General features: G+C 43.1%; 6 protein-coding genes and 1 pseudogene across 7 annotated transcripts; 3 read left to right on the top strand and 4 right to left on the bottom strand.

Moving 5' to 3' along the window:
- The first annotated feature begins 5,469 nt into the window (after positions 1-5,469).
- On the top strand, positions 5,470-6,447 carry LOC128297805 (N-terminal Xaa-Pro-Lys N-methyltransferase 1-A). The gene has a single exon (XM_053033504.1). The coding sequence runs from the start codon at positions 5,628-5,630 to the stop codon at positions 6,429-6,431; it is 804 nt and encodes a 267-aa protein (XP_052889464.1). The 5' UTR covers positions 5,470-5,627; the 3' UTR covers positions 6,432-6,447.
- Positions 6,448-7,326: 879 nt separating this feature from the next.
- On the bottom strand, positions 7,327-11,766 carry LOC128310288 (kinesin-like protein Klp68D). Its single transcript, XM_053046895.1, has 4 exons — positions 11,658-11,766; positions 10,866-11,056; positions 9,091-10,795; positions 7,327-9,027 (listed from the first exon to the last, which is right to left on the bottom strand). The coding sequence occupies exons 1-4, from the start codon at positions 11,691-11,693 to the stop codon at positions 8,500-8,502; spliced, it is 2,460 nt and encodes an 819-aa protein (XP_052902855.1). The 5' UTR covers positions 11,694-11,766; the 3' UTR covers positions 7,327-8,499.
- Positions 11,767-13,250: 1,484 nt separating this feature from the next.
- Positions 13,251-17,378, top strand: LOC128310370 (senecionine N-oxygenase). Its single transcript, XM_053046994.1, has 3 exons — positions 13,251-13,410; positions 15,525-16,083; positions 16,154-17,378. Exons 1-3 carry the CDS (start codon positions 13,396-13,398, stop codon positions 16,855-16,857), a joined length of 1,278 nt encoding a protein of 425 aa, XP_052902954.1. The 5' UTR covers positions 13,251-13,395; the 3' UTR covers positions 16,858-17,378.
- Positions 17,379-17,601: 223 nt separating this feature from the next.
- On the bottom strand, positions 17,602-19,057 carry LOC128298011 (senecionine N-oxygenase-like; annotated as a pseudogene).
- A 619-nt stretch (positions 19,058-19,676) lies between these two features.
- LOC128296869 (senecionine N-oxygenase-like) lies at positions 19,677-21,875 on the top strand. Its single transcript, XM_053032387.1, has 3 exons — positions 19,677-19,748; positions 20,519-20,911; positions 20,973-21,875. Exons 1-3 carry the CDS (start codon positions 19,677-19,679, stop codon positions 21,873-21,875), a joined length of 1,368 nt encoding a protein of 455 aa, XP_052888347.1.
- Positions 21,876-22,506: 631 nt separating this feature from the next.
- Positions 22,507-24,638, bottom strand: LOC128297704 (senecionine N-oxygenase-like). The gene is made up of 2 exons (XM_053033391.1): positions 24,553-24,638; positions 22,507-24,457 (listed from the first exon to the last, which is right to left on the bottom strand). The coding sequence occupies exons 1-2, from the start codon at positions 24,553-24,555 to the stop codon at positions 23,147-23,149; spliced, it is 1,314 nt and encodes a 437-aa protein (XP_052889351.1). The 5' UTR covers positions 24,556-24,638; the 3' UTR covers positions 22,507-23,146.
- A 1,117-nt stretch (positions 24,639-25,755) lies between these two features.
- LOC128297722 (alpha/beta hydrolase domain-containing protein 17B-like) lies at positions 25,756-31,107 on the bottom strand. Of its 2 annotated transcripts, XM_053033413.1 has the most exons (4): positions 30,415-31,107; positions 29,859-30,233; positions 29,430-29,776; positions 29,103-29,354 (listed from the first exon to the last, which is right to left on the bottom strand). In XM_053033413.1, the coding sequence occupies exons 1-3, from the start codon at positions 30,690-30,692 to the stop codon at positions 29,560-29,562; spliced, it is 870 nt and encodes a 289-aa protein (XP_052889373.1). In that variant the 5' UTR covers positions 30,693-31,107; the 3' UTR covers positions 29,103-29,354; positions 29,430-29,559. The 2 variants fall into 2 exon arrangements, with proteins under 2 accessions (XP_052889372.1, XP_052889373.1); XM_053033412.1 differs by lacking the exons at positions 29,859-30,233; positions 30,415-31,107 and having other exon boundaries at positions 25,756-29,354; positions 29,430-29,563.
- Positions 31,108-71,343: the final 40,236 nt, after the last annotated feature.

The raw sequence follows: 71,343 nt of genomic DNA on the forward strand, positions 1-71,343 counted from the left end.
TGTTTTCAATAGCACTTATGCTTCGTGTGTCACTATTTTGCTTATAACTAGTTGTTGATGAATGAGAATTTTATCTTGAACATGCGCATGCACTTGTATCATACACATACACACACACATGTACACATGTATACACGTTACACTTTTCCGCTACTGCCAGGGTAACCTTTCAGCTGCTCACAAGACGTTCGAAAGCCGGCAACCTAAATGCAGGACGGCACCCAAAATATGCTATGAAATATTAATGTGTGATTTCCAATTTGCTGCGAAGAGCGACCAGAAAGGTAACGACCCGCAAAGCGTGAAAGTATGCGCGATGCACGGTGAGCTGAATTTCACTTCACCGATGACTTTGCGAGGGAAGTAGTCGGAATATGACTTTATCGCTATATGCACACTGACGTTTGTACACACGCACGTGATATTCTACTATCATTTACAGGCACTCTCTGATCCACAGAACACCAGTGGTTGCAATGTAGATTTATCGTTGCTCTGCAACTTTATACACAGCTGGTTTCACACGATGTTTTACTATAATTTGTCGTTGTTACATGTTACTTGAACGAACACTCCAAACCGCAACACAATATTTTATGTAGCCTCTGACATGGCCAACGTCACAGAAACGCACATTTCTCAGGAGTATCTCGTACCGTAAGGGGGTTCGTGTCTTGCGTTCGTCGCAACTCTTTCAGTCGCGAACTGGTTCCAAGTGAAAAGATCTTGCATTGGTGAGGCACATGCGAGTTCATGGCGGTACCGAGAATTTGCGATCTTCACTCCATCTATGCGCAAGGGCACTTGCGGGACTTTTAATTACACTGACTAAAACGCACGAACCTTAACCGCTTAACACAAGCGCTTAACGTTACGCCTAACGATGTCTACGATTAATGTTGCCTCGATTCGTTACCTTACGCACAGTACCTACTTTGAATCTGATTGCCGTTGGTGTGTTGTTCGTAAAATTCTTGCACCATCAAATCGGACGACTTGTAAGGAGGGAAATAATTAAGAATACGGAAGCATTCCGCACTACCCCTACAGGGTGAGTGATTGTTGTGTGGAAGAAATGTATGCTGAACGCACCCGAACGACGTAAACGATCGCGACTACGCCCGACAAGGAATTTCGATGAACTGGTCGTACCCTCGCTCATACCACTACCATGGCGAAACAAGCATACGCAACCGAATATTCGCCCTCTCTCTGTTGCTTTGTTTTGCCGTTTCATCATACGTCTGTTGCATCGATGTGCAGAGAGAAACTCTGTAGGAACTGTACCGCTTGTTATTGTACGATATAGGGAAAAGGTATCAATATTTACACTGCCATCTGGGTTAATCAGGTTAATCGTGGGAGTTTAAGAGACCATGTGTTCTCGCAGTAGATGAGAAATGAATATTAAAGAAAACACATATTTTGCTTGTATTTTCGAATCTTACGAGTTACGTGAATAATGCGTGCTAGAGAAATTCGCATAACTTAAATTTTTGCGTAACTCGAATTCCCTTTACAATATCGTTTTTATTTAATATTCATTTATCGATTTCTTCACGTTGCGAAGCACATTAATGTTTGAAATTTGTACAATCAGAGTAAATTTTTACCAAAAATTAATATTTTTCTATTCTGAAGAAAAGCCTGGCCCTATTGATTAGTATTAATACTAGTGGTAGCTTATAATTAGAGCCTTAATCTAATGTACAAATCACATTCGTTTGAAGTCATTTCCTCCATCAAACAGTGAAAGCGTATCTCGAAATCTAATAACTCGAGAGTCGCGTAACTCTGGAAATTACTGCATCTTTAAAATTGTATCACTTTATTTTTTGTCAAGGTATTGTCACGGTACCACACAAGAATTCAGCTTCAAGGACCTTCTCGTATCACTCCGTAATTGTGGGCTTTCATGTACAATTTCTGCCTACTGATACTCGTATCTGGATATTTTTAAGGTTGATGTTTTCTGGCAAAACCAACTATTGTATCTCGTTCCACTTCTTGCATAAGTAGGATCTACTAGGTTACGCTTACCAACAGTCAATGATCAATGAATACTCAAATGAGTTTTTTGTGGAGGTTTTTACAGCAATGCTTTACTAAGGTTTATCACAGGGCTTTAGGGGGATAAGTTGCTTGTAGCAATTCTCTTTACTTTGCTGTGTTCCGTTGTAGTTTTAGTATGCTGTACATAAGGCAGCGAGAGAACTCTCCCTCAAGTTCTCTTTGTTATTCGTACTCTCTTGTGATAGCTTTTTCGTTGTCTCCCTGCAGTGTAGTGCTGCTTTTGGTTTCGACAAAGTTTGATATGTTTTCATGTTCCTGTCTTTTTGAACTGTACAGAAATTGTGGAACTGTACAGAATTTTTTTTAGCATTAACAATTAATAACTCATATACTTTTTTTTAATTTATTTCCATAATGACGGCCGAGGGCCGTATGAACAATTTTCAATCAATCAATCATATACTCAATCAATTCATATACTCGTTTAAGGAAAAACTAGTACTAAAATAAAGTAATTATAATGTAGTACTTTATAGACTATATGTGAGCTCAAATATTCTAAAAAACAGTTCATTTGTTTTATTAACATGGTGAGTTGTGCGGTTTCATATTTACACTCATGAACATGCCACATTGAAATGGCCTTAGGCAACTTTCATATCTCGTTGGGGAGCGCAATACAGTACTCTGCGTAGGGATGCGTTGTTCATGTGTGCGTTCATGCTGCGCTTCGTTTGTGGATGTGTGGATTTATAGCGGAATTTGTGTACGCTTCTTGGCGTTTATTTGCGCAGCCAACTTCGATTGAGGCTTGGCCGCAACGGGCAAAGCTCCAGGGACTGGAAGCTTCATGGCGAGATGCAATTTTTTTTTTATTTTGTTTTCTTTCTTTTGGTCAGTTATTTTGAATCTGACCAGTCCGTACGCATTCTTTTAAACTCTTTTTCAACACCTGCCTCTGGTATCTTCAGTACTTAATATTTTCTAGTCGATTTCGATTAAAAGTAGAAATACCGGTATGACGATGATAAAGTCGGAAAAACATACACGTGAAAGCATATCTTTAGCAGTGCCATTAACAGCATCAAGTATTATCGTCGTCCCAGTTTCGTTCTTCTGGTTGGATGGAAGAGCCTACATCAAGGCCAATGTTAAAATAGGTACGGATCGTCAACTAGTGATCATGCGATCAATATTAATTTACTCGTCATTCTAATGCTAATTATTGCCTCATAATCTGTGTCTCCTGCTACAGTGGTAACACTTATTCAATTTTCTCAAAATGTTATCATGGTTTTTCCGTACATTATCATTACATACATACATACATACATAAACATTCGTATGAAAGATATTCATGCATTATCGAAAACAGTCAAACGCCGCACGATAAAAATTTCTCCCGGGGTTCGATGTAAGTCGCATTGGCTAAAATCGTTCCCGAACGTGTCTAATGATAGAAGAGAAATTGTATAACGGGTTATGGTATTCATAATGTGACACTGTACGCACATGCAAGATTGTAATAGTTAGGTTGTTTCTTTTTGAATAATATAATATGCGGTTTTTAAGAATTTTAACATATATGAAAAACTTCATCTTCTTGGGAAAAATACATATACATAAATATAGATTTGTATTGGTTGGTTTATTTATCTTTATCATTTTTTCAACTCCTTGTGCTGGTTTTCGCACATTTTGTACCAGGCAATTCCTACTTGCATTTTGCCTCTTCCTGGCAAACAAATATACAAACATAAATACAAATATTTGATATCTCACAATCTATTTTCACTAGCATTTATTACATATTATTTACGCCATTTTATGACATATTATATATTACAATCCAGAGTGACTAACAATAGTGAAACTCTTAATTTTTTCTTGTTCTTTGGGGTCACTCACTTCTCAGTGAACGAAAAGGAACATGAGCAAATAATGCAAAAACTCATTATATATATGATACATTATGTATTCTATCTGTATGTATGTTTAAATATATGCGTAAAAAATTAGTCATTGGTTGTACCGGCAGCACACGAAACGAAATAAGAAATGTGTACCCATTTATGGAAGAAGATCGATGTGGCTAGCCCTTGAAAGACAGAAAGACGAAGCTAACCGACAGGTGTACATGGGAAGAAAACAATGGCCATTTTGGAAGAATGTGATTGATACGCTGTGTCCGTCGAAAGGGAAGCGTATCAGTGATTGTTAAATCCTGTTTTATTGATACGCTTTCAGGAATGTCGAAAATGAAAGTTTTTCTTTCACACATTTAAATGATGTCGACACTTTCTAAAAAACTTACAAAAGCTTTCGGTAAATGTGAGACCAAGAAAGAATATGTATTTGTTCGGATATTTTCTTTAAATTTTCTTAGCTTACTTAGGTATTTTTTTCACTTTCAGTTTCCAGGTCAATCTAATCAAAATGCTAGTTTTGTATAAATTGTTAGTACAAATACATAACGTTTCGCATGTATGTACGTTATTTTTGCTAATAGGTTAGATGTTCTATTTTGAGGAGCAATTTTCATATCAGTAAGTGACTTTAGACTTACAAATACTTAGAGAGATTTTCATTAGACTTTTCCAGAAGCAATGTTGAAGACAACTGGACAAACAGTTCGTATGAGACAGGGTAAAGAATTGCAAAAAAGCCTCCGCGGTTAATGCGAAGACTTCAATTACAAAACATCAATTAGCTTTACCATACTTGTTCACGGTGAGATTATTTAAACACACAAACTGCATACTACACGAAACACTACTTTCAGCACACCGAAGTATATTAGACACCTGAAGTGTTATAACAAGAATGGAAATAATTTGGAAACTTCTTCTTCTTTATCGGCACAATAACCTCAAGCGGGTTAGGCCTGCCATTTCTGGCTTTCTTTGACTTTAACCTTAGCCGGATAGTTAGTTCTGTGTACGGAGGAATGGTCCGGATGGGATTCTGGACCGGTTCTGTGATGTGAAGACCGGCGACGCTTCCAATACACCACCGTGTTGCTTCAAGCTTTAAGCTTGTTTTTGGTTCAGTTATTCTCGAGAGCACACACTCAAGTGAGTCAATAATGCTGAAGACATAAAATTTGAGGCAGTAGATTGCATAAGTTAAGCATGGGAACAAACATATCAATGACAATCATGTTTATTTGTTTATTGTTCGTCCCATTGTCGACACTGCTACCTATAATCTATTGATATTTGTCCTTACAGTCTTATTAATTACCACAAAGCAATTAATTAAGTAATCTCTGAAAAAATGGTCCAAAAACAAGAATATCGTAAAAACAAGAATACAGGGTTTTATCAACGTACGTTTTAATCATTAAAACTTCAATTCAAATTTTAGAACAAACGTCAATGCTGCATGCTGTCATCAAGTAGACTTGTTTACAGCAGAGTTGAGTTGAGTTTCGCCTCGTGAAGTATGCTTGAAGGTGGGAATAATGGCAAACAAACAAACCGTATTTTTACATTCAACAACAAAGCAACGCGCCATCTACCTCGTGTTCATATGATTTAGCAGAAAAAAGTATCCCGCCGATCGCAAATAGATTGTATTCTAAATTCAACAAGTGTTCCTTATATTAATATCCAATGTCGTCGAATATGGCTAGCCAAGAGGGTAGCACTACAAGTACTCCCATCGAAACGCATTCATCTGTAGAACCTGTGACCAACAACGATCAAAGCGAAAATAATACCGAATGCTACCCACCAAATGATTTACTCTCGGACAGTAAGAGTTATTATAACAATGCAAAAAACTATTGGTCGAACGTGTCTCCCACAGTGGATGGGATGCTTGGCGGGTTTGGTAGCATATCATTCATCGACATCCGCGGTTCAGAACAGTTCTTGAAGCATCTGTATAAGCAAAAACCGGCCCCGGGACGCAGTAGAGCCTTAGATTGCGGTGCCGGGATCGGGAGAATCAGTAAGAATCTGCTTTTGCCATTGTTCGACCATGTGGATCTGGTAGAGCAGGATGAACATTTCTGCCAAACAGCTCGCACCGATCTGGCAGATTACGGCACCAAGCTGGGTACAGTATTTAACGAAGGTTTGCAGGATTTTATCCCCGAACAAGGGCGGTACGATATTATTTGGGCCCAGTGGGTGCTAGGCCATTTGACCGATGAGGATACGATTCAATTTTTCCACCGTTGTACGAATGCACTCGCCCGTGGAGGGATGATGGTGATAAAAGAAAACTTTACCACAAGCAATGTGGTAGATGTCGATCGAACTGATTCATCGGTAACTAGACCGTTATTACAGATGAAACAATTACTAAAGCAAGCCAACATGCGCGTCGTTAAGGAGCAACGTCAAACGAGCTTCCCCAAAGAACTCTATCCCGTGTACATGTTGGCGCTTCGGCCTACCATAAAGAAATAAAATTGCGCACTAGTTGAACAACAATAAAGTGGAACAAATGGTTTCGCATAATTGTGTACGATTTTCTTTATATTTTAAATACGTCCATCGTTTCTTCCACATCATCCTTAAACCAATATCTATAGTTTATCGCTTGCTCCAAAATTTGTGTACTAACACTCAACCGGAGAAGTCGGTAGACCAAGCTACACATCACACATTGCATCTATCAAACCTCTTCTTAGAACTTTCCCCACTTACGATCGCAATCAGCCTCTCTTCATAATTGCCTTTTCCATAACGTCACATACGATGTGATCGAACGACCATATATGTTGCATAAGCAAGAGAGTATCATTTGTACGATAGCATTACTATTCTGCTAGAAAAGCAGACTAATGTGCAGCATATAATCGTGAGTCGAAAGAATATGTACTCGATGTACAACTAAAGTTTGGGTGCATTTCTATTTAGAAAAAGGTAAGTGTCAGTGATCCGATGTAATGGTAAATGATGGTTTAGGGAGACCAACCAAATCATCACATTGTTTCATATAAAATTAACGTACAATCCGTTGTATGCTGTGTTCTAAAGACGTTAGGGAAGCAGCTACCCAATATGTCTTCCCTTTCCAGTTACTCTTTTGTTGAACTACGAACTTTTTATCTGACAATATGATTGTAAGGAATTTTCAAAGATATATACGTATCAATCGAATATTTTAAACATGTTCTGAACTACATATTCCAGCTTATATCCAAACGTGTTTGTGGGTAAAAACGTGAGCCCATCATAAAAGCACTCAACAGCAGCAGATCGTGTGAACACTTTGTCCCAATAGAGAGAGTTGTTGGTCTCTCTCTCTCTCTCTCTCTCTCTCTCTCTCTCTCTCTCTCTCTCTCTCTCTCTCTCTCTCTCTCTCTCTCTCTCTCTCTCTGATCTAAATGGATTTGAAGGTACTACCATTCGGTCGGAATATACTGGACTCAACTCAATAAATAGTATGATAAACTCAACCAAATACGAATAAAAACTCAACAATAATCAAGAACCTCTCGGTTGGACAAAGAAGCGAAAACTAAAAAAGCTGGATATTATTTTCTCTTGAAAATTATCACCCTTTCCACCAGAGGCTTCATTTTCAAAAACATATTTACAATCAAAAAAACATTAGTTTAGTATGAAATGCAATAACATAGTTAAACTCATAGCACACAAAACAAAACTATACATAACATAATAATAACATTGCAGTAAATTTAACATAAAAAGCGCGCTAAGTGATGATTAGCATAATCAGGAAAGTGTTTGTCCTTTAACATGATGTGGAATGAAATCAACTCCAACGTACGCGAATTATAACAAAATTTAAGTAGCGAACATAAATATTTTTTTTCAAAGGTCTTATATACCAGATCAAAATATAAGCAGCAAAATTGCGGTGTTAAAGGAGAAGAACGTAACAAAAATATATTCCTAGGCACAGCTATTGTTAATACCTTCCGAGCATCTCGTTGACGTGTTCTATAATTTTATGTTTCCAAACGCTTACGATGTCCTTTTTTCATTTTGATTAATTTAAGTGTCTCATAAAGGTTCTACCTCATGTCCTTCCCTATCCCTTTTGTCCATTTGCATGTTTCTCTTTGTGTTTCATTGTTCGGTTGCCTTTTGCTACATGTCCTCTAGGGACATTGTCCGTGTTTCTATAAATATTCATCCCGTCCATTCCCTTCCACTTTCGAGTATTTTCTAACCGCTCTGCTTTCCTTCGTATTGCCAATTATGTGTTTATGATAAAAGCGCGCGCGTGAGTGAAACTTTTCATACAATCGTCCTCCATTCATCGATTCGTGCAAACTAAAACAATGTAAAGGTGGAAACATGTGCGCCAATACTCCAAATGTGAGTACATTCCAACACAGCAATGCCACTTTAAGCACTAAGCACAGCGAAGCGAGATCATCAATCATAGTCTTGAATGGGCGATTAAACGATGATTCGTTCTGTTGTTGTGATGATGATGGTGATGGTACGATAACGATGATGACATTTAGATGAGTACTTCAGTTTCACCGTGGCGCAGGCTCTACTTGGGTATGAGACCACGCGCTTTCGGGAACATATTGCCTGAACCCGGTCCAGTGCCTCCGTGGCTGCTCGACATAAGTGCCGAAGTGGACACTTTCTTTACCGGTGCTGCCGAATGTGCACCGAATGCAGGGGCGGCCGATTTTCCCCGGCTGTACACCGAAGATCGTGCTCGACTGGTGCTGGTTCCAACACTGCCCATTAAACCACTACCCGTTGCACTGTTACTCGAAACAGTTGCACCTGACACACCACCGCTAACACCGACACTTGCAGCTCCACCTGCCATGGCACTGCTTGTCGAAGCGCTTGATGCTGCGTGTTCCTGCACGTTGCGCTTGGTGATCTGATCTAGGCGCATTTTCATCATGCTGGCGTAGTTCGACTGATCGGTGATATCGATATCGTCCTCAGTTTGCATGGCCTCCGCCAAGACTGCTTGTAACGAGGCCGACACTTTCGGGTTCGAGTATTCGTACGTCGTTCTGAGCGGCATATCCAGCTCGTAATCGAGTATGTTTTCACCCTACAATAGTGCAGAAAGAGATCCGATTAATATTTTCCCATTTACTCACCACTCTCCACTAACCTTATAGCGGATGGCTTCGCTGGACTTCGTTTTAATCATTTGCAGCGCATATTCACTCATCGGCCGCCGACGGTTTGGATCGGCGACCGGACGGGTCAACATTTGGTGGTTGCTCAGCATCATACTACCATTAAGGAACCATTCTTCCGCTTCATCGTCATACTTGGCCTGTGTATACAGTCGCGATTTCACCTCAGCCGGTACAAAATTGTCAATTATTAGCAACAGTCGCTTCAGTTCCTTTATCAGTTCATTTTGTGTCATTTCCAATTCGCGCCGGTCACGATTATGCTCATCACGCGTATCCTGCAGCTCTTGCTTCAGAGCCATACACTTGGCGTAACACTTCTTCAGCTTGCGGGTCTTCAGTTCCACCTCCTGCTGCAGTGAGGTGAATGTTTCGCGAATTTCCATCGTTGATTCTTCTTGCAGCTCCAGCTGCTGTTGCATTTCGATTTCACGCTTCTTTCGTTCGGCTATTTCTGATAGCTTTTTCTCAAGCTCAAACTGGCGCTCGGTGTACGTGTCGAGAATGTTCTTGCCACCTTTGACTAGCTGTCCTTCGAGCTCCTGGAGCTTTGCGGCCAATGCGACCGTTGCTTCCCGTTCCTTCACCAGCTCTTCTTTGGCTTTTGTGTCCAGCTCATTGAAGTCCTGTTCATTTTCCTTCTCGCAGTCTTCTTCCTCTTCCACCTCGGAATCGGACTTTTCATCCGATTGCGTAAGGCTCGGTTCACGCTTTACACGAGAGGCCTTCTTTTTGGCCTTCTTTTCCCGATGTACTGTACGCTCCCGCTTCTGCCGTTCGCTAATGAGTTTGCGCAGCTCCGCTATCTCATTTTGATATTCGCGCAGCTTCGTATCCTGCGGATCCTCGTTCTTCACCGGTTTATTTTCGATCGTCTTTGCCCGATGTGCGTACCGTAGGGTGGTAAGCGTTTCATTGTAATTGAACTCGGAGGGACCAATGTTTGCAATCATGATAGTCTTCGAATTGCCACCAAGCGAATCCTGCAACAAGCGTGTCAATTTCGAGTCACGGTAAGGAACGTGGGGAGATTTTTCTGCCAAGGCCGAAATTACGTTTCCCAGCGACGAAAGCGCCCGGTTGATTTTGCTCGCCTCTTTAAGCCGCTCGGCAGTGGCACCCGTTTTCGACTGCCTTTCGCTACCGGCCAGATCGATCAGATTTAGCTTGCCGACCTTAACCAGGGTGGATCCAACTTCACACATTTCAATCTTGATTAGAAATATCGCATGCGAACGCGAACTGTGCTCATTCATGTTCGTGAAACCAACCGTACGATTCTTGTTGCCCTGGTGCATCACGTTCAGCATGTCCTCGACGCTTTTGCACAGTACGGAATGCAAATTTGGTACCACAATGCCACCGTCTCGTTCGCGCAGTTCCAGCGAACAGGTCGAATTCGGTTTCAACAGATCGCGCAGTTCCTCCATGTAAATTTCTAAATACGAAACCGCCACCAGGAAGTTCATGTTTTGCGCTCGGTTTATGTGTGCCCAGATCTGCTCGAATGCCCGCGGAATGATGCCCTTCTGCTCCGCGTCATTCTTGATGCCTTCCATCGTGTGCGTTTTACCCGTTCCAGTTTGACCGTACGCGAAGACGCAACCATTAAACCCTTCCATAACGGACGATACCAATGGGCGTACCACCTCATCGTAGATCGTTTGTTGTGTGGAGCTGAAATGGGGGTAGCAATGAAACTATCACAAACTCCGCCAACAATGGCAACGCAACCATGCATACGTACAGACAATCATACACCGCATCGTACGTAAACATTTTTTTGTTTTCCCTCGAAGCTTCATTGCAGTTTAGGATTTCGATCACGCCTCGACTGGGAAAAACATCGACCACCTTTTGGAAATTTCCGGTTAATTCCTTATTGTTAAGCGGCCGGCAGCGCACTACCACTTGGACACATTCGTTTTTGGTGGTGTTCTGTGAAAATAAGGAGCACAACATTGCTAGTAAGTGAATTTACAGTTCCGTGTCTTTCGCGGGCTGTAAAAACTGCACTGCGGCGAGTAAAATGGGATCATCGGTTACGTTACTCCGCCGCGAATAGAGCAAGTTTAGCTGCTGATGCGTTTCGCATCATCATTTCGACACTTTCGATTTTAATAGCTTTTAGTCACACTTGGCTGGCACCACGAGGATGGTACCGACGGGAGTGCCGCAGCCGCACACAATCTCGCCCGCACGGTAGTGGGTTCGATTAGATTCCACACCCTCTGCGTGAACGAGGCGTGGGCATTATTACGCTGGCCCACCTGTAGTGGATGGTTCAATAAACAGTTTGGAGTTGTGCAATTGTTTATACATTTAATTCTTTCGGCGCATTGAAACATACCACAAAAGTAGAGAACCACATGTAAATTTTGATATTTTAGAAATACACGTTTGTGAACCGAGCAACTCCAACAACGCAGTGGTCTCCAAATGTAAACGATGATGCCATAGCACCCCTTTCAAGGAAACATGGAAGGTTCAAGGAAAACCGTCCACTTTCACAAACCCATCCTGATAGTTTTCAACGTACCGAAAGGTTGTTTCTTGATTTCATATTACGATCCATGACTGTATCTTTTGTTTTTCACCCAATTTCAAACGGCAGCACCACGATCTTCCTAGCACAAAACTGTTTTTTCACATCGAACGAGCCATTCTGTGTAGGAACAGATTTGTTTGCGTTATCGATTAGCAATGAAAAGTTATTTGCCTCTGCCCACCTTACGTTCATACACACATTCGCACACTCGTGAACACAACACAACACACACACACACAACTCGACAGCTGTCAGAAATATGACTGCCTCTTCGGCTTCCTTCGTGCTGGTATAATACCCAACGTTATTATACCACTTCAAAGCTGCAGTAAAAGCCGTTACCGTAAATGGGATTTATTTTCCTCTGCTCTTTTGTATGCAACAGCTGACATGCAGCTATAAACCTACCAATTTTTGCAAGTCTTTCACATCAACAAAAGTCTTGGACTTTATTTGGAGAGTTGGTTTATTCTTTTAACCTTTATTGCATATTTAAAACCCGCTAGTATGTAACGGTAGTGTATTTGAGCCTAATTACAACGATTTACGTAGAGTTTAATGCTTGAACGATTCTTCACGTTAAATTTTTTAAAAGTTGTACTGCGAAATCGGCATGAATAATCCCTGGTTGATGACACACGCAATGGGAAAAGTACCATTTTAATTACAATTGTTCTCGAACGCTGTACGGTTTTTTTTAGATATTTTATTTTCAGAGACATCTAGGTTCAACTCGTAGGAACTACGCTTCATGTTATTTATCGGGAATTTTAGTTGTAATTGTAACCTCGTTCGCCTTTTCCCCTATGAATATGGATTGCAAATATGTCAATATTCTCTTTCTATTTTCTTCTCACTCCTTCTCTATCTATATCTCTCTTTGTCTATTTATGTCTCTATCTTCCTCTCTTTGATTCTTTCTTCCGCTAATTTTTATTCAATTTTCATTTTTAAATGATATGGGATATCGTGATTTTTTACCAACGTTTTTCGTATGATCTGGATTTTTTGTAGTGATTTACATTACTTGAAATGGAATATCATTATTGTACAGTTGACGAAATTTACGCGATCCGAATTTTGTTCGAATTTCATGAAGTAAAATGTATTGTACTACGATTGATGAACGACGTCTATTCAAAATATTGAAAAAGAAGCAATTCGCAATTGTTGAATAGACAACTGCCCTGGAGTTTTGTCATCTTCATGGAAATTTCGAATGACGATCTACATTAGAAAATTACGTTTCGTAAATAGTTTCATTGCACTTGGAAATACCGCGACGAGATGACAAATCAGCCGCAGCTAGTGTATGCTATAATTGCCCCAAACATATCAATCATCTAGAATGCATTCCTTCGTACCGACGTATGTGTGTAGAAACAGTGCGACCCAACGGGTTGTACTGCCGTACAATGTGATGTACATGTGAGGTAAATTGTGAGCGCAACCTACTACTGCAACGGATCAGTTCCGAAGCCTCACAGATATGGGATGGTAAATCGACGCTGGCCGGTAGCATAATATAAATAAATAAGGCCCACTGTAAGGACGGTAGTACAGTTGCGCTAGTGTAACGGTAAAGAACGATCTGATATTGTTTGGTTTGAGACCCAACGCGTAACAGTGCATCTGCTGGTGGTGTTCGGTGTGAAAATTTTGTTATTTTCAACTAGGAACGTGATAATTTAGTTAGTGCCAACGCAATAACAGTATCACAGCAACAACCATGGTGAATAAAAAGGTAGGCTTACAATTATGCAGTATGTTAAACGTGATGGATGTTCTTTGTGGTGATCGTTGTGAATTGCATAGCCACGTGTCATCAACGATCAGTAACGATTTGAAGGAGTAACTCGGTCTCTTTGCTGTGACCTCGATCGGGGAAAGGAGTGCAATCAATTTCGTCATCCGGTTCGGGGTGCTACATAATCGATCGAAAGCCAAGTTTCATCATTCGATCATTAGAAGATGTGGCAATCTGTTATTAATATTTTACAGGGAGCGTGGTTTGTGGGGTCATGTTACGATTACTCCCACCGGCAAAATGTTTAATCATCGGTAAAGTGACTTGTATTAGATTAATGCGTGTGTGTGTATCTGCATGTTCAGTTTATATAGTTTTGCAAAATAAAACCTACGTCATTAGATAGTTCGTACGCTCTAGAGAAATGATTAATAACATTATGGTAATGTGTTTTGATTTCGCGTATTCAGTTATCTCGGGGCCTACGCTTGCTATAGTAGAGTTTCATTAATTTGAGAGCTTGCTTCCGATTACATTCTAACCATCAGCAAAGGCATGAGGCAACTATGGCATGAGGCATGCTTATTTAAAATTTATTAACCAAAAATTACATCAAATACATATACCGAAATATTCATCTCAAGCTAATTGTTAAAAAAAAGTTCAATGGATGGATGCTCCTATGTAAAATAGAGAATTTAAACAATCACATTTCAGATCGTTTCAATCCGTATACAATACAACGGATGCAACGCCTAGTCTCGTAAAACCAGGATACGTGTTGGCAATGTGACGATTGACGTGTGTAGCTAATTATGTAAACCAATTCGATTGCAACTTCTTGGTATCACCGTTGGCAAATCCATTGTTAATACGTTCGGCGTCACCATTCCTTCCGGAAGATACCTGGGCATATAAAGAAGAGGATGAAACACACGCGTTATCTATTCTTTCCATTTTTCCAAAGTCAGTGCCTAAAGCGTTTGAATTCCCTTTTCAGTTTGAATTTCATTAGCAAAGTATAAGCTTTTGGATTTTTTTCATCGTAGATAAGCAACCCCCTTTTTGTCTTTACCTTTTGGGGGTACGGGTGCATTCAATGTTGTTTTTTTTTAACGGATGAACATCTTCATTATGCGTGCCGTTTTCATTGCGCCTAAATCATGCAAGCTGTATTGTTGTTTCGGAAAGATGGTAGTGATTTTGTAGAGTACCACTAGCTGCTTATCAGTAAACGCGGTTATGCTACCTGATACATAGCAACAGTGGCGATGGCATACTCTTTGCTGGATTATTAGCCGGGCACCGATAATCTAACAAGCAGCGGTTATTAAGTGATCGGTTAATTTTTTTTTGGTGAACGTTGCCCTGTGAGTTGTTACTATCCATTCATGGAGACTCTGCCCTGGCACGTTTCGGTTCTCGTGCTGCACAAGCCTCTCTTCCCTCCAGCTAGGTACACATCTCAGGGCTTTCACTTATCAGCTTCTTTTTATGTACTACAAAGCGAACGATGAAGGAAGTGGACTGCACGCATTGCGCATTATAAAGTGGGGAAACAGCATGTAGGCTAATAGCTGCCGCATTCTGAACCAGGCTTCTATCGTGCTTGGACCTTGAAAATTGAACAACACGGAACAAAGCCTGTGGATCATCTTTTGCGGAAAAAGCAATCTGGCAGACAGGCTGAACGATTGGCGTGTAATGAAAATGAAGATCAGCGGTAGTATGATGTGACGACGTGAAAGGACTGACTACCGAGTGACGCGTGGCAAACATATGGTAACAACACAAAATTAAGAATCATCACCGCGAAATTCGTGGTTACATCCAAAGGTCCTGCAAATACCGAGGGAAGAAAAAGAAATATGAAATTCCTACCCAAACAAACTGGTTAGAACCGTGTTCAGAAGAGGTCGGTTATGTTATCAATGGGCAGTGAACCTTTTCGACATGATTTCGTTTTCAATCGCGGGTAATCGGATGGCACGAATTCGACGGTGGAGTTAAAATTGTTCATGCATTGAAGAAGTGATCTCCCAGTTTATTAAAAATGCATTGTCTCTCTCACTCTCTCTCTCTATCCGTCTCTCTCTCTTTTTTTCATTCAGATTAAACAAACCTACTGTGTGATCGGAGCCGGTACGGCAGGTCTTTGTGCGGCGCGTCATGCACTACAAGCAGACGGGCTCGTAACCGTGTTCGAGATGGGCAAAGAGCTTGGCGGCACCTGGGTGTTTAACGAAGAGACAGGCAAGAATGAATACGGCATCGATGTACACTCGAGCATGTACAAAGGGTTGAAGACGAATCTGCCCAAGGAAATCATGGGCTATCCAGACTTCCCCATACCGGAACAGGAAAGCTCGTACATCCCGGCGGAGGAAATGTTAAATTTCTTCCAACAATTTGCCGAATCATTCGGTATCTTGGAACACATTCGCTTCAGCCACTACGTGGTACGGGTGAAGCCGACTATCGACGAGAAAGGCTGGGAAGTGATTGTGCGAGATTGCCCGAATGATCGGCTGGTGACGTACACGTTTGACTATGTACTCATCTGCAACGGACACTACCATACGCCGAACTTGCCCAAGTACCCCGGTATGAATGTTTTCCGTGGAAAGCAGATGCACAGTCACGATTACCGAAGCAATGAAACATTTGAAGGTACTTGAAGGGATGAAGAAAAATATCGTAATCGCACTTGTATTTATTCGAACCTTTAATTGCATTGCAGGAGAAACTGTTCTTGTCATCGGGGCAGGCCCATCTGGAATGGATATGGCTTACGAGATCTCCAAGAAGGCAGTTCGAGTAACCTTAAGCCACCATTTGAAGGATAAGCCCCAAACGGTGTTCCCAGACAACGTAACACTGAAACCCGACGTAGTGCGTCTTACCGAAACCGGGGTACACTATGCAGACGGTACCAGCCAAGATTTCAGTGTCATTTGCTACAGCACCGGTTACAAGTACACCTTCCCGTTCCTGAGCGTCGATTGCGGCATTACGGTTGAAGACAACTACGTGCAGCCGTTGTACAAACACTGCATCAACATTCATTATCCCACGATGGCTTTCATCGGACTTCCGTTCTACGTGTGTGCGGCTCAGATGATGGATCTGCAGGCACGATTTTGCCTGAAATTCTTTAGCGGAGGGAAAGCGTTACCATCGCGGGAGGAGATGAGTGCCGATACGATGGCTGAGATGGAGGAACGTTGGAAGCGTGGTTTGAAGAAACGGCAGGCACACATGATGGGTCCGGTGGAGGATCGCTATTACGATGATCTGGCACAGACGGCCGACATTGAGCCAATCAAGCCGGTGATCAAGAAGCTGCATAAGATCAGTGCAATGCGCTTTTCGGAAGATTTGGTAAATTTTCGTAACGATAAGTTCCGGATAGTGGACGATGAAACGTTCGTGAAGATTAACTAGGGTGCGTGCTGAGCAAACAATACAAGTCCCTTTTGTTTGTTCACAGGACTAAAGGGTATGCGATTTGATATACGGTAAGATAAATGCGCAATTTAGTACAATTATGGTAGAGTGGAAGAATGCGTAATATGTAATCGAAATATAAACAAAGAATGTACATATAACATATACACCGAATAAATTTAACAAAAATATTGTGCGTGTTGTTGAATGAGCTATCCCAAGCAATGAGCTTAAATGTCCATTTTCCGACTAACGCTGACGTCAAACCGAGTTGCATATACCGAGTTAAGTTGATAATCTTGGTGCACATCAAAGTGCTGATGAAAACTCTTGGTTCAATTCTATCAGTCATGCCGTTTGTTGTGGTTGTTATGTTATTTACAGCGCTTTGCTGTTCCAACTCCATCTCTAGAGAGATAAAGCATGGCTTCAAACACATGTTTTTAGTTCTACATAAACAATTGTACACGATTTGCGTAAGCTGTTGGTTGTTATTCTGTTAATTGCAAGCGATAATAATGGAGAATATAAATCCACGATCAGGAGCTTCCGGCAACATAAAGTGCAAATAACTCCTGCGTGTAAATAGTGATTACATATGTTTCATCTGTGCTTTATTGTTTACTTAACACTTTTGCTTCCGCGTTTAATTATCCATTAAAATCCCGAAAAAGAAAAACAATTCCCAACATAACAAATTAATCAACAATTACATTGTCTACCGTTAAAACGCAACATCATTTATTGTTGCACATATTCAAAATGTTCATCGTCCACAATCTTAAAAATATCCTCTCGAAAGTGTATCAAATCGTCAACAAACCGTTGACTACTTTCGTTGTGCAGCTTTGTCATAACCGGGGCAATGGTTTCAATGCCTGCCGTCCTGGCAAGATCATCATAATACCGTCCCTGTTCCGGTCCCATCATGTGTGCATGGTGTCTCTTAAGTCCTCGGCGAAAACGCTCTTCGATTTCCTGCACCATATCATCCAGCATGGTAGTTGGTGGCGGTAGACGCTGCTTGCCGGTGAAATATTGCAAACAAAATCGAACCTGAAGGTCCATCATTTGTGCGGCACACACATAGAACGGAAGCCCGATGAAGGCCATCGTTGGATGGTTAATGTTGATGCAATGCTTGTAGAGCGGTTGCACATGATTATCCTGCACCTGGATGCCGCAATCGTCACCCAGGAATGGGAAACTGTATCTAAAACCTGTACAGTACAGAATAACGTCGAAAGATTCCTCCTCACCGTTGGTGAACTTTGCACCAGTTTCCGTTAGTAGAGAGACATCCGTTTGCTGGGACAGGTTGGATGGAAACGGAAAGGTTAGACGATCCATATGATGACTGATCGTTACACGGCGTGCTGTTTTCGCGAGTTCCAGCGCTATGTCCATACCGGAAGGGCCTGCTCCTATGACGAGTACTGCTTTGTCTACAAATATCATTAATAAGGCAACGTCCATCTACGTTCAACGAGTTACTTTGTTCATGCTTCGAAACATTACTCACCTTTGTAATGCTCCGTACTGCGATAATCATGGCTGTGCAGTTGCTGGCCACGGAAGCAACCTCTACCCTGCACATCCGGCACATTTGGAGTGTGATAATGACCGTTACAAATGAACAGGAAATCGAAGATATGCTGCTGCTTTTGTTGCGTTGTTAAGTTTTCTACTTCGACCATCCAGCGGTCACCCACTGTGGGATGGATTTGTGCGACAAGATGTTCGAACTTAATATGACTTTTGATATTGTACCGATCGGCGTACAGGCGTAAAAAGGATAAAATATCTTCCGAGACAATGTACGAAGCGCGTTGTGTTGGTATCGGAAAGTCAGGATATCCCATAACTTCCTTAGGCAGGTTTGTACGCAATCCCCGGTACATGCTCGTATGGACTGGCAGTCCGTAATGATCGACTCCAACCTCATCAGAGTACACCCATGTACCACCAATTTGATCCATACGCTCGAAAATGGTAACCTCTCCACCGACCTCAAGCACACGTCTTGCAGCGGCCAACCCAGCCATGCCAGCGCCTATGATGCAGTAGCTCATGATCACTTGCTTATTTCTCTTGATAGACCGCGGCACTAAACGTACGTCTAGAATTCAAACTTCAAACGCATGCAACACGACAACGTTTCAGACGACTGCGGTTGAGTGCTGCCTGTTCAACACATTTATAATGCACCATTCAGTCGCTTCCTGCTACCGTACGCATGTGTGGAGAAGATGCATTCGCACATAGGCAGCATCAGTGCATGCAAACATCGACACGAATAAGATCAGATAATAACAGGGGAACAGCATCGTCTGCTGATACCGTCTGGCTAGTTGTTTTCTATTAGCTAACTCGGTCAACGCACAAACCTACGTAAAGGGGTCTCGGGTAAAGGGTAAGGCCAAAAGGCGAATGACCGCACTCATATCTCGCACCTAAATATACATGGTTTACAGATTGTGCAATTGATTGTGAATACACCAGAATATGACAATAGAAAAAATAATTACACCGTTTTAAATTATTATTATTATAACAACCGTATAAACTTTTCTTCTCCATAATACATTATAAGTCATTATTTAATTGTCATTTTTATAGGGGTGGATTAAAATTGTCAATTACGTGCAATAGTCATAAGGTTGTTTCTCTTTCAAATTTGAAGTATTATGGAGATCCTCGATTGTTTTACCATTATATATTAAATGATATGTGTACAGCGTAGTTTGTACCAAATCTACACTACAATCAAACACTGAAAATGGGTTGTATCTACTAATCGTATAGTGGGTTACTATATGCTACATAATGGCTACGACCTTTTGTACTCTTACGACAACTTCAAAATCCAATCTCATTTGGCGCAGCTGGTAAATAAAGATAATACAAATAAACATGATAGTTCAAGCTATAGTATCAAACCAAAGAGGAATAAAATGAACACCAAGTAACGATGTCATGAGACCGTATCTTCAAAAGCGATAGGTTAATAGTCAATTTACACATTCCAAAATAGTTGAAAGTGTTGACTACGTGATATGAGTTTTTAAATAAGTTTAAGAAAATATTTGGGATATTGGATAGACATTTTCATAAGAAAGTATAAAATTCAAGAGCGCGTAAAAAGAAATGATTTGTGAAACACAATAATTTAGTTTGTTTCTCTTTAACAAATTACTTTTTAAAAAACTTTTAAAGCTTAGAACTGGAAAGAAAGCTGGCTATTTGAAATGTTGAATTTTTCAAAATGGTTGGCAACGAATTAAAAAATTCGTTTTAAAAAAATAATATCTTGTCAAATGTTAAACAACTGATTAAAAATTGCTGTTAAACTTATTAGATTGTGGAATGCCTTGTAACAAAGTATCAAAAGTCCTTATCCTTAAAAAATCGATAATTTATTTTAGTTATATTACCAAATTTTGGAAAATTTCCCAAATACATAGGCATTGCGCATCTAAGGTTAATCAGTGAGTGCCAATGAAGAACACCTCTTATCATGTGTATTTCGACTGTGTGCCAGTCTCATCGTAGATACCGTTCGTTTTGCACGCGTTGAGCAGAGTTTACCATCTAATGGTAAGGTATTATGCTTTCAATAGCATATAATCCAATCGTAATCAAATATTTAACCATTTAGGCTCCCTCTACTACTTATTGCATTATCGGTGCTGGGCCTTCTGGTTTATGCACCGCTAAACACGCGTTGACCTTTGATCATAACGCCACGGTGAAAGTGTTCGAGCAGTCTCAAGAAATCGGCGGCCTATGGGCTTACACCGAGAAAACCGGAAAGGATTTGAACGGTTTGGACATTACGTGTATGTATGCGAACCTTCGCACTAACCTCATTAAACAAGGCATGGGATACCCGGACTACCCAATTGACGAACAAGCTGCAACGTTCGTGACTATCAGCGATGTGATAAAGCAGCTGGAGGGCTACGTTGATAAATATCAACTGAAGAAATATATTCATTTCCAACATCAGGTTGTGCGTGTGGTCAGAAACTTTGAAACCAACCAGTGGAACGTAAGTATAACAGCAGTACGCACAATCAATATACGGTAGGTCATTCTTTGATCCGTTCTAGGTGTTGGTAAAAGACTTGACCAGCAATCAGTTCACTATGCACCAATTCGACTTCGTTCTGGTGTGCAATGGCCACTACAGCTCACCGATTGTGCCATCTTTTCCCGGACGGAGTATGTTTCGTGGACGGCAGCTACATAGCAAAGATTACCGGCGCGGAGAAAATTATCGAGATGAGCGCGTCCTGGTCATTGGTGGAGGTCACAGTGGAATGGATATAGCTCCCGACATTGCAGTGTACGCAGATAAAGTTGTGCTGAGTCATCGTTGTAAAGTTCCGGTTCATACCGGCGATCGTGTAGTGCAGAAGCCCGAAGTTTTGCGCCTAACGCCAACCGGTGCTGAATTTGTGGATGGTACAGAGGAGCATTTCGATGTAATCATCTACTGTACGGGGTATCGCTATTCGACACCATTTCTTTCCGTGGATTGCGGAGTATCGCTTCACGACAATGCCATCAGTCCGTTGTATTATCATTGTATCAACATCAATCAACCAACTATGGCCTTTATCGGGTTGCCATTCAATGCATGTCTAATGCTAATGATGGATCTACAAGCCAGATTTTGTATGACCTTCTTCAGTGGTCAGAAACCGTTGCCGAGCAAACAAGAAATGCTGAACACATGGCAAAAGGATCAAGACGAGCGACAGGTGCGTGGATTAACCGGTAAACTAACGCATATGCTGGCTGGCGATTTACAGCAACGATACTACGATGATGTCGCACGCATTGCCGGTATCGTATCTCTTAAACCGGTGCTAGCCAAAATGCATGCTGATTGCATCAACAGTAAAAATGAAGATGTTAATTTTCGCAACTATGAGTATCATATCGTTGATGATGAAAACTTTGTAAAAGTAAAGATACCCCCGAAATCGGCATCCTCGAGTGTTGCCTAGGAAAACCACAGTTGTGTAAGCAATCCAACGTTTTGTTGAGAGATTTGTTCAGAAATAGATTTTCTGTTTGTTTTGTTCAGAGATATTTCACAAAACGTATCTTAAGAATAAATTCTATTAAAGAAATATTTCGATTATGTTTTCTTTCTGCGCAAAAAAACAGAGCGGCAGTTAGGTCGCTGAGTTCAATAGTTTAGATATGTATTTTAACTTGTTTTTTTTTTTCATTACACTTTAGCACCATTAGGGTGTAATAGTAGCTACCCAAAGCTAGGCAGAATTTTGTTTTATTGCTCTATCAACGACAAACGTTGGTTCCGCTCGATTGCCAGTGTCAGGCAGACCAGGATGCTAATAAAAAACGGTGTGAAAACTCACGCTTTCTTCATCTGTTTATAGTTACACTATACAGCTGGGTAGCACATAATATGGTAAATCAGCAAATGCCGCGTGGTAGAATGTATATTAGACCGATTTTTACGGAAACTTTGTTATACTTACCCCACTATACGTTTCCATAAATGTATAAAGAAAAAAGAGCCAAAATTTAAAAAAAAATTTATTAAAAGTTCAATGCGAAACATCAGAGTATATTGTATTGTACTTGTGAAGATGTTCACCAAATCGGTAACCGAGACAACCAAATGCAACGGGATATCGAAAAATCTCAGGTTGGCGTTGTTCTCAGAGGAAAATGGAACTATACTTAGGATTTGGATTTGAATATTCTCATGAATCAGCAATAAGGTTCAAATTCAGGTATTCCGGTATTATTTGGTAAAACCATTGGAATGAGATGGATCATCTTCGACAAAGAGCCGCATGCGGCTGGAAAATCGTACTTTGCCGACCACTGCATACGGTTATATTATTATTTCCTTATTGATTCGAAATTATGCATACATGTATAGACTGTTTGTTAAAGTTTTATACTGCACATATACTGTGTTCGGGGCAACAATTTGCCATAGATTGAACAGACAACCGTGAGGTAGTCGTTAAGAATTATGACTTTTTCTATAATAGATCGTATTTAAGAATATCGGGATGTATCGCACGTTCGAGCAGATTTTATCTTGGCTTCATGGCACTTTTCATTCCAAACGGGTATGAATCAAACATTAGGACATAGTGAAATGGAAAAATGCAATGAAAGAAAATAAAGAGTCTGTTCGTTACAAAAAAAAACCAACCGTGCACCAATGCAATAAAAAATTGGAATAATGATCCAAATAGTGCTGCTTCTTATTTACACGTGGTTCCGGGTTAGTTCACATTAACTCCCTCCTCTGATGTAGTTCAGAAATGTCACACTTCACAAAGGTGTTGTTATCCACAATGCGGTACGTATCGTTCCGATAGTGTTGTAAATCTTCCTTCTTTCGTCTTGAACTATCAATATGCATATCCGTCATGACCTTTGGTATAGGTTCGATCCGTGCACGATCCGCCAGAGATTTATAGTACTGTCCTTGATATTGCGCACCCATCATATGAGCCTGCCGTTTCTTCAATCCCTTACTCCACCGTTCGTTCATTTCTCGCTCATGATCGAGCAACATTTCTTCCTTGCTGGGCATCGGTATTCGGCCATTGTAAAATTGCACACAAAATCGAGCCTGCAATTCGAACATATGTGTAGCGCAAACATAAAACGGTAGCCCAATGAATGCCATCGTGGGATGATTTATATTCAGCAAATGTTTATAAAGCGGTCGCACCCAGTTATCATCCACCTGTACCTCACAGTCAGAATGCAGAAAGGGAAAACTGTATCGGTATCCGGTACAGTAGAAGATGATCGTTACGGGATATTGCGATCCATCCACAAACTCAACACTATCCGGCAGGATCCGCAACACGTCGGGCACTTGCAACACATTCGCAGGAAAGATTAGCTGCTTCAGCTTTTCTGGTACGTGGTGACTGAAGTATACGGTGGTTGCCATCTTGGCTGCCTCCAATGTTAAATCCGTTCCACTAGGTCCGGCACCAATTACCAGCACTAGCTGATCTTTGAAAATGTCCGACTTACGATAGTCGTGACTGTGCAGCTGCTTGCCTAGGAAGCACTCACCGCCTGGATATGGTGGAACGACCGGTGTGTGATAGTGCCCATTGCAAATCAACACGAAATTAAACGTTTCTGTCGATACTTTTCCACTAGGCAAATGCCGTACAGTAACATTCCAGCCATCAGTACCTTCGGGTGCTGGTTTTACCTCTTCGACCAAATGTTCAAACGCGATCCATTTGGTAACACCATAATGATCAGAATAGTCTCGAATGAATTGCAGCACCTCGTCCCAGCGAACGTAGGACGCATCTTGACTAGGCATTTCGAAGTCTGGAAAACCCATTACTTCCTTCGGTAGGTTTGTTTTAAGGGAATCGTACATGCTGGTGTGCACCGGCAGTCCATAACGATCGGTTCCGACTTCATCCGTGTACACCCAAGTGCCACCGATTTGGTTGTTTCGCTCGTATATAGTTACGTTGCTTCCCGTATCTAAAATCGTTTTTGCCGCGCAAACACCCGAACTTCCAGCGCCAATCACACAGTAGCGTTTTTGCTGTTCATTCTACGAAGCGTTCAATTGTAGAAACAGAGAGCATGGCAAAGACAAAAGGATTAGCATTATTCCAAAGTATCTTCATCAAAGAAAAAACAACTTACCATTTCGACGATGGATGATGATGTATGAAGCTCGTACTTCTAGATGCCCAATACGCAACTAGTTCGTAGTACTTTTGACGATCACTCGATTTGACAATAGCGTCAAGAGGGCAAAAGATCAGCTGATTTCGAGGTTTAATCTTTTGCACGACTGTCACTATGGGACAATGAAACATGTACTGGCCAAATAAATCCACAATTCTTGCTTGTTCGCAAAATCCACGCACCACCACCGTATTTATATATTCTATAAATTTCAAACACATCACACTTCCATGAATTGTATAAAGTATACTGCAAAAGCTATAGAATAATTCAGATAGAATCTTTCGGAAATGTTATAGGTCAGCTTGCTGCAATTATAATTTTCTCCAGGCAACGTAATGGCCCTACTAGATCATGCGGACCATGACTGGATCTGGTCTTTTCTGTATTCTCTATATCCTTGGAACCATAGACTCATTTTATCATGTATCCGGGTAGTCAGTGTTTTCTATGGGAGAGCGATCCGTGTAGGATTTGGTATCGATGCTATCGTGTAATCGCTACCTCTATCAGAAATCCCATTGGGATGCATGCGCATGCATCTATTAAAAATCACACACGTGTTTACATTGTCTGTTAACACGTTTCATCGTTATTGAACCTACTATTTCCAATTCTTTACCCGATCCAGTTTGTTCAAATTTATCCAACAACATAACAGTAAAAATTGAAACAACATAATGAAAAGAAATATCTCTACTTTACGATGTTTGTTCGTATGTCGTATCTATAAATCTCTTGTTCTGTTTATTACCCCAACCCTCGTTTGGGTTGTATTTTCGTAGTTGACAATTCTATAACAATAATTTTACAACATATCAAACGCATTAATGGAACATATTGTGCAAAACCCAACATTTGCATGTAAACTGTATAAATTATCAAAGTAATCGACCAAACTATAATAACTTATTTCATCTCTCTAACTAACACACACATACCTAATAAATTGCTGCATACAAATGTTGGTTGTATTGTCGCGTCGTCGATCGACGGCGAATAGTTAATCCAGAAACACATTAAAACGGAAGTATTTGTCTCAACTTGTTAAATGGTAGCTAGTCTTTGGGTGTCTTCTTCGCCATGCCTAACTTGTGACGTATATAAGATTTACTATACAAGAAGTCTTTTGATAAGAAACTATCGTTCTTGATAAACGATATTTTTACTTAAGCTTATGCGCTAATTATGTGAGTTAGGCATAGTAGAAATTATGTTCAGTAAATCATAAAGCTAACATCGTTATACTAACCATGTGTGTTTTGCGGATATCTGTGCAAAGTTGTTCAAACCCGACACGAAGTGGAAGTTGCTCGGAGGAAATGGAAGATATTATAATAGTGATCTGTACGAAGGTATACATAGCAGCTGGTAAACTTATCGTTTGTCTTAACAGAATTACACTATGTACTATCTACAGATAATGTAATCTCCGAGTGTATATTTGCGTCATACAAGTTAGCCGTTTGTCTGATGATAACATTATTCTTTTGTTTTAAATTTCTACTCAACGCTTTACAGCACGGCTCTCGAAATCACGTATATAAACGGAGATAAAAAATCATACAAGTAAATAAAAACGGCCACTGTTAAACTACAGCAAAACTACGCGCAAAATTGATTTTTACAACAAAAAACACATTACACTACAACATTTTCGTTTTTGCCTTCTCTAATTGCAGTTTAAGTGTTGTATATAGTCCTTCACAAAAAAAAAAAATCTTCGGGAATCACACTGATACGTTTTATTCCGAACGAAATAAAGGTTCTCATTATAGCCTAGTTAGCCTTATTTATCTTCGATATAGATGAAATTCACCAGGGATTCGCAATTGTAAATTGTATGTCGACTGTTGCCAACAATTTTGTCAGTGCTGTAACAACAATTGAGCGCAGGAAATGTTCACAAGAATGTTTGTGTTACAAATGCAACAAACAATGGAAGGACGGTTTTTGGTGTGCATACGATTCATATCAGATCTGAAAATAAGGATTCGAAAAAAAAAAACATCCGCGTCAGGCTACGAGAACGTGTAGCGGGTGCAGCTTACTAATCGATTATGTCTACATTCAGTTAACATGTTTAGAATTATTACTAAATCCGCCATGTGCGCAGAAAATGTACGAATTTGCGTGTGAGGGTGTGTGCGTGGATGGTATGTAAGTTTTGGATTGATTATTTCTTCCTCTGCCATGTGTTACACTGTTCGTATCATAGTTCATGTTTGTGAAAACTTTCCGCTTATAGCTGTATCATATTGTTTTTCGAATGCTTAGTTACCTTCTTATATGAATGTACTATACATGAGACAAAAAGGTTGCAAAATGTGACTTTTTCATATTCAGTCGCTACTATCAGTCCCATACCACTGGATTAATGGATTGATTGTGTCGTGTAATAAATTATAGAATATGCTCAGTGTGTGTACATATATTAGCGTATGTTGTTTAAAAAAACAATACAGTGATAGTATATAGTGATCCATGAATTGTACTATTATCATTAACATATTATTTGCCTATCAGCATCGCAACCTGAGAGAGTTGAACGAGATTTTAGACAATATCTCAAAACAGTTTTTAAAAAATGAACCAAATGTGTTGTGGCCAGGAGGCGAGTATTACGATAACTGTTTTTTTAATATACATTGTAAAATATAAACAATTACCATATTCTGTGCGAAAGACTCATCTCAACTAAACAACAACAATTACAATTGCTTGCACATCTCATTTTAAATTTGAGCGATGACACAGGACACACATAAATGGAAGGTTCACAGACATGTTTAACAAACTTAATCGGTCTACTTCTTCGTACGTAAACTATACACATATTAATGCACTTAATGCGTTGCACTCTAAAGAAGTGGAAATATTGAAGATTCACTTATTGCGCCACGTTTTCCAAGCTTACTCGATCGATGCCTCGGCAAACAGCTGTCCAATGTCTTTATTCTCAAGCGTCTCTGGCGAGAACGGTTCCTCATACGTGAGAAAACTATTCGAGTTGGAGATTGTTGTTTTGCGACGCACATTTTTTGCTTTTGTACCAGGTGACGCTGCCACCGGTATGGTTGCGGATTTTACAATCCGTCCTTCGGTGCTAGCGGGTCGGCAAGCGTTGGTAAGTTTTTTGTGTTCGATGCTGTGCGCTTCTACACCAGCGACTGAGAGGTTCTTGGTCGGTTTCTTGCGTCTGCTACTTTCGCGTCTTCGATTAGTCGCATTTTGGACGATGATAACGTCCGAGCTAGATTTGGACTTTCGCTTGACAAACTCGTCCGAAATAAATATCAGCTCCACATCGTCGCTAGCAGGTTCGGAGGATTTGGGATGGGCGGACAGATCTTCCCCCTTTCCTGAGGGCCCGAGCGACATGTCATCGACAGATTTTGATATTGATTTCGAAGTGCCAGTGTCCCCGGTTTCGGTTGTATTGACCACTATCGTTAGCATCTCATCGGCTGGATCTAAACCGTGTACGGTACTAGGCAGTTGAAAGCTTCTTATAGCCACTGGCCGAAGAGAGAGTGACAGTGGATGCCGTTTGTCAATGCTTTCCATGGATTTGGAAATTTTCTTCGGACTTTTCTGCACCCGGATTGACTGTTGATCACGTAGCGATTGTCGTCTGAATTCATCGGAAATTATAATGATTTCCTCTGCCTGCGGTATACTTCTCCCGTGTGTACGCAATAATGGAGTTTTTTTGCGAGATTGCCTCGAGGCATGCTGAATTCCGATCGAGCGTCGTTCAACTGTTTCACTATGGCGCCGTTCGAGGGGTCCAATTACTGGCACAGGGGAGTTCGGCGAAGGGAGCGGAGAGGCCGAGCTTCCCATTAACGAATCATCAGCACGCAGCCCCATCATAGAATCGTCAATCGTGAGCGGAAGTGCTGAACGGCGAGAACAAGAATCATCTGCACCAGGCGAACGAGAGCCACCGATACCATCACACTCAACTGTGTCCTTTTTCGTCTTTATGTTAACGAGTTGCTTTAAAATATGCTTGACATCTAATGATAATCTACACTTTGTACAAGATGAGGATGGGCTGTCCGTGGTATCGTTCAATTTACACATTAACCTATTCAAATTGTCCTTGTTAATGGCTAGCATTTTTTTACTTTTACCTTCTTTCCTACAAACTCCGCTGCCCGAACCAACAATCGCGGTACCGACAGTACTACTATCGGCATTGGTTGATTCCGCTGCACCTGTTGGACTGGTTCGCTGCATCTGTTGTAAGTTTTCTTTGGAGATGTTGATGATGTTCTCGTTGCATGCGCATTTGCGAAACTTTAGATTTAGCTCTATCATGCTGCTGTCAGAGGAATACGAAATGAAACCCTGGATGTCGTTATTCTGGCATTGAGATCGTCGATCCTCATCTACGTCCGAGTTCTGATGAAAATGATCCACCGCCACACCATTTATGTGTACGGTAGCTTTCGCGCTTCCTAGGACGTTTGCATTATCGCCACTGTTTTGCATCTGGTTATCATTTAGTTGGACATAGACAGGATCCAGAGGGCTAGATGGCGGTGGTTGTTGTTCTTCCGCAGTATCTCTACCGTCACCTTCGGAACGTGCGAGCGACAAACTGACTGCAGGCGGTACCGGGACGGATGAGGCAATATCAAATCCACTCCCTCCGCCGGGCTCCTGATGCTAGAGCAGCTTTTCTATTGCCGATGCATCATTGGTAGAATTTGAGCTTAGTGTAATTGATGCATTTAATATTTCATCATCTGCAGAGAGAATCGACAACGAACATAAATGATATTGCGATTTCCTCCTTCCTTCCTCGTACCCACAACACATACCTGTATTTAAATCTTCATCCTCATCTTCTTCCTTATCATCCTCATCATTTACTGTATCCTTTTGACCATCGCTATCACCTTTGTTACGCTTGCCACTGCCTTTGCCGCTGGAGCGTTTGTTCACCTTTTGTCAGTTAACCAGCTCAACCGACACGAATTGCTTCAGCCGCTCCAAATATTGGCTATACATTTCCACATCATTGTGCCCGGCCCCTTCTACCCAAAGCGGTTCTACAGCTCGAGGACACTTTTCGTAGATTGTCATGCCGTGAGAAAAATCGATCACCTCATCTTCGGTGCCGTGTATTACCAGTACTGGTGAAGTGACCTTTGGAACCTTATCAATGCTGTGGAGACACGAAAAGATAAATAAAGTAGAGCACTGCAGTATGAATAGCATTTTGTTCACACAGTGCCTGTGTAACATACCTTGGAAAAGCGTCGAAAAACCAAGTACGCTTTGTAGCCGGAAAAGCTACACGCATACCTGACATTAGTGGCGAATGCAAAATGACCGCACCGACCTCATACCTACTGGCCAAATCTACCGTTGGAACAGTGCCGATGCTTTGTCCGTAAAGAATGATATTTTCTGGGCTGATGCCGTAACGCGTTCGCAAAGCATGCCATGCTGCATCGATGTCCGCATAGAGATTCTTCTCGGTGGGTTTTCCAGAGCTTTGCCCATAGCCGGAATAATCGTAGCTAAAAATGTTACAGTTAATCCGTTGGCCTAAACCGATGAAAAAGGTTGTCATCTGCCCGAGGTCGACAGCATTGCCGTGAGAAAAAAGGAGTGTAAACCTGTAAAAACGAATTGACATTTCTAAATTCCTGATTGTAATAAGTTATTAAAAGGGATCTAGAAACTTTTCATGCTGAACATTTTAGATTCAATGGAAGCAGAAAAAATAAAATTAACAGTTAGTAGCATTATAGAAATTCTGGTTTTTATTTTAGATGCTTTACAACAAAATATACTCACCGAGCGTTGGCGCTGCATTTTACGAATAAACAGGCGATTCTATTGCCCCGGGAGGACCGTGCGTAAAACACTTCGAAACATTCTTTCTCGCGGTCACTATACTGCCAATCGGCCTTATCGTGCAGCGTCAAGTTAAACTTGCTGTTCGTACTGTCAGCTTCCGGTTTGAGATCGTAGCTGGCTTCGGGCGGAAGAAAGGCCAACTTCGATGCAATCCGCCCAGGACAAGGAGGGCAACAAAACAAACAACAAAGCTCACTGAAGCTTAAACCGTTCATCTTTTTTTTGTCGACGTTCGTTACGCTCGTATCCGTTGTCGTCGACGCCTCAACCACCTCCGCAGTGCCACTCGCGGCTCTCGCTAAGGTAGAGGAACTACTTTTGTTACTTTGAGCTTTCCTTTCCCGTTCCAGCTTGGCGTTGATGTTTGACGATCTTAGAGATGAGCCCAAGTTCACTTTCCAAAATAGAATAATTAATTATCCCGAACAATGTAGTGTTTCATCCAATTTTCTCACACACAGCATATACGAACGGAGGAGAAAATGTTGTAGAGGGCATGAACCCTTGTACCCTTTTTAAGACACACTTATGTTAACACAACAACGAAACGCCTATTAGCCTAGGCCGTACAATTTTGTTCAGTTACATGCAATGCAGCACAACGATATTTCCATTAAAAGTGAATTTCAAATGTTTTTATTGCTAGCGAATATAATTCTTACTGACTAACCGATGTGAAGCAAAAACGATACGAACAAGCAATCAAAACTTCTTTTGTTTTTTTTTATTGATCTTCGTTTTCTTTTCATTTGGCTGACAGCTGTCATATTTCCGACAAGTTCGACAATTTGTACCGACAGTATGGGACTGTACAGACAAAACCATTCGATTGGGTTTTTAATACAGTCTTTTACCCAGTTACGCGAATAATGCGTGCCAGAACTATTCGCGTGACTAGGGTTTTCGCGTAACTCGAATTCCTTATAATATCGTTTAAATTTAGTATTCAGAGATCGATTTCTTCTTTTCACGGAACAAAGCCCATTAATAATTGATATTTGTTTACGTTGATTTCGACGATTTGGTTGAATTTTTGAACAAAATTTAAGTTTACAATATAAATATGTAACGTATCTCTGGGAAAATTTGAAATTTCACAATTAAAAAATTCAATTTCACATACAAAATTACACAAACTGTCAAAATTTTGGGATTCGCGTATCTCGAATTCGCGTAACTCGAGTGTCCCGTTATTTGGGAAATGACTGTACAGTGGAAAGCTGATACTATATTACCTTTCCATGCTAGGTACCATTTTATTATTATTATTAAGTTTATTTATTGTTGTTTACTTATTATTAGCGTTTTTGAGTGATGATCCGAAATGATGCTACATCATTGATAGAAGAAATAAAAGATACAATTTTATAAGATAATAAAATTTAAACTTAAATTTAAAAATTTAAAAAAGAAACACATTCCTTTTCGTGATCACAATAGCGCGCGATTGGACTAAAATATTCTCAATTTCTGCCATGGGATATGGGTTCGAAAGCCTATTTAGATCTAATGGAATGCGTTCCGTTTCATCGAGGAAGGAATATCAGAAATGTAATTGGGTATGCAGTCATAGACCAAACATTCCGTATCATATTGTATTGACCTCGACTTCCTGCTTGGGTACCAGCTGTCAAATCTTGAAAAAGCCGGCGACTGGGATTGCGTTCCGCACGAATCTATTGTTTTTCATTACAATCTACAAATGTGTTCGTAAAAAATGTACGCGCCTTTAGTGTAGTAAAGGACTAAGGAAAATGTTACCGTGTGTGCCATCGAACTTCATTGTAACAACCGAACTTTGTTCGCAAGAACGACCCATATAATTTCTCAATTTGTAGCATCCAATTGGCAGACACAATGGCATTGATCGAAATGATGTTAGAATAATAAGTACAGGAAATATTAGCTAATACAATGAGGTAATAATACAATTAACGCAGTTAACGTTAAATGTTAAACAAATGAAGAAACTAATTGCTTTGGCTTCTATGTCAATAAAAAGGGGAAGCGTTTTGTAACTGAAACAACGCAATTAATAGTAAAACGTGTTTACAAAAGAGTGAACCTAAGGTGAAAATAATTCTTATGAAAATAGCTTCCATCCTGCATTAAATTGCGTGAAACAAGCAGTAAGAAGAATTTATAAATGAGCGATTTTGCTTGAACATAAAGTGAAAAGTGTTTATTAGTGTTATATGATACGAGAAAAACTTTCGTAAAACATTGCGTTGATGGTTTAGAAGACTCAACGAGATAAGTTTGCTGCATGCTGCTTATAGCTAATGGTAACTTAATATTAGGCACAATTCATACCTTCATACTCAGAAACATTTCCTTCTCCAAACAGTGAAAGGTCACCTCATCCTGGGTGTACTTGGCCGGGCATGAGAGGTTTTTTTATTTTTTTTAAAGAACGGCCAGGCCGTATTGCTGACATGAGATGTTGAAATACTTAGAAAAAAATCCTTTCTTGACACTTTGTTGAAGGGTGTTTAATCCTCAAAATTGATCATCGTCACCGGTTACGTTTAGGAGATTTTTAAATCCTATATTTGCTACTATAACTTAAATTATACCTCCTCCTATGTTTGTCACGACTTTTGTTAAGACTCCCACATTCAGAGGCTTTTTTTTGTTGTTATGTTCTGTTTTCTGTTGTCGTATTGTCGCCTATCTAGAACAGGAGTCGACAAAGACTGGGCCGTCGAAACAAAGTATTGGTAGCAATCTAAAAGAACACAAGATCTCATTTTTTCCATACGCATATGAGGTGCGTATAACCATTTACATATTGCTTTTTGCAAGCTAGTCGGTATAACCAAACGGTGATCTGTAAAGATAAGGCCATTTTCGAAGTGTAGTATATTACGATATTTGTAAAACATTTGACTCAGGTCATCTAGTTTTTGATAGAGGGCCCAATCTGTTTCTATATACTTGACAATGCGTATGTAGCGTTCGTCTTCCTTGAGTTTTTTAATGTACAACTCATAAATATCTTGCGACGTGCAAACATTTTTTACCAAGGCATGAACTAAATATTGTATGGCTTTTATTTCTTCTCCTGTTTCAGGTAATGCTGCTCTGGTAAGGTAATCGGCTACTAGCATCTTGTTCCCAGGAGTGTATTTCAGCGATAGACCAGAGTATTTTAACAAGAACATGTAACATTATGAACATGTGTTTAAGCCGTGGGGTCACATCATCTATATTTTTCTTAATTAGTGATTCAAGTGATTTGTGGTCTGACTGAACTATAAATTCTCTGCCATATATAAAATAATGAAATTTTTGATAAGCAAATATCACTGCTAGTAATTCCTTCTCGATCTGTGCGCACCGCTGCTCGCTTTTAGTTAAGGTTCTGAAGGCGTATGCCACTGGTTCATGGTCTTGTAAAAGGACACAGCGCAACCCATCCTTTGAACTATCTGTTTGAATAGTGCACGATTTCTTAGGGTTGTAGATTACTAGGATGGGTACATTTGTCATAATTTTTAACAGATTATCAAATTCCCCTTCATGAGTCTTATCCCATTTTCACGCGGCGTCTTTATGAATTCTTTGTCTTAGGTGGGTTGTGCACTGTGATTAATTTGGGATGAATTTTGCTAGATATTTGCAGAGACCCAGAAGGCGTGACATCTCGGCATTATTTTCTGTTTTTTTCATTTTAGTTATAGCATCGACATCCTTTTGTAACGGGTGTATTTTACCATTATTAATTAAGTTGCTCATAAATTTAATGTGCTCTGTACGAAACTGCAATTTGCTTAAATTGAATTCTCACGAGCATTCATTCTAAATTGAGTTCACACGAGCTCGTTGCATCACTTGTAATAATATTTCATCATGTTTTCGCTCTGTTTTCCGCCAATAGCTATATCGTCAAAATAAATTTCTACTCCTGGAATATCTCCAAAAATTTTAACCCTTTTCCGTTGGAACATTTCTGGTGCATTATTCAACCCGAATGGAACTCGGTTCCATCGGAATCGTCCAAACGGCGTCATGAATGTTGTCAAATCGGAACTGCGCTTATGGATGGACAGGGGCAGATGGAGCTAGATCTGCCAAAACCCACTGCTGAGATCGAGTACAGTAAACATTTCTTTTTCTGAAAGGCGGCTCAGTAAATCTTGTTGAGTTGGTATTAGAAAATGTTCTCGCTTAATACATTTATTTAACGTTGTTGGATCTTAACAAATTCGAAGCGAACCATTAGAATTCTCCACCACCTGCATAATACTAACCCAATCAGTCGGGTAATCAACGTATGATATTATTTCTTGTGCTTCCATTGTTTTAAGCCGGTCATGAAGAGCAAGAGGAATACGTTTCTTGTAAAGTAAACTAGGTGCAGAAATATCCTTAAGCATTATTAAGCACTTTCCGGGAAACTTTCCTAAACCCTCGAAAACATCTCGGTACTGATCTGTGAATTCAGCTTTACTGTTAGGAATTGAGTTCACAACTCTATATAGTCGACTAATTAGCCCGAATTCAATGCACGTTTTCAATTCTAACAACGGTTCACATTGTGTATCCACTACAAGGAATTTGACATACTGAGAATTCCCTTTTCTTGGATCAACGCATTTTAGGTTGACGGTACCACACACTTTTATTATATTTGAGCTTTAATCCAGCACATCTACATTATCATTTTGTTTGACCGATATACCGATTTTTCTAACTAAATCCATTGGTTGTTCTTACAGACCTACCGATTCCAAAAGTTCAAGCAGAGGGATCGAAGTCACCAGCGGAAGTTATGTTAAGCAGGCGGTCAAGAACGACGTTGCAATTGTTCCTAACATCGCCTATCACAGCTGAGGCTACCATGGGAAGTACATAATGAGAGTAAGACAGTAGGGCGTGATCCTTACAAGCATGATTGCATTCTGTTTGCAAAAGGAATCATACGTAACCGGCATTCTGTTTGCAAAAGGAATCATACGTAACCGGCATACTAATTAGGACAAAAATACTTCGAAGTAATGCGATCGTGGCTATAGATGTGGCTTGTTTGTATAACAACCGGTCACATTCGGTTCATAGTACCAGTGTAATCTACATGTAGGCGCTGCTACGGAGCTGGCTCCATATATCATCTTGCGAAACTTTTTGATTGAAAATATACGTGCTTAGGTGTTTATCTATTGAGTTTTCGTTAGGGCCTTTGAACTAAGCCATCGGAAGATTTGTGAATTAAAGTGGTTCTAATGCCAACTGCCGACGCATCCGCACAAATATTTCCTGTTGCGGTTAGTAGTAAGTATCTGGAAGATTTAAGATCTGTAAGATATGAGGTTATTAACTCCTTGAAACGATGAAAAGCCCACTTACAATCTCTATACTAACGAAAGTCTATATTTGTTTTCAATAAATCATCTAATATATTATCACGATCTACGGTATCGTAGATCACGCTTATTGGAAACAAATCGTCCATAATATTTTTATGTGTCTAATAATCATCTAACTTCAGATTGGTCTTTTGGTTCGGGAAGCTTCAAAACTGCTTCATTATTTTTCGGATCGGGACCTAATCCACGACTGTCAATGATGTGACCAAGATTTTTTATCTGCTAGACTCTGAAGGAACATTTTTTTTTGCTTTCGTTAGAACGACCTGGCCGTATCGACAAAAGGAACACTTTTCAGTATGCAAAGTAAAGCTGTATTTCTCGATTCGTTTAAGCTTCTACTACGGTTGCGTCATGCTCCACTTCGGTTCGCAAACCGATGATGACGTCGTCCAAGTTTACGAATACACCTTTTATGCCAGTCAGCATTACACACATCATCATCATCTGGGCTGGGTCGTCCGGTATCATTCTCATGACGTGACCAGCCGAAGCCTGGCGAGTCTAACCCGCTGTACGACAGTAAGTTCGCCATACAGCTCATTGAGCTCGTCTTTGCAGCGGTTTCTCTAATGTCCTTCCACACATTCGGGGCCAAAAATCCTTCTGAGTATCTTTCTCCCGAAAACAGCTAGAGCGTATCGTCGGTTTTGGCCAAAGTCCATGCCTCAGAGGCCTATGTGAGTACTAGAAGTTCTATATAGTCCCAGCTTCTAAGTTTCCTCAGACTGTAGAAAAACCGATTGGCAATCCCTGGTGCGTATTTCAACATCAATGTTTGTTCGTTACTCTCCCTCGCGCTGCGAGTTTTCGAAGATCGAAAATCCCCCGAGCGCATTTACCCAACTAACTATCGGACAAGGTAACGATAACGGCGATATCGTTGACACTCCCCCCTGTGCGACAGCTACACGGATGTGGTACTTCCTTCTTGTCCGACTCCTAAAACTACTACTTTCACAACCGGTCGTTCGAGCCGTGTCCCTTTGGCGGTCTGAATCACTACTCGTCGTACTATTACGTCCTTTGATTTCACCGTTTCGACTACTCTTCCACGTGGCCAGCAGTTTCGCGGGTTATTTTCATCGACTTGTACAGCTTTCAGGATGGTTCGCTCGGACAGTTGCAGTTGCTGCAGAGAGATGTTAGTGCTCCTTCGTGTCGCGTGGTAGGGTTCCTTGCGTTGTGTATAAAACGCCATGCGTAGCCCATTGCTCGGAGGAGTCTTCTCCAGCTTGAAAAACGTTCAAAAGCGATGAACGGCTCGCTGACTTGGTGTAGTGCTACACACTTTCGTGCTTCTTCATCCGTTTCAAAGCTATTGGTTTCTGCATTTGGCCATTCCTGCTGCGGTCTTTTAAGGAAATCTGAACCGGAAAACCACTGACTTGAGCTTAGATGTTGGCGAAAATTTGTCCACTTTGTGCATTCGTCTGCAACGTTGAGTTTCGTCGGAATCCATCGCCATTCTTTGACGTCAGTGTTGTCCAGGATTTCTCCTACTCGGTGGCCTACGAAGATGCTATACTTTCTGTGATCGGAATTTATCCAAAACATAACATCTCTGGAATCTGTCCATAGAAATCGTTGTGTTATAGGTTGGTCATGTGCTTGTTGTATAGTCGTAACTAGTCGGGATCCTACAACTGCCGCTTGGAGCTCCATTCGTGGGATAGACATGTATTTTATAGGAGCTACCTTTGCTTTGCCACCTACAAGCGATACCTCAGCGTCCTCGCCTTGCTGAAAACGAAGATAAGCTACAGCCGCATACCCATCTTGCCCAGCGTCCACAAATACATGTAGCTGTATTTCAGTATTTTCGAGTTGCATGTTTTGACGATAACAACGAGGAATAGCGATTTGTTGCACAAGGGGTAGACCTGTAAGCCACAGTTTCCATTTTTTGTATGCATCATGCTGGATTGCTTCGTCCCATCCGGTACCAGTTCGCCATACTTCTTGCAGAATAGCCTTCAAATATAAGAGAAATCCAGCGATTAGTCCCAGGGGATCGTATATACTCATGAGTGCGCGAAGAATTTGTTGCTTCGTCGGCACGCTTTCTCCATTCAGGACGTCTCCGTCTCGTTTGGGTAGTAGCTTGAAGCTGAAGGTATCTGTCTGCTGATTCCACCACATTCCGAGCACCTTCTGCACGTGAGACAAGGGGTCTATATGGAAATCGCGCTGCTGTAACTCATTTCCCGAGAATTTTGCTGCAACCTTGTTTGAATTAGAAAGCCAGTTGTGAAGCTGGAAACCGCCCTGCGCATGGATGTAGCGCACCTCCGTTGCTAATTTTATGGCCTCATCCTCGCGTTCAATACTAATCAGCAAATCGTCAACATAGTGCTGTTCCTTTATACATCTGACGGCTTGGGGAAACTCATCTATTAATCGATCGGTATTTAGATTTTTGGCATATTGTGCGCTAGTTGGTGAGCTTGCGGCTCCGAAAGTCATTCTGGTCATCACAAATTCTTCTGGCTTCTGTTCCGTAACACCCCACCTCCAGAGAAAACGTTGACTATGTTGGTCTTCCACGCGTATCGACACTTGGTGGTACATCTCCCTAATATCCGCAGCGACGGCAAAACGATACTCTCGGAAGCGATACAGAATTGTAGGCAGAGGTATAAGCAGATCGGGTCCGGATAATAAGCTCGAGTTTAAGGATACTCCTCTTACCGCTGCAGCAGCATCCCACACCAAACGGACTTTCCCAGGCTTATTTGGATTTGTCACTGGAAATATCGGCAGGTACCACTTCCTAGGATAGCTACGAGTAGATATTAGTTCATCGTCCGATATTTTTCTTACATACCCTTTTGTAAGGAAGTCCTCCAGCTTGTTGTTAATCACTATGGCGAGGTCCTTATCTTTTTTTAATCGCTTTTCTAAGCACTCCATCCTATGTATGGCCATGTGACGGTTGTCAGGCAAGCTGATATTGTCCGATCGCCACAGCAATCCGGTTTCGTAACGTTTGTCGACAAACTTTGTGTGGGCACCCAGTAACGCAAGGGCTCGTTCATCATCCTTCGACAGGACCTTTCGCCGGGTCACTGCATCACTGTTTTCCGCAGTAACATATTCCCGCAATGCTGCTTCTAGGTCACTATCAGATTTGGTGCACGTGCACAAATGTACATCGCTTGGTCTTTCTACACTTCGGTGCGTGTGCTGCTTGTGTGGACCACAGATCACCCAACCGAGACGTGTTTTGGTAGCGGACGGCTCCTCTGCAGTTCCTTCGATTGTTTTTAGCGGGCGGGTAAGGAAGAAATTTTTGACGCCGATTAAGATTCTGGGAGTAGCCCCACGATAGCTCCGCGCCTTTACGTTTCGCAGGTGGTTGTACTTTTCGGCAAGTTCTGGTAACGCTAGCGATTGTTTCTGAAGCGCCAGCTTAACGACGGTGTGTACTTTCGGCATCGTGTATTGCTTTCCTTCCTTGCCGACTTCTGATATGCCAACAGCAACTGTATGAGATAGATTCTCTTCCCTCTTTTGATTACCGGTAAAACTTAGACAAATTGGGTTGGGTGTTCCTGTGAGGTTTAACTCATCTAGTAGGGCGTGATCCATGAGCGTAACGGAAGAGCCCTCATCGAGAAGCGCGAACGTATTAACTTTCTTGCCTGGGCCATACAAAGTAACAGGCACATACCTTAGCAAGGATGTTACAGAACGGCAGTCGTGGGCAAGCGTAGCAACAGGGTCTTGGGGGGTCGCATCCCCATGCAGCATCTCGTGATGAAACAAGGAACATCCATCCTTGTCGCATGGTGCCGAGATGTGACATCGTCCGGTGTGCCTCCACAGACACCTCCTGCAAATGCGATATCTGCGTACATATCCCCATCTCTCATTTGTCGTAGACGCGGTAAACTTCTCACAATCAGGGCCGCTTTTGCATGTCTCCTTTTGGCATATTAAACAACCAAAGTCATCTCGTGGTGGTGCCCTGGTTGAGCGGGATTCGTGGTGAGCGTTTACTACTTTGTTATCATTCCTCTTCGCTTGTGGCTGTGGTGGTGGCGTAACGGAAACAGCCGCGTTGGTAATCGTCCTCATCCACGTACCGTATTCCTGCAATAAAGCATTTTTTAAGTATGTTTCTTTATGAATACCCCACATTAGTTTTAGGCACGGTGGAAGGCGCTCAACGAGCTCCTTCATTAATGAAGAGTTATGATTCTGCTCATCCATACGGCGTGCCTTGATCGTGGCACACAGTTCCTCTACTGATACTCCGTAGTCTATCAGCGTCTGCATTTTCTCCACCTTGGGTAGAGCAGCTGATCGGATCTGCTGCAGAATACCGTCGACAAGCACCTCCGAGCGTCCGAAAAACTTTTCCAAAGCGTCCATTACATCGTGCACGTTTACCGCATCTTGTAAGCGGCTCTGCACCATCTTCAGCGCCCGTCCGGACAGGCACTCCTGCAATCTCAGCACGTTCTCGTCATCGGTGTACCCGCACATACGTGTCGTTGTATCGAAACGGCTCTTAAAGTTGCTCCATTCGTCTGGGTTTCCAGAGAACACTGGGAGCTTCCCCGTGACAACCTTTCTAGCGGCTATCTGGCTGCGGGTCAACTCGCATACATTATCGAGCGTCGAGAAGCGACGCGTTGTCGAATGCGCTCCTGCATTCCGAGGATCGAAGGAGTTATGTTGTTGCTCGTAAGGACCTCGATGGTACCGGGACATTTTGCTGATCTCGACCTGCATTGCTTGCCGCTCTTCACGAAACGCCTCGCGTTGTTTTGCTAGCTCTAACTTCAAAGCCTTCACCTCTCGTGTAACAACGCCTAATTCATCGCTTGAAAATGGCGCATTTAGGGGCAATGGAGGTGAACACGTGCCGCATCGCCATGCTGTGCACTCCATTTCTTCTGTTATATATACACACTCGAAGTGGAACCATTTTGTACATGAGTCACATGACATCATTTTCTCGTTCGGCGAGCGATTGCACTTTTCACACGCGCGATCTTTAGTGCGATACAGCTTGCTTATTTCAGCCTCCATAGCTTCCTTTTCTTCACGAAACCGTTTTCGTTGACCTTCCAGCTCCTGCCTTAAGGCATTGATTTCGCGCGTAACGGCGCTAAACCCGCTGTCAGCATCCGGAGTTTCGTCTTGCTCGGGAGGGTGGCAGGCGCGACACTGCCATTCTTCTGCTACTGTGTCGATGGTCAAATCAACACACTCGAAATGAAACCAGAGGTAACATCCAGCGCACTGCGCCATATCATCGTGAGGCGCTCCGTTGCATTCCCCGCACTTATCCTCCTCAGGGGTCGGCTTGACGGGTAACGGATCCATAACGTGCAATTGATGAAACTGGATTCACTCGCGACTGACTTTGCTGTTTAATACGTTAACAGTATACGATCGTAAGTCGCGGTCCTTGCTTACGTCCTGTACGATAATCAGGCAATCGAATTCGGCGTGAGGTCGTTAAACCCGGTCTTCGGCAGCGAACACGCGGTTTAATCACTCACTTCACGATAGCGGATTTTCGTCCCGAATCTAGGTTTTAATGGGAATACGATTATTAAAACCGGTCACGACACAATCACTAGGATGGGTTTTTTTAGAATGTTCGCAATGCGAACAGATCTTCGGACGTATGCAAGAAGAATTACTAGGCGACAATACTTTTTTAAGCGGTGCTAAAAAAACCGTACCGTTCTGTGCCTTTGTAATAGTGCGTATGCAAGAACGACACGGTCCCTTTATTCTCTCTCTCTCTTCTTCGTTACTCTCCCTCGCGCTGCGAGTTTTCGAAGATCGAAAATCCCCCGAGCGCATTTACCCAACTAACTATCGGACAAGGTAACGATAACGGCGATATCGTTGACAATGTTATTGTCGGTGCTGACTTTTGACCCAAGATAGGAGAAGTTTTGGATCTATTAGTACGTCACCACCGCGTAAGTTAGGATATGTTAGCAGGGCCGCTTATGATGCCACCATCAACTTGGTTTTTGCCTCGTTAATCTCCAACCCGCGGTTTGATGCCGCCTGATCAATCCTTTGGTAAGTATCTGCTACGTGGGAGAACCGTAAACCAATGATGTTCATGTCATCAAGGGATCCCAGAATCTAGGTTGACTTATAGAAGATGATACTCGAAGTTTCCACCTCCAAGTCGCACATGGCCCTTTCTAGCCTTTAGCCCTGGCCCGGACGATAGCCTTTCTAGCCTTAGGTTGAAGAGTAGACAGGCCAGCCCATCTCCTTGGCGTAGACCCTTGGTGGTAGTAAAGCGCCCTGAGAGTTTTTCATCCACTACCACCTGGCATGTGATGTTGGTCATTGTCATTCGTATTAGTCTGGTAAGTTTGGCCGGGATTCAAAAGAGTTGAAGACGATGAAGAGATGGAAGTAGAGTAGCTGCTGCTCCGCCATCTTGTCCAAGATGCCGCATGGTGAAGATCTTATCAGTGGTTGATTTTCTGTTACGGAATCGCTCCGATAGTTTCCCACTACCTTTTCAACGAATGCTACAATAGGATCTTGTATTATTAGGGCTTCTGATGTAGTATTAGGGATCGTGTATTCATCACCCTAATACCCCTGTTTTTTTCTGCACTCTAACTTATTTCCCTTCTTCTGACAGTTGCAAGACTGGTGACCTATATCCCAACAGCGGAAACACTTGTTGTTTGGAGAAACGATCCTTACCGGAAAAACTGACCAACCCATTATGACGCGTTCGGCTTTTAAAATTTCTGCTGCCAGTTTGGATGGCAACTTTATTCTGGCTGTCTGCATTCCATTGAAAGAGGACTTCAGGTTCACATCAAGCTTGCTACATTCACAGTTGAACTAGTCCCGCAGATCCCGTTCGACTTTCTCCACGTTCACATCCTCATCAATATACCGACACTCGGTCCTGCTTAGCTGGCTCAACATCTTCACCTGACCTGCCACTGACCCCACTGTCTTCTGCAGTTGTTCCTCAAAGATCATGCCTTTTCCATCTTCGCCTTCCTTTAGCTCGAACAAAATGCTCCCAGTCTGTGTGCGGCGAACTCTGGTAACGTTCTTGCCTAAATATTTAAGAGAAGACTCAGCCATGACTTTCTTAAGATCTCAGCATGGGTGTTAGCACCGAAAACCGTTACAACGCACCAAGTCCGGTTCCTAACCAGAATTGTCTTCCCTTGGTTGCCTCTGTTGGCTTCTTTGACTGCTGGTTGCGCCTTCTTGCTTCTTGAGCAAAGAGCGCGATAGGAACTGGCACTAACATGACACTCACGTGCGTTCATGTAGGGCCCGTCGCACTACTACTTTTACTATATTAAGCCACCTACACAGTGACTATTGCTGGTGGCAGGGATATGCGTTACAGGTACACATCTGTGCCAAATAGGTTACGCAGTATACTTATCGTAGTTTACGTTGTTGTGCTGCAAGTTGGGATTACTTCTAGCTACATGTAAAACCAGTCGATGATTAGGAGGTACCATTTCCCGTTGAATGGTTCCGCTTTTGTCGACGTGAATACGGTGCCACGGACCTGTTATGTCCGGCCACCTGGTCAACTTTATGTTTTGAAGAGACTTACACTGTATCTGCTGTCTCGTACGAAATTACCCAGTGATGTCGCGAATCTGTTTTATACATTTGTTCTGCAGTACTCTAGAGATGACCACCCTCTCTCGAAAAAGAAGACACCCTTCGTTTGTTGTCAGCGAATTTTTACGGTAATGAAAACGAGACAGCTCTCCATCATGTGTTTCGTTATTGGGCCATCCGTTCTGCATATAGTGACGGATTTTTGCCAGTAGTTTGTCCGTCGCAGTTTCTCTTGCAATATAATTAAAACAGACTGGAACATGTTCAATGGCGCTGGTTACCAACGATTTCATTTCAGCTTCTAAGATAATACACGAGATTATTGAATCCTTGTGGGGTTTGGCGCGTGTAGACACGCGGGTAAGAATGTCAGCGTTCCCAAATTGGCGTGTGCGCACGTACTCGATTTCACAATCGTATGCCAGTAAGGTCAGAGCAAAACGTTGCAAGCGATTGGCGGTATAGTTGGGGATTCCTTATTTCGATCCAAATATTCGTAGAAGAGGCCGGTGATCTGTTTGCAGTTTAAAATTTCTGCCGATTATAATTTTATGGAATTTCTTAATGACGAAAATGATGGCCAGACCTTCGCGGTCGATCTGACTATAAGCGTTTTTGGTTCTTTTTAACGAACGCGAGGCATGCTGAACTACCCAAACTGAGCCGTCGGAATATTTATAATTTATTTTCGCCCCGAGGCCAACGGAAGACGCGTCGGCAGACACGATGATCTCCTGCTGAAGATCGTAGTGAGTTAAAAGCAGACCTGCGAACCGTAGGTGCACTCTCGCACGCAATGCATGTCTCAACACAATCAATAGGATTTCGTCAGCTTGCTCGTTGACGGACTCTCAGCATCCTTTGGATGATATGGGTGTTTCATGTGCGTGAACCGCTTGTTGTGTGTCGGCTGGGTTGCTTTCTCTTCAGTTATCTTTTCTTTGTTTTGTACTGCGAGGACATGCTCACTCGTCTATGCGGCAATCATTGCACTGTCTCCTTCTACGCTTGTAATGTGCTGGCACTCGGCGAATAGTTGTTCCAATGTAACGTCGTTCTGTTTTTCTATCCGCGCAAGAAGTCTCACTCGCAGATTGTTATCAGCTTCATTTTTGGGCCACACACCAGCATTAGGCAATTAAATGACTCTACGTTCATGCTTGCCTTGCCGCAAAGCGTCCTTGACAAACAAGTCCTCGTAGTGTGTGAACCAGGCTTCAAACGTAACTTCTGATTCAGGTTCATTCCAAAACTCTGTATGCTGTTGTTCAATGCATCCAGAATAAGCTCTGGGTTAAGCTCGTCCCAAGTAACGGCGGACTGGTGCTGCTGTGTGGTTTGTAGCAGGGGCTGTGGCGCTTCTTGTTGTTGTGGCAACATTTGCGAAAATAGCTGTTGCTGCAGTTGCATCAAGTGCAAGGTTTGCAGCAAAACGGCGTTATCTGGCGAATTTTAACCCATCTGACCATTTTATAAGAATGACAATGGTGCTGCTTGCGATGACGCCGGTGCTCCTTGCGATGGCGACAGTACGGATGCCAGTCAAACAAAATAGTCGCCAACCTAAACCCCAAGCATCACGCTACCAGTTACTTCCTTATGCGCATGCATTAAAGGTTTAATACCCAAGCGTTCCACCTCGACAAATTTGATGAGATTTGTATCGGGGTGTGGGAACTGTATGGACCAAGTCATACAGATGGACTATATCTATACGGACCTAAGGGCAGTATATCCTTCGACAGTATATCCCATGAAATACTAATCCGTAAGCTCGATGTGCTAGGGTTCTCCATTAAAGTTACGACATGGTTGAGCTCCTACCTCCTCCTTAACCGCACATATCGCGTTCAATTTGGCCAACACACCGTGTTTCGCCAGTTTTCTCGTCCATTCACCAGCACCTCAGGGGTTGCACAAGGAAGCAATCTGGGTCCGCTTCTATTTATCCTGTATGTCAACGATCTGTGTAATGTGTTTCCTGACGATGCCTACCTATACGCCGATGACGTGAATTTTTTTTTGCCTGTAAAAACTGCCCACGATTGAGAGACTACAGCATGCTGTTACTGTTTTTAACTTGTGGTGCGTCCAGAACTCATTGACGGTTTGCACCGAAAAGTGCTTTGTGTTGTCTTTCACTCGGGCGCGTTCGCCTGTGAGGTACGACTATCAGATAAACGGAGTCAGTATAGCAAGAACCAAAGAAATGTGTGACCTAGGCGGTTTGTTTGACAATAAGCTGACTTTCAAGCATCACTATGACAACGTTGTTAACCGCGCAAATAGAACATTAGGTCTACTGTTTAAATCGACGAGGGGCTTTAATGATCCACATTGTCCAAAATCTCTGTATTGTTCGTTGGTTCGCCCGTTGTTGGAATACTGTTCAATTGTGACTTGTCCGTATACTATGATATCTATAAGAAGACTTGAGACAATACAGAAAAACTTCACACGATACGCCATAAGAAAGCTAGGTTGGGCAGACGGATCCTTGCTACCACCCTACAAACTGCCATCTTTTGCCATCTTTTGGGCATAGAAATATTAGAAGTCAGGCGCAACAGAGCTCAGGTCATCTTTATTGCATGACTACTACTAGGAACCATAGATGATCCCACGCTAGTAAGTAGGATTTAGTTTGTTGTCCCGCGATCAGTATCTAGATATCGACAAATGTTGTATGAAACTCGCGTAACACAGTCTACGGTACTAACGTGCCACTTAAAGCCATGATTAGGCGATTCAATCAATGTTCGTGTCAGTTCGATTTTACGATGCCCATGTCCCAATTTAAAAGTTCTTTGCGTTTATTGTAACTCCAAACAACGATCGTCGTTATCCGTTCTCGGTGGACGAATTAATTAATAAACATTAAACCTTTCATTTTTTAAGTCGCGGTCGGGTGCAGATCGACGTGCAGGCTTTCTCGTGAAAGTCGTTATTAGAGAGACTGATGCTCTTCTTCCAAATACTATTTGGCGTTGATACTGTAATGGAAGAGAACATTGGATTAAATAAGTCTAACAGCAGGAATAGGAACATCCTTCGAGTTCGTGCGTGAAGCTTGGCTCACGTGCATTGCTAACGGTATATAAAAAAAGCATAAAGGGAAGGATTTTTGCCAATAGAAGGATTGAAAAACATCCAGATGGTTGAGCGAATAGTAGTTTTTGAACAAAATGAAAACATTAAGGGTTTATCAAATACTGTTTTCTATGCAAAATTAAAGAAAAAAAAAGTTTTTCTGCTTTCGTTAGAACAGGCCTTATCGGCTTGTTTTTACCACGAAGCCGGATAGTCAGCCCTTGCCACGCAGGATTAGTCTGAATGGGATTTTGGTCCGGTACGTTTGTGTGAAGACCGGTTCCGTTACAATCATGCCACCGGGCATGATTTTTTGTAATTTGTTTGAAAAATTGTTTGTATCAGTTTTAAACTTTGCAAAAATTTAAAAAAAATGCCGCTCGATTGCCGCAGGTCAAAAAATGTGTGCAGCCAGTCAAAACTGAATAGTCAAACCCTGTAATATCTAGCGAAATGTACTGCTTTTTATTTGATCGATAATGCAAAATAAATTGGGCGGCCGGTGTTTTCTTAGCGGCGCCGGACTTCGCACGTCATGACAGATAAAAAATCCCATCCAGACCAATCGCCCGTAGCAAGGGTTGACTATCTGGCTAACTTGTAAAATTAAGTCCATTAAGCCAGAAATGGTAGGCATTACCTAGAAGTTCGTTACGTCAAGAAGAGAGAAACTGTCAAAAATTGGTGACTTGATACAAAAATTGATGCACACTGTCAATTGATGGTTACGATACAAAATTGGCATCGACTGTATACAAACAACACATCGGTACGATAGCACACGCATAATGCGAATACTTTACGCAATCACTGTATGTCGTACGGGATATGGGCACCTGTTTCACTTAAAAGTGCCTAAAATGCACGTAGGGTGGCATAAGCGAGCAGTGTGGCACAAGCGCACTGTTTGGCAAGTGTGCACAATTTTCTTCATTAGTAGACATTTCTCCTACCATACTGCCGTATCCCGGGTAGACTTGGTTTATAGTGTTTGTTGAGGTGCTGGGGTACCTCAGGAGGAACATTCTTTTTTGTTGAACACACAAGGGAACACTCTTTCTTCTAACACTGCTTTATTTGCAGTCCACACACACTCTTACGCGCACTATCCACGAGCCCAACTACCGGAGTTTAACGTGCTGGCAGCGAACATGCTTCCCCGGGCTGGGAAGAATTCGTTGAAGCACTTCATTGCTTGTGGTTTTCCGTCATCGGTTCGTTTGAACCGATCTGCCTGCATTTTGCACTTGCACTTGTAAGTCAGAGTTCGGTTGCTGCGGTCCGTAGCTCTATTTTAACTTACTTTATCCGCTTGCAGTTTGCTAGCCACAACAATTTAGCGAGTAGGAAATGATATCTGTTGTACCCAAGCGTCTGAAACACGCAATAATGCAAGAGCGTTTTAAAAATTCGCATCGTTTTAATCGCTGTGCGCAAATACGTACCATTACAAATATGTTAACCGACACCAAAAATAAACGCACGATTTGTGTAAAATCGAAAACTGAACCCAGGACACCTTCACTAAATTGTGCACGCGATACCATATCTAGATCACGCTTTATCTTATTCGCTTGCGCATTGCGAAGTGCGATTCCATAAGTGAGGCACGCCGTATCCTATCTATTGCCAAACCCTGTAAATCGGCCAGTAGAATCTCATTTGCATGTTTTAAGAAAATGATCTTCGCAATGGGTTTCTTCTATTGACATTCCCTATTTGCTCTGGCAAGATTCTAACTCCCAAAACTAAGCTAGTTGGTCTTCAATAGTACATGCGTGCAAGACGTGGTAGCGTTCTGTATTGTGAAGTTTTTGTAGGTTGTCCAGCGACCAACCAACCAAGGCTAGTTTTTTTGTAGCATTGTTTTGTGGTAGGGAAGTTTTGTAGCGGATTCGTCTCCGGAGTCATCACAGAGAAAACACATTGTGATTTCGTTGTTTCTGATTACCATTTAATACTTTCACTTTATGTTACAACTTTCATATTTTTTACAACTTTTTGATCTTTGCTCGTTGAAAGATTACCACCATGGTATGTTGGACTGCTACTGCTTCTTGGCTCCGCCCGAGCCTTCTTTTATATGAAATAATTGCATTGTTCATATGGACATATTCAGCCCATCCCCCATGTTCATGTTGGTAACAATTCCTATTGTCTTGATGCGCCATTGAGTGAATTCTCTTTAAATGACATTGTTTACGTAATCAAACGTGCTATAAACGTACATTTATTTTACGTAAATAAATATACTTTTTACTAATTGATGTAAAATGTATAATTATTTACGTAAAATAAATATACGTTTTACTATTTGATGTGTAAGGGCAGCCCGGTGGCATGATGGTAGCGGAGCCGGTCTTCAGACGAACAGACCGGACCAATCCCCCGTAGCAAGGACTGGCTATCCGGCTACGTGGTAAAATAAGTCGATACGGTCAGGCCGATTCAGCAGCTATGTTTTTCCAATAACATGCCAGTTGTGAGGCTCTTTGGTGGTTTTGCCAGTCTTTTTCAATTTTCTTTTCATTATCGCCTAATACTGTTCTATCGGCCAGAATTCTAGACAGTTCGGTAGGTTCAAACGCTTGCCGATGACGTCCACGTTGTTATTGGTGTACCATTGTACTACATCCCGACTGTAGTGAGAGCTTGTCAAATCTGACCAGAACTTTATTGGGCATTTGTGAGCCTTGATGAAAGGCAAAACACACTGTTCCAGACACTGCTCTTTGCAAACTGTTGAGTTCATAGATTTTTATTTTATTTTTTTATTTATTTATTCTGGGACGGCCAGGCCGTATTGCTTACAACTAAGAGTAACTTAATCTATTATACAATTCACATTCGTTTGACTCGGTACTCGTATGTACTCGGTCGAGTTCATAGATTTATTGGTTATGAAAACCCGTGTCTTGAGGCCACAGCTGCAAATGGCTTGCCATATCATCAATTTGCGGGCAAATTTGTCGGCAAAAACGAGCTTTATTTATCGGGGACATCACCCCGATGGCAACATAACAATTTTGGCCAGGAACCTGTCTGAAATCCATTTTCTTGTGCGTTTCGTCATCCATGAGAATGCAACCCGTGTACCTCGTCAAAAGCTGGCCATACAATTTTCAGGCGCGTGTTTTCGCGATTAAATGTTGCTTCAGAGTTCTGTTGGGTGCTATGATGCAGGAAAAGAGCGGTAGCCTGCTCTTAACCGGATTCTTCTGACGGTACTTATGCTGGCACCGTATTTGTTTGCAACATTCCCATCGGAACGTCCAGGGTTAGCTTTCAGCGTCCTCAACACCTTCCAGTTCAGCTGACGATCCACTGTTCCTGATCGACGATTTTATTGAACCTTTCTAGTAGTACTTTGACACTGTAGTGCCCGAAACTGTTCTAGTACACATTGAACTGTAGAAACTTCGATTTTCAGGAATTTGGCAATTTTTCTCCCGGCCCAAGTTGGATTTTCTAAGTGGGTGTGCACAATTAATTTACGACGTTCTAGTTCCATGATCAACCACAACTGTAAACTTGCACGGACTTGCAAAAAATATGCACTACTTGGATGCGTGCTCCAATATCTACACATAAATGGCAAAAAGTTCCATATAGCACCACTGGTGGCGCTACTATACATAAAATTATCTGATCGATTTCTAAACGAACAGCACTTTAGATGAATCGGTATAGCGTGGGATCACTTCGGGTTCACCACTTGTTGAGTTTAGCTTTACCAACTTTATTTGTTAGCATTTAAATAGTATTACTCTTCGCCACGGCGGTCGGAATGATAAGAGGATCTATCTCTCGCTGCGATCTTCCTCAATCCTTGATCTTCTGATCGTTATTTTTCGGCCCTACTCTTTAGAGTAGGATAGGATACCTTTCTCCTTTACTTCCTATCGCTATCGTTTTCTAACGAGGCGTCCTCTAGCGGCCGCTAGCCTAAAATCGTCATTGTGAATACAGGCGATACAGTGATAGCCACAAAACGTAGCGCTTTACGGTTTTTATTGCAATTGGTATAATCACCACAAAACTTTGGGTGAAGTATGTATATTTTATTAAAAAGTTTATTAAAACAACTTACATCCTAGTAATCATAATGAAAGGGAAGCATGAAGGGCTGACGTACAGAATTTTACAAAACAAAAAAAACAATTAAGGATTGTTACATCACTCGCAGCATTGTAGTTTGATTGATTGATTGTTGATGTAGTTTGTAAACAAACGTAGGATAAGAGTCCTCTTACTTGAACTAATGTTATTTAAGACAGGTAAGAGGAGGGAAGGGAAGTTCAGGGAATCGTTTAATGCATTTTCTTGCAGCAGTATGCTCCAAGCGTAAGATATCCTCCAACACTCTGCATGTTTGTGCTCCAGCTCGATGCTCTGTCCATCCTTCGCATTGGCAGCCCGTGTGGTACCTTGTTGTTGACCAATAGGTATAGTGTCTGTCCTCTGGATTGAGGACAGTTGGTGGTGTATGTTCTTCCAGATTCATCGCCAGTTTGTGGAAGGTGACTCCACGATTTCATTTGGATCCGGAATTCTCTCGATCATACTTCGACGAATGGTTCTAGTTGACACGACATATCAACAGATAAACAGGGATAGGATGACAGTTGCTGAGAATCGATCAAGAACGATCGATTTCCGTTTGATGGAGAATCAATTACCGCACCGAAAAACACCGCGCGTCGATGACAGGGTTCAGCAGAAGTAAAGGGTGATAACGAACGAATGAAGAACGCGTGAATTCGAAATGCCCAAATAAGGAGCGAAAGAAGGCATGCTTTATGGAACGATTGCAACACGATGATCAGTAGTGATCTAGATTCCAAAGAAATCGAAATTTGTAAAAAGTGTTTCAGATCTAGGACCAAATAAAACTGACCTATACAAATCGTTTTTAATCTTATATCTGGTACTTATATCTGCCTGTGCTAGTAAGCACGCCAAGTTCTGGATCACCGTTCTCAGGCAAGAATATGTTGTTGAGATGGAGCCTGTGTTGGGAGGGTTACCAGCACAAGATATGTGTTGTGCTCCGACCCTCTGGCAATCCTGTTCGGCAAAATACCGATTCACAGTGCTGCAGCGTTGATGGCTGGAATGTGTAGGTTGAGTCCGCTTCGATGTCTGGGTAGTGCCAATTGTTGCAATGGAATACGGAATCCTCCAGATCAGTTCCAGAGAAAGGATGATACGGTGCTAGAGACCAAAGCTATGTCCATTGATGAATCAGGCGTCGCAGACCGATGCAACAAACTATAGCTTGAGCACAAGGTAGGTATTTAGTAGGACCACCTTCTGCACCAAATTTAGGTCCCTAACACGAGGAAGTCTGACCAAGTATCTGAAATGTTGGATAACGTTTTCCTAGTTGTGTCCCCAGCAGTCGCAGATGTTCCACAGTTCGCAACCATGTAACCTCTTTCCGGGTGTTTGGTGTCACGAATCCGATGTCCAGGGCTGTCGTTTGCTCCACATTCAGCTTAGCTCAAGCGGTTCAGCCAAACGCTTTAAAATTTGGTTTCACCTGCTCGAGTTTAGTTACGGATGTTGTCACCACCGAGATGTCGTCAGCATATGCGTTGTCAGGTCGTCCTGATCGCAACATATACATTCTATTCTGGTGATGAGAGTATTCAGATAAAGGACAAATCATGTCCTTTATCAATTGGTGGTCAATTGGTGCATGGATAAGGGATCGCCCTGTCTGACTGATCATTTGATAGGAAAGGATGAGAAAAGGTTTCCATGTATGAGGATGCGGAAGGAAGATTGTTCACCACCAGCTTGTCACACTTTCGATTGTTCTTGAGATCAAAAACGCTCACCTTAACAGAGAGAAAAGCTTGAAACGTAAACGTAGGTAAACGGTAAACGTAGGTAACAGGTAAACGTATCGTCCTTCGGTAAGTTTTCGTCAGTGTGTGAATGTCTGTAGTATGTGTGTATGTGTTGTCTGATTTCCTCTTCCTGATCAAACACTCCGCCATCATCAGACATCAGTTTGTCAAACACGCTTCGAGTTAGCCTTAGTTCCTCTAACTGAAACGTGGAGATACTTTCATCAGCAGTGTTTCGTTTATACATGTGAATTCTTCAGAGAAACGTCTCTGAAGCGAGAGGATTTTTCATTTCACACGACTAATGTTAACATACTTAACATGCTAATAATAACATGCTTAGATGCATTCGCATTTCGTGTAGTACGCTAACGTGTGATTGATAAATTTCTCTCGCTCTGACCAACTTTGACTACCAGATGGAGCATATACATTACAGAGTGTGGTAGAATTCTCAAGCTGAACGCAGATTACACGTGAGTCTAAACAACGCTCGACGTGACAAAATTTAGACGTACCCGCAAAGCGATCGCAGTGGTGCGCTCCCCTGCCGTGATTATTGGTCCGATTTGTAGTGTGGGTGTTTTCAGGTGCTAAAGCTGGTCAGCATTCTTTTTATTTGATATTCAGTGACGCATGGGGGAAGTTCGTGCAATCGCATCTCCGTCGCACTGGCCTCTAGAAAGATCGGCAACGAGTAAGATGTCACGTCGATCTCGAAGTGATGCTTGCCCTGATGCTCCTGCACCAGTTTTTGCGCCTGCGCAAGCGTCTACGTTTCCACTTCGTAGATCACGGCCGTTGACGTGCACATTGCAAGTGTCACAATCTCTCCGGCCTTCAGGGTGTCGACAATAAAGTCGATCACATCGGCTCGAGAAGGCCGTTTTGGGATGCCCTCGTACAATATTTTCAATTTTCTGTCCCTTGTGGGACTTCCTCACTCCTGTTGCTTCCATTTCAGATACGTACTCTTGCTGTTAGACAAACGAACGATCTACTTGACAGTCAAGAGCAAGCTCGGAATAAGTAAGAATTGGGATTTTTTAGCAATTTCATAATATTGATATCTATACCTATGGCAGCATTTAGACTTTTCAATATATCTGTCGCAACAATTCCACAAAATGGATGATAAAAATACAAACTAAATGTGCAATTGTGGTTAATTTTCGGACTAAAAAAAAAATATTGCCGATGATACATTGAATTGACCACTAGCGCTAGCAATTTGTATGGCTTATATTCTTTAAAAGTGTTTGCTAATTTTGTATCTATTACACTAATATTGGCTCAGGTATCGACGAGAAAAGGGAATTCACTAATATTGGTTATTGGTATTTAACAACTGTTACAGTAGGTTCTACCATTTGTGATTCAACTCTAAAAAACATTCTGTCGTGATAGGTCATTGAAATTCTGATCGAAACCTGTATCGTATGCATTCCGATGGTGTTGGTACTCATTTACTTCTGTTTCGTAAGCAGTGTTATTATACAGGGCATTTGCCTGTCGTTTAAAATCTTTCATTTGTGATGATGGTGCCCTTGGACGTTCTTGATTGAGAAACCGTCTCGAGTTTGATTTGTTATCAAATCGCACACTTTCATCCACTTCTATTTGTGTAGGTGCTTGATAACGGCTACTATTTTTCACCTGGTAATTTGGTACGCACTGGGTTGTTGTGCGTGGAGCAAAGCCAGTTGATTCTCTCGGAAAAGGCAATGGGTTGAAAATATTACGAGGCTTCGGTACCGGTTTGTTGCTAAGATAGGGAGATTCGAACCGGTCCGAAGTGGAACGCATTTCAGTGTTTTAGCACTCTTGGCAAAGCTGATACGCTTTGTTTAAACTTGATGGAGCGGCTGTTTTTAGGATGAAGGACAATGGCCTGTCTAATACACGCATGAAGGAGTGTAATGCTAAAGGAATGCGAATGAGCATTATCTCTATATTTTTCGTTAGTTTGCAAGTGTGCAAGTATCTCGTTTATTCTTTCGTAATATGAGTACACTTTCACTCTTTTCTTTTTGCATGGTAGTGAGCTCAAAATCTAACGTGAATAAATCCCTTTTATCAGGAGCGGCCCGGTGGCATGATGGTAGCGGAGCCGGTCAGCACACGAACGGACCGGACCAAATCCCATCCGGACCAATCCCCCGTAGCAAGGACTGACTATCCGGCTACGTGGAAAAATAAGTCGATACGGCCAGGCAAACAAAAAAATCCCTTTTATTGTCGCAAAGGGATGAGAAAAGTGGACATAAGCGCAAGCGGTAGGATGGGATATAAAGGGGAATGGCCGCCAGAAGGTTGGGGTAGTCGATGTTGGATAGAAGGATGTTGGCAATAAAAAGCACGCGCGCATGAACATGGCGCTCTTTTAGCCCGACCAGACCTAGCAATTGACACCGCACTGGATAAGGAGGGGAAGCAGCACTGGGGTTGTTAAAGAATCGCCGGATGGCGATTCGAGTAAACTTCCGCTTTATCCTCTCCAACCTATCCATTGTGGTAACACCTGCAGGAGACCAAATAACGCTGGCATAATCCAAAATGGGACGTACCCAGCAGCAACACAACGCACATCGGATCACGGACCTCAGACGTCACGCGGGTGATGAAGCCCAATATTTTGTTGACCCTCTCGAGGACAGAATTGATAAGTGATTTGAATGACATTTTTTCGTCGAGCCATACACCAAGGTCCTTGACCAAAGTGACGCGTGGGAGAGGTGAGCCAGAAAGCTGATAGTTATATAGCTGATTTACGGGAGAGCGGCCAAACGATATAACGCAGCATTTGTCAACACAAAGGATGAGACCGTTGGAGATACACCAATCTGCAAATGCGTCAGAGTAGCATTGGAGGGAGTGGAAGTCATGAGACGAGGACACATGAAGATAAAACTTGACATCGTCGGCATACAACAGACATCCGTTGGGAGGGAGAGATCTGATGCAATCGGAGATGAAAAGTGAAAACAATAAAGGATTTAGGACGCTACCCTGAGGAACCCCAGACTTGTCAAAGAACGGTTCGGAGAGAACACCGTCAACCCTTGCCCTGTATGTACGGTCCTTCAGGAAGGAACAGAACTAGAGGAGAAGCGGACCACCGAAACCCATACGTTCGAACTTCGCTAGGAGCAGCCTATGGGACAAGCAATCGAACGCGGCTTTGAAGTCTGTGTAAATGACATGTGCGGAACAGGTCGAGCATCAAAGACATAAGATTCGACAGGGTGGAGCGTCTAGGCATGAAACCATGCTGGGAAGAAGGGATAAGCGGGTAGACAACAGGAAGGATTAAAGAGTGGATAACAGTCTCGAGGACTTTAGACATAGCACATAGGATTGCGATGCCAAGGTAATTGGAAGGAGAAATACGGCATCCTCTCTTGAAAATAGGAATCAGAAAGGCCGACTTCCAAAGTGAGGGTAAAACTCCCATACGAACCGGCGCGTAAATAGGCGCGTTAACACGGGGGCAAACGCCTCCTTGGAGTCGATCAGCACTGAGGAGGGAATGCCGTCCGGACCGGGAGAGAAGGAGCGCTTCAGCTGGGCGAGTGCGGTTAGAACTAGGAGTTCCTCGATCGTAACGGAGTTCAGGTTGATGGCGTCAACGCCCGTGAACCCCGACGAGATGGACGCGCATGAGCTAGCTGGGTCTACGAACTGACTTTCAACGTGATGCGCCAACAAGTTTCTAATTGCCAGGGGAGAGGATAAAGAGCGGTCGCCGCCCATGGTCATCGTAGAGGGGAACCAGAGTGGCCACGACGACCATTAGCATAACGCCAGAAAGATTTAGGATTGGAATGTAACTGAGATTGGATGCGCGCGATATGAGTGCGTAGACGGTACCTGTTGTAGCTGCGATTAGCAAATGCTGCGTATTTGAGCACGCGCAAGTGGTAACGGGAGCGGTGCAAACGATAAGCACGACGCGCTCGTTTGAAGTCCGTCTTGAGTGCAGGTGAAACGGACAACAGATGGAGAGGAAAAAAAGACAACAGACGCAAAATTGGCAACAGCCTCGTCGATCGTAGCTTCCTGAAGTTCAGCTCACGGTCAAGCTTCCTGTAGTTCAGCTCACGTGAAGCGCCAGGGAGAGAGAGCCTCCCTAAAGCAACCGGGGCAACCTTGATAGTCATCTCGATGGCAGGATGGTGATCATCTTCGTCAACCAGCGGCAGTGGAGCCCGGCAAACAGGACCACATTCCGATGCAACAGCAAAGTTTCCAAATATCAGGTTTAATTGACGACCATGCTCGTTTGATATTCCTGACAACTGTTGTAGATTTTTTATTTATTTATTTAAATTCCATTATGACGGCAATGCCGTATTTTCAACACCGCTTGTGTTGAATGAAAATAACAAATTTTTGTCACAAGGCATTTCCTCCTTGCGATTTACCTTATCCCGGGCATGCTCGGTTGTGATGGTAGTTGGTGTATTTCGATGTTGTTTGTCTATCGTTATTGTATGTGATACGTCTGTTGTCCTATTGTTTTGTGTGATGGTATTGATCCGGGGCTATTTTTTTAGTTGTTGTGATGATGCGTGGTTTATGTGTTGCATCTATTGTACGTGGTGTGGCTGATGGGCGATTGCGCCACTCTTCACTGGAACAACTTGGCACTGTTCGACTTTGGCCGACCCTTAACGGAACTAGAACAAAACAAGATAGCAGATGGGTTAGAGACGGACTACAAGTATACACCAATAAGTCTGCCTCCATTTCAGTGGTTTTGGCGTTGTCCTTGGAGGTGACTGTTTCCTCATCGGCTTAAAGTGGCACTACATAAAACAATTATCCACAAAGACAACAAAAAACAAAAGATGGACTACGAAGGGATATGGGAACAATGGAAATTAAGGACAGGAATCAAAGGATAAGTCAGTTATCTCGCGCAAAGCAGTAAATGAGCCTCATAAACTTGAGGTCCCTACACCCCAAAATGTCGCGTATTGGAGTACCCGGGAGCCTTCCGATTATCCCGGCCGCATCCAACAAGGAAGGTCTGGCGGTTTCAAACTCCACGCAGGACCACAGAAGGTGGTCCACATCGTGAAATCCTACACCGCAGCCACATACTTTTGACGTTGCCAGATTAATACGCTGTAGATGTCCATCCAAAGCGAAATGATTCGACATGAGTCGGGACATCATTCGAATGAAAGCACGATCTACAGGGAGCCCACCAAACCAAGGCCGCAGGGACACTTGCGGAGAGATCGAGAAAAGGAAACGCCCTAATTCGTCCGCTTCCCACATGCTCTGCCATCTTGACAGGAAAAGTTGCTGTGGTGAACGGAGGAATTCTTGGGTTGAGATAGGCCTGTCGTAAAAAACGCCTTCTGTGGCGCCTGTTTTGGCCAGTGAGTCAGCTTTCTCGTTACCAGGTATTCCCGAATGAGAAGGGACCCAAATTAGCGATATTCTAAACGCCTTGTTAAAATTGTTGAGTTGCTCGGCTCAATGTTTAACTACAAGATGGACTTGGCTCTTAACAGCCCTCGGAGTTTTCAGTGCTTCAATAGCACTAAGGCTATCTGTAAATATGAAGTACTGATTCGGGGGACTCACTGCTATTAACAATAGTGCGTAAAAAATTGCTGCAAGCTCAGCCGTGAAAACGGAACATGGCTGCCTCAATTTGAAGAATGCTTCGGTGGTCTCGCTAAAAACACCGAAGCCAGTGCCCTCCTCAGAGGATGACCCATCAGCGTAATACTGGTTCATTTTGTCAATATGGCCGTACTTGTTAACATAAATGCCCGGCACAACCCTCAGGCGAAGATCATGAGAAGTCTTGATCTTGATCTCCTCACGCAACGAGGAGTCCGTACTAACAATGGAACTGTAGCACTCAGGAAGGGCAGCACGGTTTACTGCTTGTGGGGCGCTAGGATTGACTTGTAGAGTAACAAAATCATTATAGATATTAATAATTTTGCTCTAAGAACCTGTCTCTACAAGCGCTTTAAAATTTTCTATGATCAAGGGATTTGATACTGAAGAACGAACCTGAAGGCGAAGCGACAGCATTTCAAAACGTAATCTCAGCGGCATCACTCCGGCCATCACTTCTAGGGACATGTTGTGTGTAGATTTCATGCTCCCTAGTGCGAGTCTAAGACTACGATACTGTAATCTCTCCAATTTAAGAAACTGCGTATTGGATGCCCAATGGAAGCATATGCTACCATATTCCAATACGGAGAGTACCGTAGTCTTATACAGTCGCAGGACATCTGATGGATGTGCGCCCCACCAAAATCCTGTGACTGTCCTTAGAAAGTTGATTCTTTTCGAGCATTTTTTTATCAGCTGGGTGATGTGCACGCTCCAGTTGAGCCTGGAGTTGAACCAAACACCAAGGTATCGAAAATTGTCGGTGATTGATATCTTTTCCCCGTATAAAAAGACATCAATGTTTGGTTCATATAGTCTTTTCTCCCTATTTTTTTCGGTGTCGCTAAAAGGAGAAAAGACTACCATTTCAGTTTTCGTTGTAGAGAACTTGATACCAAGGTTATCGGACCACTCGGCAAGATTGTCCAGAGTGGTTTGTAAAGCCTGTTGTATTTCGACGGCGTCCCTGCTAGCGACTGAAATGACGCCGTCGTCTGCCAATTGTCTAATACTGCAGTTGGGAGCTAGACAAGAATCTATTTCACTCACATAAAAATTATATAGCAGGGGGCTCAGACAGGACCCTTGTGCCAGTCCGTGGTAGCTGGTTCGTTTTAATTGAACGTGACCATTGTTAAAATTCATAGCTTTTTCCGACAAAAGATTGAATAGGAAATTATTCAATTTTGGTCCCAGCCCGGCAGTTTGCAGTTTTTGGCTCAGTTTGTGCCGAGAAACTGAATCAAAACGCCCCCTGTATATCTAGAAAAATAGACCCCATGTTTTGCTTGCGAGCACGAGCAAGTTCAATTTCTGTTACCAGAAGCGCTAAACAGTCATTAGTACCCTTAGCTTTACGGAAACCAAACTGGGTATTTGAAAGAAGGTTGTGGGATTCCAACCATTCTTCTAATCGGAAAAGAATAATTCTTTCTAGGAGTTTCCTCAGACACGACAACAAAGATATCGGACGATATGAGTCGTGTCTTGATGGCGGTTTGCCAGGCTTCAAAATAGTGACAACTTTCATTTCTCTCCATTCCTGCGGGACGATGTTGAGTTCCAACATATTGTTGAAGACTCTCAACAGTCGTTTCTTGCCCACGTCTGGTAGGTTTTGAAGCAGTTTGCTACTAACCTGGTCCAGACCTGGGGTCGAATTTTTGCATGAAAGAAAAGCCAGATATAGCTCCATCATGGAGAATGGTGAGTCCAACAACTACCAGGCGCATCTTCGATGCAGTTTTGCGCTGGAACGAAATCGTTCCAGCTGGAAGTTGCACTTCGAACAAATGGCCATCTTCGGTATGTATGGCCGGTCGATGGGTATCCGGAGGCCCTCAAGGATGATTGCCTGCGGAAGTACCGTTCCCTCAAACGTAACCCGATTAGAGAAAGTCGGGATAAAGGTTTTTCCATTTCTTAATTATAATGCTAGTTTAAAGCATCACGCTAATTTTAGCAATATTTGATTTTTTGTTCTTTGTTATCATTAAATCAAGCAAAATACCTTTTTTAATTATGTACCAGATGTACTCAATATATATTTGTTTCCATAAGAAAACAAAAATACTATGTCTTTACAAAAAGCATCAAAGTAACAAAAAAACATGCAATAAATGTAATTCTGTTGAAGCATTTCTTTGAATTTCTCTGGATGGAACCTATTTCTACTTTCTTTATAATATGCACCAGCTTTTGAGAATATTCTTTCACACGGAACTGGTTTTGCCAGAATATAGAGCCGTTGTCTCGCTAAAGTACACAATTTTGGGAAACTATGCTGTTCCTGATCGAAGTAATAATTGCTATCTTACTTAAAACAAATTTTCTAACATTTCGTACGTTAAGTTCCAACGAGTAGGGACGTCCTGGTTTAATTTGAGTTTCGGAAGATTAAACTTAAAGCTTGCGAAGCCTTCACACTTTTTTTAAATGTTTCACTATGTGCTTTATCTACAGTGTCTTTAATTGATTTTTCAATTGCATTTTGGACAACCAAATTCAAACAATGCTCAAAACATGGAAGGTGATCAACCCGCGTTGCTGATGCAAAATTTATCATATTGGGGGTATTATCAGTAATAATTGCTACCGGAGGATATGAAATATCAAACTTTCCTAACACTGTCTTTAACCATGCTGCAATATTTACACTGCTATAATTTTCCACAAAATCTAAACATTCTAATAAAAATGATGCTAATTGGAAATCGTTTTTAATAAAATGAGCTGTAATCGCAAAAAATCCTGTATTATTTAAAGTAGTACAATAGTCCGCGGTTAAAGCAATTGCATTACAAATTTTACTTTTAACTTCAGCTAACGTGTCGTTGTACAATCTAGACATCATTGCATTTGAAAGAGTTTTACGACTTGATAATTCGTAAATTGAATTTAACTTGTGCACAAATTCCCTGAAATGCTGTCCTTTTATACAAGGACATACAAGAAATTGCACAAGAAAAGCTGCAATCAAAACATCCTATACATTAACATTAAAAAATACTGGATACCCAATTGATTTTTTTTGAATACCAAAAATAATGTTAACTTATCTACACAGCATTAGTTGGTCCTACTAATTACACAACTGCGGACTTTTGTATCTCTTCTTGTGTGGGTAGTCAATCTATTTTTATTACCTTTTAGATTTTCAGCTGCAGTGTTTCGTTTTATGAATCTAATATGAAAATCCTCTTTTACACAACCTTGATATTCTTTTATTCACATTCACGTTGACGAGTGGCGTTCAGATGTTTTAAACTAATTAAAATAATCAAAATGATCGAACTGTGATTTAGTATGAATTATTCACATTTGCTTCATTTTAATAATAATGATTTCACTCGCATCCCGGACGAGCCTCCACGTAATAAAGCCGAGCTTAGTTTGTCGAAGTGCAATTTTATTGAACCTTTAGTTTTAATGTTCGCACGTCTTGGCTGGTTTATTTTAACTGACTTCTTTTTCTCGTGTCAGACGTTGGTTCCTCTACTCATAAGCTTACATTGTCTAAGACGAACAAAGCACGATCACCATCACCATTTGCAATCCATGCAATGTAGATCCGAAAAGAAAATAAACGTTATTCGTGATTGCCGGTGATCAAAGTTGTGTTTTCTAAAATATTCTACTAATGGTAGAACTTACAGAATAATGGTAGAACTGTCTCGTTTCGAGGTGTCCGCGTCCACATGCACCAATAGCATTAAGTCAGTTGGCTACAAAATTGCTATCCAGCCAGCTAATTCCGAAATAGCGTATCGATGCAATTCGGACGACGCTGCAATTCGGTACACTCCCTTCCTCTCTTCCTTTATCCATCCAATAACATGCAGTTAAACCAACAAACTTGCATTCAGTAATCTGCACCCGACCTGGTTAATTCATTTCATTAATCGTCCGAAAATTAACTGGCGCCCGAATAGGGACCTGAATAAAAGTGAGGTATTATATAATTATGTGGGCGACGCGGGTTTATTAATTTTAAATAAAACTTTTATTAATAATGAACAGTACCGCTTACTTGAGTTGCTAAATACAAACTGAGGTTTCATTCTAAGCTATGCCTGTGTCTGCTGTTGCGGTGGTTGATGCCGCGGAATGCATATCGGTTTCGGATGATGAACGGGGTCTGGAACTGCTGAGTTGTCATCTGTTTCCATCTGGACGACAACCGTGAGAGGGTGCGGTTACATAGCATAGGCACATAACTATATATCAAAAATATATCAAACCTGCACAACGCTCGATAGTTAAAAGCAGTCGTGTCGTGTCGTAGAAATCTTCTTCGAATAACTGAGGATCAAGCCTGAATCAACAGAGTGGAACGAGTTCGTGGCATCTCTCTTGAATCAAACTAAAGGCTCCTAGTAGAACACCGCATCAAAACGGATCATCTGAAGATTGGACGTTTCCGTTTCCGTAGGAGAATTGAACAATCCACAACCTTCTACACACCACAAAGAGCGATCAGAGTTCATCTGGACTGGATGATGATGTCGGATCATTCGTTGCTGATTCTGAGTCTGTAAGTTAAGTGACTAGCATTAAAAATCCAATCCAATTTAGGGTAAAAAAGTATTTATAAATTTTTAGAAAAAGACCAACGTCAAAAAAATTTTTTTTCTTTGTTAGAACGGCCTGGCCGTATCGACTTATTGTACCACGTAGCCGGATAGTCTGTCCTTGCTACGGAAGATTGGTCCAGATGGGATTTTAGTCCAGTTCGTTCGTGTGAAGATCGGCTCCGCTACCATCATGCAACCGGGCCGCCCAGCAAAAAAAAAAATCCAAAATTCATCATCCCAACCAACCCTCATGACTAGACAAGAGTTGCTTGAGAAGAGTTTCTGAAAGAGATCTCCCAGAGTTCTATGGAACTGGTTCAAGCCTGCCGCGATGGATTTAAGAAGTTGAACATGTATTGGCTATTTATGAACGCCTTCCTCGTAATTCGATCGAATTTAACGTGATTGAAGGTACAATTAGACGAAAAATCAAAGGTGAAGCCCCCGACGTTTTAAATTCCAATTGTATTGCCGCTGATTGGAATACAATAAAAAGGATTATAAGGATTAAAGAGACCTTGAGACACTGGATCATGAATTAATTATTATTTGGAAAAAAACAATCAGAGTCACTTAGTTGCTACTTTAGTAGAGTAAACGATCTACAAACCGCTATCGTAGCACAAATCCAGTCTGATCCTAAATATGCCGTTAATAACGCTGTTCACATAAAATATTTTCGAGAAAAAGCATTGCATAGCTTTATCCGTGCACTTGAAAAGCTTCTGGAAATTCAAGAATATTAAGCGAAACATATATCGGACCAAATGGAATATTCTTACTATATTATAAGGTTCAGAACATGTTCAGGATAAGGATATGTCAGAATTCCTACACAAAGAAGTTGATTTTTTAGGACACATTATATCGAGTAGTTAATTAATCCCAACCCCCCGAAAGTTGAAGCGATAATGAGGTTAGTTGTTCCAACAACAATAAAAATACTACATTAAAATCCCGCATTAAATAAAAAAAAATGATGAGTTAACTGAACAAGTAACGAGCTTTGATAAGTTAAAAGCCAATTTATCTTTTTCAGACGTATTAACATATCCAGATTATAATAAGCCTTTTATTTTAACACAGAAGCCTCCAATTATGCATTCGGAGCAGTTCTGTCCCAAGGCGAGATAGGGCATGATAAACCAATCCATTTTGCTTTTCGTTCTCTGTCAAGAACTGAAAAATCCTAATCGTTGCTAGAGAAAGAAATGTTAGCTATTATGGGCTCTTAAAACGTTTAGAAACTATTTATATGGTGCAAAATTCACTATTCTCACTGATCATCAACTTCTTACATTTACATTATCAGACAAGAATACAAATGCAATATAGAAAAGATGGAAAGCCTACTTAGAACAGCATGATTACAGTATTGTATAAAAACCTAACCTTCTAAGCGCTGCTCCTTTTTCTACTTGTAGAGTTGTTTAATTATTCCTTCAAAGGAAAGTTCCGATTACATTTAAAACAGGAAAAAAATTTGCATTTCTTTAACAAAAATAACAAAAAAAATCATCTTCTTCTCTATGGTGTACAAATTCACTCAAAAAGCAACATAACTAATTTGAGTCTGGATAACGTAAATGACCTACACATTGAAATGCGAAAAGCAATAGAAGCAATCCAACTGGAGTCAAACAGGTTTACGTGGACATGGAAGTGGTCATCTCCCTTCTTCCTTGGGTTACCATTAATCATTTTCATTGGTTATCTTATCGTTCTGCAACTGAAAAAGAAATCTAGTCGAAACAAAGTTCAAGTTACCAGCTCAACAGAAGCATCCAACGCTGAAAATATTCGAAGCGTTCATCCACAAGAGGGCAAGTTAAGAGTCAACGCGTCAGCAACATCGACCGCTTGCCATAGCCAAGTCAGGTTGGGCCATAACATCTCCCACTTTTAACTGAGGTGATATGCGTCGGACCTACGCGGGACTCTTCTAGGCCTATCGTGATGTTTCCTTGTATTGGGATATATGGCCTGACTGTCGCTGCTGATGGATTTGACGTTGGTGTTGGACAACACGGATTGGTATCCTGAGTAGTATTCGTTACAGGTAGCTTCAACGTATCCATGAGTACATACAATGCGATCTATGAATTCGCGTCGTGAGTGCAATGGCGCTTCTGTGTCCTGCTTGTGAAACGACGCGGTTGCTAAGTGGTTGTGAAAAGACGCGTAGCTAATATTTTTCAAGGTATCTCCATTTTTTAATTAACCTGCAAATAATCGGACCGTGTAAACGCTAGCGGTGGATTGATTCACCAATTGTGCAGTTTTGTTTGCCATCACAACAACCGAGAAGATTGTAAATTCTTAGTGTAAACAGGATGGTGACAACATTCATAATTCACCATCAGTGAAATGAGCAGCATTATAATAGCGAACCGCGGTTCATCATTGAAGTGAGCTGCGGTAATGAACTAACGAGTGCGCGGAAGGATCTGTCGTTGTCATCTAACCAAACGCGAGGATTGGAAAGTTCCTTGTGAAGCAGTATGGGAACAACATCCCAGTGGGCAAAATTGTATGCAATCCCATACAAAAACAACAGGGTCAATTAAGGGTCTACTTGGGGCCAATTATAAGAGTTTTAAATGACCCACTTGCGTCCAAACGCTGTCATAGTGTGCGTGTGTTGCGCCGCTGCTGCCGTGCTTCTCACTACTACATGCGCATTACCCTAGCCGTGCTTTCGGATGGATTGAAAAGTGACTCGCAAGAAAATATCGGTTTAATGCATAATTAATCGCACATTTTATTGATTATTTTTTAAATGATAGCACTTAATATTTACAACTATTATTACCTTTAATTAAGCTGCATATTGCATAGGTGAATTGATCACCGGACCGTCGCAAACTGAAGATGAATGTTCTTCCCATACTGCTTCACAAGGAACTTTTCAATCCTCTCGTTTGGTTTGATGACAACGACAGATCCTTCCGCGCACTTGTTAACTTCATTACCGCTGCACACTTTAATAATCAACCGATGATAATGCTGCTCATTTCACTGATGGTGAATGATGAATGTTGTCACCATCCTGTTTACACTAAACATGTCTCAATCTTCAAGGTTGTTGGGATGGAAAAGAAAACTGCACATTTGGTGTATCAATCCAACGCCGACGTTTACACGGTCCGATGATTTGCTGTTTAATTAAAAGATGAAGATACCTTTTTTTTTTTTTTTTTTGTTAACGGGGAGGGAACCTTCAAAAGGTACCCACCTAGAGGGGCATATCGCGGCTAGACACCGCCCCTCGAGATGGGTTATGTGGGATTCATCGTGAAGCTTGACCCGTGAAGCGAGTCAAGCAACCGATGCGACCGCACTAAACCACTCCTCGACCTGATCCGAACCCTGCCGATGCGCTGATGTGCGTAGTACTCCATGCGGGGTCGTGTGTGCGTAGCACCCTTGCTGTTGCGCACTGCTGCGTCGTCCTTCCTAGTTGTCCTCGCTGCTGCTGCCGCTTCGTGTCTTCCGTCTGCTGCTGCTGCTGTTGTTCAGAATCCACCCGTCCGTGGCCGCCACTCTCGGGTGGGTCCTAGCTCCTGCTGCTGCTCTGGTTACTCGTCGCTACCGCTGCTGCTTCTGTTTTCCGTTGTCCTGGTGTTGTTGGTGGCGGGGAGCCGCTATTGCTGCCTCCGTTGATCCGCGTTCCTTCGTCGCTGCTGCCGTCGTCTTCTGGCCGTCGGCGGACTCTCCTCATTCCACCTCACTTGGAGGCTTTTGAAGATTGTCCGTGCGGCCGTCCGGACTGCTTCCCATGTACTGTGGCTGGCACACATTTCCGTGGCAAGGTTGTGCATCGTCAAGCGGGTGTGGCTCTGTTGCTGCATCTCGTGTTGTGCTCGGGTGAACCGTGGACAATGGAACATCACGTGGTCGACGTCTTCCACGTCATGCTCACACACCGGGCAGTTAGGCGAGCCCTCCAGGATACCTTTGTTGACGAAGTAGCTCCGCAGGAACCCGTGTCCCGTTAGGACTTGGGTAAGATAGAAATCTATTTCCCCGTGCTTGCGGCCAACCCATGAACTGATGTTCGGGATCAGCCTCCTTGTCTTCAAACCTGGCGAACTCTGCTGCTCTGCGCCGGCTGTCCACTGGCGTTGCCAGCGCTCCATGGTCTCTTCTCGCTGCCGCTTCCGTATGTCTGGTGCTGGACCTCCCCTCGCTGCCTTTTCGTCGTGGCAGCGGATGTCCTCCTCTAGGAGGAGAACTAACGGGATGGTGCTTGCAACCACGCAGGCGGCGTCGTATGAAACCGTTTGGAATGCGCTGGCCACTCGAAGCACTCCGGTGCGATGCGACCTCTGGACTGTGGTGCGGTGAGTGTTCCTCTGTAGAAGCTTCCGTCCCCACGCTGGCGCAGCGTAGCGGACAATGCTATTCCCGACGTTCACCAGGGGTCTCCTTCTGCTGCTTTTTGGGCCACACTTGTTCGGCATCAGGGCGGTCAAGACGTTCGTGATACGAGTCGCCTTGTTGCAAACCTCCTCTAGATGTCGACCGTGGTGCTGTTTCCGGCAGAGCTCAACCCCGAGGTACTTGAGCGTCTCCGTGGATTCGATCGTGTGTGTCCCCGCTCGTAGTTGGCCTATCTGCGGGGTGTGATGGGTGCAGAAGATCATGTAGCCGGTCTTGTGATGGGCCAGCTGCAATCCTCCCATCCAACGCTCGATCGTCTCCAGGTTCCTCGTAGCAAGGGCGCTGATGTCCTGCGTGTCCCGTCCAACGAGGGTGAACGTCACGTCGTCAGCAAACCCGATGATGTCCGCACGCTTCCCGAACAGCTCCAGACGGAGAAGGTCGTCGTACATGACGTTCCACAGTGTTGGCCCTAGAACCGAACCCTGAGGCACGCCCGCCGACACTGGTAGCGAGACCAATCCTTCGTCCGTCTCGTAGTGGAGCGTGCGATTCTCGAAGTAGTTCCGCAGCATCGCCAGGAGGTACGGTGGCGTGTTCCTTCGCTGCAGAGCCTCTCCGATCGCTGTCCAGTTGGCCGTGTTGAAGGCGTTCTTCACGTCGATTGTCACCATCGCACACAGTCGGTCGCCCTTGCCCTTCTTGTCGAGCGCGATCTTTCCGTTGGCGAGCACCCTGTTGATGGCGTCCATCGTAGAGCGTCCCTTTCGAAATCCGTACTGGGCGTCAGACAGACCACCCGTCGCATCAAGATGCTCCGTGAGTCTGCGCTGAATGAGTCGCTCCAGTACTTTCCCGAGGACGCTCAGTAGGCAGATTGGCCGGTACGACGACGGTTCCCCGGGTGGTTTCCCCGTCTTGGAGAACAGCACTAACCGTTGCCTCTTCCATTCGTCCGGGAAGTAGCCTGTCCGGATGTAGTGCTGGAACGTTCTCCTGAAGACACCGGGAAAGGCCGTCATCGCCGCTATCAGGGCCACGTTCGGGATATTGTCGTCGCCCGGGGCTCGCTGCGGGTTGAGCGATTTTGCAATGCTCAACAGCTCCCCCTCGGTGACGGGATCCCGGTCGATGTCCTCTTCTGACAATCTGGCCGCTGTGGGCCAATCCATGGGCGGTCGCTCCGGAAAAAGTTCGCCGACGATGTGCTGGAGCTTCGCTGGGTCCCGTTCCATCGGTACGCGCGCTCCAGTCCACTGCTGCTTCCTGATCTTGTAACCCGGCCCGAATCCGTGGGGCCCTAGCTGTTCAGGTAGCTGTTCGCCGTATTCCCTCTTGCTTCGCTTGACCGCTTGCTCCAATGCTGCTCTGGCTGCTGTACAGGCCGGCCGTCGTTCCTCTCGCTGGTCGTCCGTCCGTGCTCTCCTGAGCCGTCTCCGCATCCCGATGTAGTTGCGGCGTAGCTGGGCAATCTCCTCGTTCCACCAGTACACCGATCGTCGTCTTCCTCGGGCCGCAGGCAATCTCGGCATCGTCGCGTCGCAGGCGGTTGTCATGGCCTGCGTCAGCTCGTCCGCCAAGAGGGTGTGGTTGTGGATGTCCAGCGAGCCCATGACTTCAACGAAGAGGTCCTTGTTGAAGAATCGGGTCGCCCACCTACACTCCGCCGTTTGCTGCTCCCTCTGTCCCAGGTTCTGTTGTGCCGTCGTCCGCTCGACCGTGAACTTGATGGTGTTGTGGTCGCTCGGATTTTCGTCACAGACGCGCCAGTCGTTGTCTCCCATGAGCGACGGGCTGCAGAAGGATACGTCGACGATGGAGCTGCGACCACTGTGACCGCTCCATGTTGGATGGTTGCCCCGATTCAACAGGACCAGTCCCAGCGACGCCGCTGCGTCCATCACCACCGCGCCCCTGTGCACCCGCTCTCCATCGTTGCTTCTGCGTTCCATGCCCCACGCTCTTGACCAGGCGTTGACGTCGCCGCCAATCATGGTGTCCCGGTTCCGCGGTATCACCGACGCAATCTCTGTCCATTTGCGCCGGAAATCCTCTACAGTCGAATCGGGACCCACTGGTGGTAGGTACACGGAGCAGAAAACGATGCCACGCATCTCGACCACGACGAAGCGATCCCGTCGATTCTCGATAATGCGTTGGATGGGGTACCTTCCTGTCGATACTGCTGCCACATTGCCCGTCGGATCCGCAACCCAGTTGCCGTTGTTCTCGGGGATCCGGTATGGGTCCGAGATCAGCACTATGTCGTAGCCTTCCGATCGGGCCGTTTGCAGCAGCATGTCCTGGGCCAGCTGGCTGTGGTTGAGGTTCTGCTGGAGTACCTTAACCATTGCAGGGCCGGCTGGTGACCCCTCCTCCTACTTGGCGGCAGTTGCGCTGGCCGAACGAGTGTCCGATTGCGTCCGGGCCCTTGCAGACGAGACATTTCCGCTCCTTAGTGCACGGTCCAGAGTGCTTAGGCTCAGCACATCGATGGCATCTGCTGGACCGATCCTTGCCGCGGCAGTTGGTGGCGATGTGGCCAAACTCATAGCATCGGTAGCACTGGCGCTTCGTCTCCACCTTCCGGAGTCTGCAGCACCGACTCAGCCCGATGACGTGCTGCGTCTGCAGCACCTCCTCCGTCGCGGCCACCTCTGGGCAACCGAAGAACGCGACCAACGTACCGTAGTTCGACTTTACGGTCGTGACCTGATCCGCGTAGATGGTTACTCCCAAGGCGGTGCTAATGTCCGTGGCGATGTCCTCTTTAGAGCAACTGGGCGGGATGTTTGTGCAGGTGAGCCGAACAGTGGGGGTCCGCGGACGGGCTTTCGCCTTGCCGTCGAGCGCCGCGGACACCTTTCTCCACATGTCCAGAGTTTCGGTGTGGGTCTTGCAGGACAATTCCAAGAGAAGATTCCCTTGGAAGTTGGTCCGCACTCGCTCCACTACCTTCCTGTCGTCGCCAAGCTTCTCCTTTACTACGCGCAATATCTCGTCCGGCGTGGTGTCGTTAATCGCCTCCAACTCCAGGGCGTCCGGGACTCGATATGCGCGTTTCTTGGGCTGCGTCGGTGGCTGCTGGTGCTCCGGCTGCTGCTGATGTTGTTGACCAACTTCTGCCGCTGCCTGCTGCTTCCGCTGCTTCTTCCTCATCCGCCGTTTAGCTTGCTTGCTTAGGACCTTCGTCCATCCGGATTCCGGTTCTTTTGGATGGTCCTCCTGTTGTCCGTTCTCGTTTGTCTTATTTTTGTTCCTGGTCCGTCGCCGTTTGTTGGTTTCGTTTGTGTTTGTTTGTTTGTTTTCGACTATTGCGGTTGTGGTGTTGTGTTGGTGGTCTGGTGTGCTGGTCGGGGCGTCCGTTCCAGCATTGGATGTTGCTGTTGTTGTGGCGGTAGTGATGTCGTTAGGGACGTCCGTATTCCGTTGTTTTTGTACCTGTTTGAAGATTTTCAGCTTCGACAGGATTTCCATGTTTGCTTGGATGAGGATGGTAGCCAACTGCAGTTCGCTCGCCGTCGTCTCCACTGTGGCGCTGGGGAGTGGAAGCGTCGTGAGAGGCTCGGAAGGCGACCGGGCTTCCATGTAGGTAGACTCGGTCTCCTCCCCACCGTTTCCCTCGCGCCCCCGCCCTACCAGCGCCGCGGCGAGGTCCGGTTCGCGTTCTGCCCCCGTTGGTGTTTCCTCGGCAAATTCCGTTTGCGCTGTCACATTCCGTTTTTCCGGTCGATGCTGAATCTCTTGGAGCGCCTTAATGGCCGAGCCCAAGACAGTCTCCCAGTCTCGCGGCAGGGTGGCAAAACCCTTAGCCTTCTGGCCGTCCTGTATGGTGCGGACAAGGCCAGTTAGCAGCGAGCTTGCCCTTTGTACCGGATCCGCTGGTCTATTGTCGTTCTGGCACAGGCTCGAAGAGGCTCCTCCGTTGCTCTCGACCGACGATGTAGCCGACGGGCCCGCGCACTCTTCGATGACCGGCTGCATCGTCAACCGCTTAGCTGGGCCCATTCCAACCTTCGGAGATTTCTCCATAGGTGCGGTGGAATCCGCTACTGGAAGGGCGTTGGCGGTCGACGAAGAGCCTCGTGTCATTCGCCGAGTGAACAGGGTCTCTTGCCTGGCTATCATCTTCGGGGGAGCTGAAAGGCGCGGAATGTTTCTCCGGTTCAGTGTTTTTTCCGGGGTCGTGGTCAGTGTAAGTCGGGACTTGGTTGTGCTTCTAGTCGTAGTCGGCATTGTAGGAGGTTGAAGGATATTCTGTTTAGAGAAAAGAAAGAAGACGGAGAACTAAAGCCTGAAAAGAAAGGAGAGTGTAGTATCGAATTGGGGAGGGAGAAGGGTGAGGATTTA

This window comes from Anopheles moucheti, chromosome 2 (assembly GCF_943734755.1).
Source record: "Anopheles moucheti chromosome 2, idAnoMoucSN_F20_07, whole genome shotgun sequence".
NCBI lineage: Eukaryota > Metazoa > Arthropoda > Insecta > Diptera > Culicidae > Anopheles > Anopheles moucheti.

What these genes read in the sequence shown, in the direction of transcription:
- LOC128297805 (XM_053033504.1), top strand. Translation starts at nt 5,628, where the DNA reads ATGTCGTCGAATATGGCTAGCCAAGAGGGTAGCACTACAAGTACTCCC.
- LOC128310288 (XM_053046895.1), bottom strand. Translation starts at nt 11,693, where the DNA reads ATGGATCGTAATATGAAATCAAGAAACAACCTTTCG. An exon ending in AATCAAGAAACAACCTTTCG is followed by an intron (nt 11,057 to 11,657) that starts GTACGTTGAAAA and finishes TTATTTTCACAG; the next exon opens with AACACCACCAAAAACGAATG. An exon ending in GATGCGGTGTATGATTGTCT is followed by an intron (nt 10,796 to 10,865) that starts GTACGTATGCAT and finishes CCCCCATTTCAG; the next exon opens with CTCCACACAACAAACGATCT.
- LOC128310370 (XM_053046994.1), top strand. An exon ending in AAGCAATGAAACATTTGAAG is followed by an intron (nt 16,084 to 16,153) that starts GTACTTGAAGGG and finishes ATTGCATTGCAG; the next exon opens with GAGAAACTGTTCTTGTCATC.
- LOC128296869 (XM_053032387.1), top strand. Translation starts at nt 19,677, where the DNA reads ATGCTACATAATGGCTACGACCTTTTGTACTCTTACGACAACTTCAAA. An exon ending in AATCTCATTTGGCGCAGCTG is followed by an intron (nt 19,749 to 20,518) that starts GTAAATAAAGAT and finishes TTAACCATTTAG; the next exon opens with GCTCCCTCTACTACTTATTG. An exon ending in TTGAAACCAACCAGTGGAAC is followed by an intron (nt 20,912 to 20,972) that starts GTAAGTATAACA and finishes GATCCGTTCTAG; the next exon opens with GTGTTGGTAAAAGACTTGAC.
- LOC128297722 (XM_053033412.1), bottom strand. Translation starts at nt 29,097, where the DNA reads ATGCAAAACAGTGGCGATAATGCAAACGTCCTAGGAAGCGCGAAAGCT.